A 72,089-nucleotide genomic window follows, 5' to 3' on the forward strand; every position below is an offset into this window, starting at 1 on the left:
ATCCAAATAATGAGGATTTTTCGATAGTTGTCTTTAAATATGCGTCGTAAAAAAATACTTGTTTTTAGTAGTGATTGGCTTTGAATCATCTCTATATTTATGGAATATACAACCGCTAGAATGTTTATTGCAGCTAATGTAATTACACTAGCTTCATTTTGAATGCCATTTGGGTTCATCAAATTCCAGTCAGGGTAGTATTCTGGTTTTATGTTTAAAGTGTACTGATATTCTTTTAGTAGGGGATTCATATTTTGTAAGGGAACTTGTTGGTAGTTGCTGGAACATTTTTTTTATTTGTTTATGTAACTTACGGTTATGGTAGTAATTGCACTTCTTGTGACAAATGATTACCCCTTAATATTAATCAACCTTTTTGCAGTGAAAAAAAAAAAGAAAGAAATTATGAATTCAAGTCATCAAGACCATTTTTATTTGGCAAGCTCAACCCACTTATTGAACACAAAATACCAGAGTGAACCAAGATACAGAACTCGGAAACAAAGCTATCATGATAATAGGTCTTTCTTTAGATATATCTTGCTTGGTAGAACATATTCAAAGTTCAAATAGTTGCTTCAGATTGTAAGGACTTGTGACAGTGCGATTTGCATTCCATATCAATTCGGCGAAATATTCACTAGCTCTATCAGTAAGATGATGAGAGTCGAAGAACAAATGTTCATTGACATTGTCACATAATTCATATTCTTTTATCCCTTTGTTCCCTCCACAACTATCCACTCCTCTAAATGGTCCACTTCCACAACATGCCACGCTCGCTACTTTGAAGCCTTCAATTCCCAGAACGTCAAATAGAAAACAATGAATAGTGTGCTAAAACAAAATTAAACTTAAGTATGTTTTTAATTTTTATAATATACTTGTTTTATGCATTTAGTTCTTATATTTTTTTTAATGGTTTTGGTCCTATAAATTTTTGTTTGGCAGTTTGAGTCCCTATTGATATTTTTTCTGTTCTTATAAAATTGCAAATTTCTTATATTGGTCTATTAGAATATATTCATTTTAGTCCCTGTTATTTAAAAAATGTTAAGTCTATAATCTCCTATAGATTGTTGAATGTTGACGATGATTTTGGTATATATATATATATAGAGGTCAATGGTCATACCATATTTTGTAGGATTGTTGAACACTTGAGAAAATGCACTGTAAAAATCCATGACTGAATATTTGAATCCCTTGAGCTGTTTCTCTAGCTCGTGAAGCCTTTTTGAGAGTGCATTGTTGTGTAATCTTGCGATGGCTGAAAATTCTTCAAAGCATGTGCTTCCATTATTGACCAAAATTCTTACGGCAGGGGAACAACCTATCGGAGGCACATTAAGAAATCCAAATTTCTTTCCACCAACATTATAAATTTCCTAAAAGCATATCATATAATATTAAGGTTAATTAGAATTATGAATAAAAATAGGAAGTTAAAAAGAACATAACAAGCAATTATTTCTCAACAATCAATTCAAAGTTTGTACTCACTTTGATCGCGTCTGTGAGGTTTCCAATTACAATGTCTACAAATCCTTGATGATCAACCGGAAGAAGTACACTGGTTGAGTTTGGATCCAGTAGAGAACCATAGTCATTGGCTCCAATGTTAAACAAGTAGACAGATTTGGACAGTATTTCCTCGGCTATTGCATGCCCGAATCTTTGACTAAATAAATTCTTTACATTTTTTAAGTAACTTACCTGAGTTTTGAGGTCTATCACCTACATACATGTCAAGTATAAAACTCAGACAAAGATTAGATTTGTATAATCCATACAATCATTTGTATAAGAAGCAATTAATAGTATAAAATATACTATCATTTATTTCTTATAAAAAGGACCAACCAAAAATAATATTTATATATTTATCTAACAATTTTTTTTATGTATAAAATTAGATTAATATGTTTTTTATGACAGTTTAGTGAATCTTTCATACAAGATTCTCTCTTTTATATATATATATATATATATATATATATATATATATATATATATATATATATATATATATATATATATATTTATCGCGTGAAATAACAAGATTAGTCAAGTATGTTTTGTTGTTAACATTTATTATAACACTTCTAAAATTTAAAATTGTGACCAAGCAATTTGTGAGTTAGAAGGAAAAATTTGACTTTCAATTGTAAGGGATTCTCAAGTTATTCTGAAAAGCACTTAATTAAAGGTAAATTGTAATAAAACTCAGAGATAAGCGAGACTTAAAGATAATGAATTTGAAAATAACAAGATGGAAGACAAGTTCGCTACAAGAAAAAAAGTCAAAAAAATAATTGTATTTAATATATATGTTGTTTCAAATGTTTTTAAACACATATTTGTACATAAATTTAAGAAATAAATGTTTAAGATCGTATTAAGTTAGGCCATTACTTAGTTGTCTAATAATCAATTTCGATTAGTTTACATAGGATTCAACTAAATTTATGTTTAGTGGCATCCTCTTTGCTCTTATTTTTTCTCCTATTTTCAAGACACGCTTAGTTAAACTTATCATCCGACTAAAACTTCAATCTTATCTAACTGATCGTTCCTAGCTAATTTTTTTGGATCCATGATGAGTAAAAGTTTCTTGTGGACTTTGGTTGACTTCAATTCTTCCAAATCATTTAATTGTTTAATAATAAAAAATTCAAATATTCAAAATAACTTTGAATTTATTTTCCTTTTCATCATCATTATAATTCGGCAACCATCTTGATGTTTAACTTTTTCATTTTTAAATTAAGCTGTATATAAAAGTTAGTTCGACTTTTCTATTTTAAAATTAAGCTATATATGCCAAATTGGTCATCATTACAATTCATCCATGGGGTGTCATACTGTGCCATGAGACTAGTCAAGACACGGGTCAAACATGCCAACAAGGGTGGACCAAGTAATCAAAGCATGGAAAGAAAATAAGAGTTTAGTCAATATTTATAAATAATTTAAGAATCAAATTGATCTAATGGTTTGGTCAAATGTAATCTACATAATGTGTATATTTTAACTGGCATAAATATGCTTTTATTATTTAGTATACTCATTTTATAGTTTGTCCTATAAAATATTTTGTTAATTTTGGCTCTGTAAAATTTTGTTGTATAGTATAAGTCTTTACTGATATATTTAAGTTCTTATAAATTAAATTTTTTTGATATAGGTCCTTATTATATTAAAATATATTTATTTTAGTCTGTATTTTTTTAGAAAACATGAAACCTATTCTCTAATGCATTTGTCATGCCATCAATGAATAATGACAAAGACGAAAACCATAAAACCAAGGAAAAAATAAGAAAGAAGAAAAAGTGAATGGAAAGAAATAAGATAGAAATTATGTATTATTTAAATAGATAGATATAACAATAAAAAATTATTAAATTTTTTCTTCTATTATTTGATTGAATAGAACAATGAAAAGTCGCAAAATAAATTATTTATTAAAATAGAATTTTACACTTTAATTAAGGAGGGGCCTTTTTCCCAAAAACCATTCAATATAAACAAAGATTAATAAAAGTAATTAATTATGGAGAAATGAGATGAGTAAAGTCCGAACTATATCAAAGGCATTTCAGAACTCTAATTAACCCCTCACATGTTAGTGTACCTTAATTAGGTCTTACAGGTACGCGGGAACATAACTCCCATGCCTATCATTAACAGAATACATAAAATTTCAATCATAAGTTATATGCTAAAGATAGAGACGTGATTGGTATATATATATATTCTCTCCTTCCACACTCTTCACTCAATTTCTTAAACGTTAGATAATTAATATTTTTTTTCTTCAAATTACATGTTTTCATTTTATTATCCATACAAATTGAAGAAAAGATATTAGAGTTAATAACTCACACATTATTTAATTAAATTTGATGATGGTCTTACCATTCCCTGGGATGTTTCGCGCAGAGCACCGGCCCCTCCTGAAGCAAAATTGACACCATAGACATATTCAACGTTACCCGGATGCAGATACGGTGGAAGTATAGGCAACTTAGCAAGCTCAGCTAAAAATAAAATAAAAAATAATATAAACATAAGTGCTATTTATATAGTTCAAATTACATTTGTACAAAGTTGCACCCACGAAATGAATATTAACCATATATTCAATTCAGAATGAATCATTCACCAATTGGACGTTTTGGTTAAGAAAAATGTTAACAAAATTCTTTTAATCGAACTTCTTTTTTATTAGTTGAGATTCACTAAAAATAATAAAATTTTGTGCACTTCACACTCTATTTAATGGATTTCTCTCTTAATTTGATAGATCTCAATAAATTGTAATCAGTAGTAAAAAATATATTAGAGGATTTACTGCTAGTACTTCTGATTAAGAGAATAAATAAGAAAAGCTTAAGAGAAAGATAAATCATGAATCATGTTTTTTTTTTTTTATATTTACTAACTTGGTTTTCTTAATCAGTATTCAGCAGAAATGATATCTTTTTTTTTAAAAAAAAAATCAACTACATATGAAAAAATCATACCAACGGCATCTGGTATCATGCGTCCATCAGAAAACCTGCCAGAAGGGTATTTGAAGAAAGTTTCTCCATAGGGAGGATAGTTTGCCTGGTAAGAGGTGGTGGTGTTGATGTAATTGTTGTTTCCGTTATCAAATAGCGAATCTCCTAATATGAATAGTGCAGCATGTTTCTCGGGCAAGCATGTAGTGATGCTGCTATGGCACTGTGTCATGATTTGGATAAAAATGACCAAAGCGAACCCCAACAAAGAAATTGAACCTGCCATGCTTGCTACTTAGTCCTACGTATGTGCAGGGTGCTATATATAACCTAGGCAGGTGCAAGGTGTTGTATATAACCTAGGCAGGTGCCATGCTAGGTAGGTGCCATGCCATGCTTGCTTCATTACGACAAATATATCCTAGGTAGGTGCAAGGTGTTATATTTATATAAAATTTGTCCAGCTTCCATTTTGATCGACTTTCTTTGACACTTTCTCTCGTTTTTTTCTCACCGTTCAATGCATGCATGACCTGCTACGTTAGTTTTATATATAAACTAGTATAGTTTCTACAGACATTCATATGGATAACTTCTAAAATTAAATTTATAATATAATTGTATACATTTAGTGATAATTGTATACAACTTATTATATAAGAATTAAAACTAATAAAATTGAAATATATAAATTAAATTATTAATAAAATTGAGAAAAAAGATAAAATATCCATTATGAAAGTTGTCTCCCTAGAAACCACCATTTATCATACAACACACCCTAGTAAGCATCAATCATCTTAGTAGAAAAATTCTCATCCTTGTTTACTATCAGAACCACACCAAATTCTCACCAAATATCCTCTTGTTAGTCGCTCTATACACAAGTAATCATCAATTACGTACATAGCAGTATATCATATCACTATTACAAAAAGAAGATTTAACATCGATAAATTAACATTAGTTTTTGACAAAATCGATGTTGAGTTAAATACAGTGACATAATTATAAATAATGTATATTCGTTAACATCGATTTTCTAAAAATCGATATTAATTTACTGACATTAACATCGGTTGTTGAAAAACCGATGTTAACATTCATTTGTTAACATCAGTTTGAAGAACAGATGTTAACGTCTTTTAATTAACATCGATTGTTTATAAAACCGATGTTATTGTATGATATGTTAACATCGGTTTCTCTCAAAAGACCGATGTTAACCTTAACATCAGTGGGTTAACATCGGGTTTTTTATTGAAAACCGATGTTAGACTTATATTTTAAAATATCATAACGCGAGCCCTACTTTCCTTGCACTTTCTTGTCCATGTAATTAAGCTTCTTCTTCTTCTTTGTAACTGCAAGGATCTTAGTCTTCTTCTTCTACGAAACCGTGACACCTCGCCACCTTACCTAGGTACAGGTTTCGCGATTCTTTGTTGTCTTTAACATGTTGTATTGTTTGTTTGTTTGAGAAACTGGTGCTCACTGCAAGGATGTTTGTTTGTGTGTGTTGTAAGGATTTGGTTTGTGGAACTCGTGGTCATTGTTAGGACTGTTTGGATGCTGACTTTGCAATCCATTTGGGGTGCTAACTTGTGCTCGCAAGGTGTCATTTTGAGTGAGTTAATTCAGAGTGATTTGTGTCCTTTGAATGCTTAATGGCTAGGTAGGTAGGTGTGTGTTGTAATGCGCATAGCACCATGACAAATGTAACAATGTTCTACTTTTGATTTTATTGTTGTGTGTTTTGAGCTTTGAGGAGTCACTATCTCACTTGATTAATTTGTTGGTCATTGTGCTTTGTTGTTGTTGGATTTTTCACTTCTCAAAGACCTAGAAGGTAAAAGCCAATTTAAGAAATAGGTAAAAGCCTAGATGACCCTTTTGAAAGAGGTAAATGAAAGGAAGACAACTATTGCATAGTTTGTTGTCTTGAGTCATTGAGAGGGGAAGTGTGTGTGTTGAGGTCTTTCAAAAAGTGAAAACAATCTCTATCTATAGGAGACAGTGACAGAAACCCATTTAAGAAATAGGGTCCCTAGTGCTTTGATAGTGAGAGAAAGAGAAAATAAAGATGAGAAATTCAATGGATTCTCAATTTGAAAAGAATCAAGTGAAAAGATGACTGTGTAAAAAGAGAGAGAAGAGAACAAATCCCGGGCATCTAAAATATGTTAGGATTTGAAACTATTGAGTCACACGCACGCTCCATGAACTAATGCAACATCAACTATTCAACTCGATCTAGGTACAAAATAACAAAATTGAAACTTGAATGAAAGTAGAAATATATAAAACAATTAATACTGTCAATTTGTATACACACAACAGGAGTTACACATCCATAATTAACAATTGAAGAATATTTTGTAAGCCTTGGATTGGAACCAGCCTTATTCAGTAGTAGTGCCTCTATATACATTATTAGAAATTGCACTTTCAACATCGGTTATTTAGGGCATTCTACATCGGCTCTAAAACCGATGTTGAAAGTGACGATGTTGAATGTATCATCGTTAACATCGATTTTCAAAAACCGATGTTAACATAAATATGATAACATCAGTTTTCTAAATAACCGATGTTAAACACAAAGAACTATAGCAAAAAAAGTGTATGCATGACGAAAGTTGACATCGGTTTTATAGTAAAACCGATGTTAATGTTATATATTAACATCGGTTCTTTAGAAGAACCGATGTCAACGTTGATGATGCATATACTTATTTGTTGTACGTCTTTGTATATAACATCGGATATTCATAGAAAACCGATGTTAATGTAAAACTTTAACATCGGTTATTTATAGATTACCGATGTTAACATCCGTACATTAACATCGGTTATGTATAGATAGCCGATGTTAACTTATGTACATTAACATCGGTTATGTATAAATAACCGATGTTAACATAGAAATGGTAACATCGGTTATGTATGAATAACTGATGTTAATGTACAAAAGTTAACATCGGTTTTCTATATGACCGATGTTAAGGTTCATGTCGACATCAGATTTTGTAAATAACCGATGTAGTTTACCATATTAACATCGATTTTTGTTAATAATCGATGTTGTTTTCAAGTATTTTTTTATATAGACTTTCTGTTTTTACAGTAAATCCAAAATTGTACCTGTAAAATGCAATTTCAAGTCCAATTCACAACAAATAAACATTTTATTATGCTTTCAAGCAGTTTTAATGATAATAAACATCAAATAATTGATTTATCATAAAGAACAATCATCAAATGAATTCAATGTTCGTATTACATAGAAAATGTCAAAAATGTTAAACCAAAGTAAACTAAGCTAAAGATAATGTCCCTAAATCCTAGGTTTGATCTCTAACTCGGAGATAAAACTGTGCCCACTGGATCCGCAATGCCTTTAATCTCTTTGGCTCCAATGGTCTAGGATCGTTAAAATATTGCATGATGAAATAAATCATAATAAGTTAATAATGTAATACAAATTATAAATAAATCGATTTTATTTTAAATAAACTTACCGCTTCCCAATTATTCCTAAAAGTTCCTAAAATGATGGTGGACATTCAGTGCATCACATAGTAGCCGCACTCAGTACTTCCTTTTTGTCTATTACACTAAATACATAATGAAATTTGGATATTAATTAAACAACTAGTGTACAAACACATAAAGAAATATATATAAGTGGAAGTTTTATGTAAATGACGTACCTTGACGACAATCCACCTAGCAGGAGCCTTTGATTTAGGCTATGGAGCATCATCAAGACCTTTTAAAGCACTGTTCTAGATGAGTAACAATTAAAAATTGGTGTTGTACGTTGAGGTATTTCAATGCAAATGTATTGAAAAGAACACTAACCTATTAATAATCCCCTTAAGGTAGTTGTCTGGCCTGTTATGCAATGAACAAAACCAGACAACTAGGTGTTCCTTGGGCAGGATGACCACCATCTGCCAGTGTCCGCTGCAGTGGAGATTAATATGGGTTAGTACATTAGTAAACTTAATTAAATTCAGTTATTTTGTGACTTACCCATTTAGGTAGGCTCCAAGATAGACATCGCGTTTTGAACTCTACATCCAAGTCTTTATGTAACTTTCAGATTCAAACTGCGATTGCCCAGACCTCTAAATGGACTGTGGCTCGAGGAATCCATAGATATCAGAATTCCCCGCTCGCATACATGTCTCAGTGAGATGCCTATTTATGTTAAGTCAAAGTTAAATATTTATGAATTGAAAGCAATAACTTAGGTAATTAAAAGTAATATAAAATGACTTACAGAATCCACAACTGTAACACTGATATGCTGAGACATTGACCACCGTGTGCGATTTCGGAGAGGTCTTCGTGCTTTATGTAGCGGGGGAAATTTGGATTAAAGACCCCGAACACAGTGGCATCCCATCTAACCTGATAAGGCCTTAAGAAAAGCTCTAGGATGGTCAATGTCATCAGATAAAGCGGATCATCAACCTCCGGATCGGGCTTTGGAGGTGGTTTTTCCGGAGACCCAGCTACTTGTTCATGAAACAAAGTTAAATAGCCTAATTTGAGGCACGCTTAATGAATTAATTTAAAAAGAAGAAACATATAGTAAGGACAATAAGTACTTGTTGTGATAAAGACTTGACCAAATGTGTCGGCCAAGCAAGGAAGGTGTGAAGTGTCTGCCCACTAAGGAAACCTTATCAGTGGGTACAGGAACTGGAGCATCTGCATCTGTAACCTCCTTCACACTCACCTTTACTTTGTCAGGCAACAAAGGAGTGTTATGAACAACAGTGGATGTCCGTGAGATTGCATCTGCGACTGAAGCTGAGACTGCATCTGGCTGAAGGATGCCATGACCTGCCGTGTCACTCTCTCTGTGATGGACTCCTCTAGCTGGTCCCTGATTTGCTGGGTCAGCTGCTGCAATTCTTCAGGAGGCAGGGAGGAAGAGCTGCGGGGCATCCGTGGAGCCGATCCAAAGTATTGCTTGATGGTGACACCGGCCACAGCAGCACGGACACGTCCAGGGTGCTCTGGACGTCCAATAGCAGCAATGAGAACATCCTGACATCCATGGGGGACGAAGGATCCCTGTGTGGTCTGCTCCTCAAAGGAATCCTGCACAGAAAACACACAGTGGTACATGGCATTCACAAAATATTGAAATATAATTGTAATGGTTAGTTGAAAATGACTTACGATCTTCTCAGTGATTTCCTTTGCGGCCTCAGTCGTTATCTCCCCTGTTTTCTTCGTACGGGCCATCTTCCACTTCACGTGGCGTCTGACAGGGGATGGAGGGTCGATGACGCCATCAACACTTCCTGACTGTGCAGCTTCTTCTTTGTCTTCTCAGCCAGGAGCTTCTGCTCCAAATAGTCATAACCCCCACGAGACTAAACGTGGGGGACAGTATTCTGCTTCTGGATGGCTTGTGCCTTCTTGCGCACATCCTGAAGAAATTAAACAATAATGTTTCAAATTGGTAGAATGAACTATAACAACATCAACTTTTTTAAAAAAAAACAAGTTAAATGGCAAGGAACATACCTCCCAAGAAGGGTCTCTGCGAGTCTGGCAAAATTGGGCCCACTTTTCTTTGCTGATGCCGTATTTCTCACAGACAGTGTCCTCGACATCATCTTGATCAGCTGCAAGGGCCCATTTCCTCGTGAGGTCTGATTTAAACTGCCTCCATCTCTACCCAACGGTCTGAAGTAACTTCCTTTTCGTCCTACTGTCAGAAGCTTCTGGGATATCAAATTTCGCTTGACAACATCAAATAAAGTTTATTTGTTACAATAATGTATTTTTTGGCTATTAATTAAACAAAATGAAATAAGAAAAGAAAAATACCTGAATATCCTCCCAAATCAGGTCCTTCTGAGCAGTAGGGACCTCCTTCCAGTTCTCGTATGTGACGTCCACGTTATCACGCGCCACAATCCCCAAATATGTTCTTAATTTCTTCCTGTGGGGACCGTTGGCCTTGCCGGTAGCAGGATCAACATGGACCACTAGTCTCTCAGCACCAGGTGGTCAAGTAGACAATGATCGTAGACGTGAGGCTTTGCGTGTTCGCTTCACGGTAGACGGTGAACCTGATGCGTCCGAAGGAGCAGGAGGAGGAGGAGAATGAGGAGGAGAAGGAGGAGGAGGAGGGAAGGCAGGTGGAGAACCCATGATCTTTTATACAATAACATACAACAACATACAAAATAGGATTAATGAAAAGAGGATAAGTCATAAGTGATTTAGTTGTGCTTTTTAATTGTGATTCAAAACAGGATAAGATGTAATAGTAATGAAAAAGTCTGATAAATCAATAGTCTGATAACAAATTAAGGTTGATGATGTGTTGTGATACTTGTGCTTTAAATTTGTTTCAAGACATGAAAGAAAATTACTGTGTAGCACAAGTAACAATAATCGTAGACATGTCAAGATTACATAGTGTGCACTCAAAGCTAGATTTCCATGGGATTTAAAGGATGTCAAAGTGGGGTGAATGCAAGCAAACTTTTCTTAGATTTTTGGAATTGTAGAGAAATCATTGACAACAGTACTTCAAAGTCTCGGGGAAGGAATGACATGAAGACCTTGAATGATGAAGGAATGAAATTGGGGGTTACCAGGGGAGGGGTTGATTGGGGTTGGTGTCATTTTGTACATAGCATGTTAAAAAAAGTCTATTACATGTAATCAGTAGCCAATGGATGCGTGATGGAATATAAATACTGTATCTTCAGAAATACACATGTAGATGGCATCCTTAGGACTTCATCCAGCTGATGTTTGTCGCCAGTTTCATCATCCACCACCCTTACCTTCTCTGGCTTCTTACGTTTATTGTTGTTAAACCCATATTTATGCATTCTTCCCTTCATGTCTTATTTTATCACAACTTTAGCCGAATCTCCTATCTTCAGCACAGTTGAATCTCCTGTCTTATTCTCCAATGACACACTTTGATGGCATGTATCTCTTTTCTTCATATGTTCTAGTGCTTCAGCTTCAGAATGCATAGAACAATCTGAACTTTCCAGTGATCACCAAAAGGCTTCTACATCAGCATTGACACTCTCCACCCTCTTTACTTTATGCTTCTGTGCTGCATTCCGTGCTTCCTCCTTATAATTCTCAGATTTATTAGAGGTTGCACTAGAAGAATCAGCACCAATCCGTGTTTCTTCCTCCTCTACAGCTCAATATCTTTCGTTTACGCTATAGGTGTTATTTAAATGATTTTTATCTTATATAAAATGCTATCAAAAGAAGAATAAAAATTATTCATTTCAAATTTAGAGTGCCTGAAAATACATTTTAAAATTAAAGAGACAAAAATAATATAAAAAATTTGAGGCATCAAATATAATCATTTGTAATTTTAAAGACCAGAAACATAATTTACCAATCTTCTTATGAAAAAAAGAAAAACAAAGTTACTTGTGACAGAGATATCACATGTTAAATATACATCACCTAAAAAAATTTCTTCCTATAAATACTTGATTGACATTGATTACCACAACAAACATTAATTTCCCTTAATTAGTTATACCTAAATAGTAAATATAGAATTAAAAGTTGAACCATAGCACTAAATGCGACTATCTTTAAAGTCAAAAATGCTATAAATGTTATTTCTTATTCGACTTTTAGGAAAGGTGGATAGAGAAGAGCAAAACCTGTGAGAGACGCGATTGTGCTGATTTACAAAAGGGGGTGGTGAGGGTCGACGACGGCCATTATCACCGTCCACCGCCATAAGCATAGCATATGAAAATTCATATGCATTGTGGTGATTTACAAAATACGTCTCTTGTTTTTGAAAAAAAAACAATTATGATCTGTTTCTTTAGTTTAAATTTAGTCAGAAACTTAATATTAAATTAAAAATTCGTATAATATAATTTATATTTATAAAATCCTATTTAAATTATTTTATCATATCTTACGTTAATTTAAAATTAGATTTAAATATGTTCTTAATTCTTCAATTACAAGATATTTTTTATTTTAATCATCTAAACTAAAAATTAATTTTTTAATCTTCCAAATTTATAAAATATTTGTATAGTCCATCTTCACATAATGCATGTGAAACAAGTAATATAAAGTTCATAGTCTGCAAGAATCAAATCCTTTTTTATCTCCCCAACGGAAGAAGCCTCTTTTCCTCCATGCCACCACCCTTGAAGCATATAGTTGTTTAGAGTTTAAACCCTAATCTAGCTCAATGGACATATATTGAGTGTTTCTCATCATGTGACAAGACAGGACAATTGAGTGTTTTCCTAATGTAATCATTTAAATTTGATCAGTTTCAATTTAATTTTACCACAAACTCAATTCAATCCTGCTAATGAACATCCTAATTTCTTTATTAGAGAAAGAGATGCAACTAGAAAAAAAATCAGAGAAAAATATGTGCTTAAAAATTGTCCATTGATGTATAGATGACACCAAACTAGATACTTAGGTATTGTTTGATCCAATTTATTATTAACTTTTTTCTTCTTAAAAATAAAAGTGGGGTCAGACACTAATTTTATAAAAACTCTTAAAATTATGAAAAGATAACACATAAATATATTTTTAATCACTTAAATGTTGAATTAATTTTTTTAGTTTTCAAATTACACAACAATCGAATGTGTACCAGATCGTCACAACGATGCACGATTGCCATAATATGATAGTGAATTAGTGATGCATAGGGATATGAAGTCGAAGAACTTCCTATTCCTCAGAAGGAAAAGAACTCACTTCTTGATCCTATATCATGGACTCTCCCTCCTTTAACCATTTTGTTATGGACTTCTGAAATATCATGTAGTTCTTCAAATGCATCCACAATTAGGTTGTTCCCTCTCTTTTTTCTTTGAGTCTACCTTAATAAATAGAGTAATTTACACTCCACTATCTTAAGATTTTTTAATATGACACAAAACTCCAAACTTACTCTAATATTATACTCCCACCCTATTTCCCTATTTGAAATCCTATTTGAAGTAACTCCTTAGGAGAGCTTTCAACACTGATAATAAAACATGACTTAAATATGGGGTTAATTACATAAATGGACAGATTTTTAAAAAAATTATCATAATAGGTATTTTTTTAAAAAAATTACAAAAATAAATAAATCATACTTTGATATAAGATTTTACTATAAAAAACCGAATATCAAAGCACAGTTTTACTTTTCATTTGTTTAAAATATTTTTTCTCTCTAAGAACTAAAATTATTTCTCTCTAAGAACTAAAATTATATGTTAGAATACAATTTCAATTTTTTTTTTCCTTTTTTCAATTGAAATAGGTTAAAATATAATTTTTAAAATAGTAGAATCGTACTTCAAAGCATGATTTATCTATTTTTGTAATTTTTTTCAAATATATCCATTATGGTAATTTTTTTAAAAAAAATTACTCCATTATAGTGCTAGAACCCTTTAATATATTTTTCATATTTATAATATACTCTTTTTTAAATTAATACCTATTAATTTTATTTTTATTTTGCTACCTCACCTTTTTAGATTTTTGCATTTGGTACAGTTGGGAAAGTTTCATTAAATACCCACCAGCTCTTTGTTGAGGACTAATCTAACCTCACTTAGACCTTGCATTCAACCACGATTGCTCACTTAGTCACTTTAGGCAGGAAAAGAGAAGTGAAAAAGTCGTTAGTTTTCATCATATAAGTCATTCTAGGTAATAAGGGAAAATTCTTCATAATAGAATTCCAATGTCTTTCTGTGACTTTCTTCATTTTGATCCTTTATCACTTCATAAATAGAAACCCAAAAGCTTTCATCACGTGAAAGCTCATCTACAGCCACTTTTTGAAAACAGAGGCTTGAATGTTAGTAGTACGTTAAAAGAGCAAGGTGAGTTTTCAACTTTCATATTTTTTTCAGTCTTGAATTTTTACTGATAATGACATTAATATTTATCCATTCTGTTGAAATTTTCATGTATTCTGAAAATTTATACTTATTTTTTTAAATATTTATTTTTTTTATCAATAATATAGATGGTGATAATATTTGAAGAATTATGTCTGAAGATGAACTTTTATTATTAATGTACTTAGATTATTTTTTAAGAAATGATTAGAGTTTCGCGATTATAACAACAACGTAAAATATGTTTTTATTAGGCCACATTTTTCAAGTTCATTAAAATATTTAAATATAATCTAATTTTTCAAAGAATATATACAATAGTGTGGCTTATGTAATTTACTAACATCTTGGTAAAGAGTAAGTTTGTAATTGTATCTGATTTATCAATACGTTTAATGTACAAAATTAATGGAGAAAAAAGTATTTTCTCATAACACAATTTGTCTCCAAAAACATAGGTAGTCACAATAACTCAACTCACTGTTCATCAAATTGAGTTAGACTTCTTTAATAAATAATCGAATCCTCTGACTGTACTTTGATTGACATCCAAAATAAAGTTAGAACAATGAAATTAACCACATATTAATGGGCACCAATTAGACAGTATTGACATAATTGCAATTAACTCTGATTTCACCTTCATTAGGCCTAGTCAGAACATGAACATTCCCAAGCTTCACCATTGACACTGAAAACTGGCTAGTGAAAAGGAAAGGCTGTGTTGCAAATGCTTCAACAAATGGAGCAGTCCTTGCATCTGAAAACAGTGATTGATCTGTTGACAACAACCCCACTTTCCTCATAAGGTTAGTGTAATAGGTTGTGTCAAAAGTCCTAGGGGTTATGACATCAAGGTGCACCAAATCCATCACCCTTTTGCACCTTTTGCACCCTTTTGCACCAAATCCATGTGATCCTATTTTCAAACCAGAAGTAAGTTTCGGTCCCAACAACATTACAGTTATTACGACCATCTTATAAAGATGGTCCTGTGATAGATCATATTCTACCTCAAATTGTCATCTTATCCTTATATACTTTAATTCTCGTCTAATCATAAGTGATCATGTATGGTAAGATTGTGACTTAATAATAATTATTTTAAAAGTCATATCTAAAATTATTTGTAATTAGATTACAGTGCAAAAGGATTTATAATGAGAATGTATTTTAGATGCTGGATTTCAACCATGTTTGGCTACAACAGTCAAAATGATCCAAATCAAATAGGAATATTTATCTCCAAATAAACACAAAACACTCTATTTTTTCTAATGGTCCATCATATGTATCAAATGACACCTAGCAAATTAAAGTGATCCGTGATGCATGAATCAAGATGCATGTGGCCAATTCAAGTGTACCTTATTCCAAGTAAGCAAGAAACAAGCATAGGAAACACATTGCCAAATTTAAAGAGAGATTGAGATATGTGATTACCCTAACAGCACAGTCATGGAAATGAAGGCGTATGATGGCAGGGGCCAATGTAGGGTCCTTCTTAACCCAAGCTGCAACCTTTTGTGAGATGATGCCTTCAGTATCAGGACATGTTGTGTGATAGTGACCAATGGACAGCAAGGCCTCAGGGGGCAATAAGGGCTTGAATGATTTCTTAGGCACATTTCCTAGTGTAGAAAGACCATAAATGATGCTTAGCTCCAAAGGGACCAAAAGAAGGAAAAGGGTAAGGTAGTGGAGCCTCATGTTTCATCAGCAATGCCAGAATATTGTATTGGTATGTTTTTTATGCATTAATGTGAGAGAGTGATGCATGTATTTAAGGTTGGGGGTTTGATGAAAACGTGGTAGGCACTACTACTACTACTCTATTGGCTTTAAGGTTGACATGTATGCCAACGCGTTGATATGGCCCTTTGGTGGTGTTATTACTTTGTTTATAGTTAGCAGGTGTTTTACTTGGTGCAGAACTAGGCAGACATTGAGGTCTCGTAAGACAACCGGCTTGGGTTTTATATTTTGATTGATAGAAATAGAAATATAATTTTAATATACTCTTAAGGAATCATATTAAACGATTAAATCAACTTGTATGAGATTATTTTAATTTAACAAATGGTTTTAATTTTGAGTTTTACAAATATAGCGATATTAAATACTCGTAAAGAGAGTTGTGCAAGCTATAATGATTATCTGAACACATCAAAAAATTTACTTAACAAATATCATGTATTTTTTTAAGTAAGTATTATAATAATAATAATATAAAAAGTGGTCGAGTGCATCTACATACGTGTACCCATACCACCTACCTGGTAACTATGGGTAGAAACTTGAGTAACAGTCTTGTGCCCAAATTGTGGATTATCAAACATCCAAAATGGATTTTCTGTTGTTTTTTTTCAGTTATTGGTAGTTTCTTTTGTATTTTAGGGAAGCTCTTAGTAGTTAATATGTACTATAGGTCAGTGAGGGTCTAAAATGTTGAAGTAAAAATTAAATGTATTGATGACAAAGAGCCAATATCAAATTAAAAAAATGGAACTAAAAGTTAATAATCCCATTGATTAAATATTTCTCTTAAAAAAATAGAAGAATATTTTACTTTAGCATGAAAGGTTAGTTCTCTTCCGGGTAACATTTTATAGTGCTGTTGACTGTTGAATGTTTGATGAATGAGCTCAAACAATTCTTGCATTTATATTTGCAATCAGCAACAAGACAGTGAATAGTCACCTAATTTAGAATGGAAGAAAACATAATAGTATATAATTACAAGATACGACTACATGTTTCAATCAAAATCGGTGATAAATTATTAAAAAAAACATAATGAAAAAAATTATACACTAGAACAGTGATTGCATCCCAGTATTCAGTTCAACAGGAACAAGGATTTAATATTTAGCACGTACCTGAAGCTATTCTGTAGGCACAACTGAGCATGCTGCTAATTTAAATAAAACAAAAAAGTAGAAACAAATGAACCAAGACCTGCAACTACTATAGATATTTATCTTTTGTTGATTACATATTATAAGAAGTCAATGACATAGAAAACAGATATCTGATTTCAGCAAACTTAACAGTAACAAAACCAATCCATCAAGGAAACTACTTATTTTCTTCCTCTACCTATACCAAAACGTGTATGTTATGTGGATAGTTTTAAACTCAGTGAAAGAAGTTACTAGTGGTGTTGATTTCATCTCAGAAGAGCAATTGTGAAAATTAAAATCTTAAAGGATATTTAATTGTGCCCTCAGTCTAATGAAAAATAAATAAATAGTATCTATTTACATGTGAATCAGTGGATAATAACAAGTCGTATATTAATACAAATTCGGATTGAAACAATCGTCCATTTATTAAAATTCAGCCAAGTCATTTGACAAGTACCATCCATATCCGGAGAAAAGTTAAAAATTGAAGAGTGTTCTTACAATTTTCCCTTAATGAAGAGGCTATGATCCTACACCAAGCACACATACACAAGAAACTATGGCTCTTTTCAACTGAGTGACCAAGATCAAATCCTTAAAAGAAATGAAATAATAAACAAGATTTTTCCCTTTCATTTGTCCCCAAGGAAATTCATTTATCTCATTCTTGAATTAACTACCTGAGCATTTGCAAGAACTGCATGAAAAACTTTTGAGTCAGACGTTTGCACCACACAGAATTACAAAATCCTAAAAACTGGTGCCAAAAATGTTAGCTATTTAACTAAGATGCTGAACTGGAAGATCTTTGCTTGCTTCAACTAAAAATGGAATTGGCTTCGTTGGGGCGGGCAACCGACCAATGCTATCAACTTTGTCCTTTTGCTTAGGAGGAGGTCTAGCTGCTCGAGGCAATAATCTTCCTTTCTTTTCAAACCACTCAGGCTTCACCAGTGCCTTCAAGCCCAACTTATTGTAATACACCCTTCTCACAGACCCACCAGCTGCTTCAACTGCTTCCTTAGCCCTAACAGTAACCCTCGATACCTGTAAAATCACTGTTAAACTTAAACTACATTCCTGCTTTATACCAAAAGAGTTTGAGACAATATATGGTATTTAAAATTAAACAAGACCAATTTTGCGTCCCTTTTTCTATTGACAAACAAAAGCATAATATGGAAACATAAATCTCAAACTGTTTGTTTGTTTATCTGAAAGTACAAGAAAAAAATGCCAAAAGGTTAAAGATAGCATATAAACTTTGAATATACAAGTATAATACAAACTTAATTTATAACAAATTCCAAGTTAGATGCCCTACAACCATTGTACCATTCTAATTGCCAAGGTCAAAACCTGGCTACCCCCAATTCTTCTCACTTATGCTGCCAATGGAGAAAGGAGAGAGCAGACTTTCAAGCCAAACATCCAAGGAAATCATAAACTATTTAGCAAAAATAACAATGATGATTAAAAAGTGTTAAGAAAAGCATTTTCAACAACGTAAGAATCAAAAAGCATGATTATGATCCTCCAAACGCATATAGACTTCAAATCAAGTCTACCTCTAGATGAATTGGCCACTTGATCTGCTCAGAACCACGCCCCATCAATCTTACTCCATCTTTCATTTGCTTCCCTAGTACCCCTGCATCCTATGGTATGACCAGAAAAATGAGAGGAAGCACATGAAGCAAAAATATTTCCAGAAGAAGTGAGGTAACAGTCATTAAACCTTTAGTGTTTTCATTGTAATCAGTTCAGAAGAATCTATCTTCCCAGCATTAATAAACTTTGCAATTTTCCCCAAACCTATTGGCTGCAGAAAAAGATGCGTATGAAATTTAACAATATAGACATATTAATGGCTAATCAATTAAGGGTTCCATATATTAAAATATGAACAAATAAAATAAAATTAATATCAAACGAATAAAAATGACCTACTTGATGCTCATAAATCCAAAGTTAACTCCAATGTTCACATCATACCTTACTACATGAACATCAGCAATCACATACAAGCAGTTAAGATATACTAGGGATAAATCTCTTGAATAAATAAACTACAAACGTTGAAAAACATATGATGCCAGTGATCACAATACTTTTAGTGCAAATCATGCATGGGAAATGTCATATGGAAAACAGAGGTTCATATCAATTGAAACCAACTTAGCCACTCAGTCATATATATTCACAGAAGGTTTCAGAGTCTTAAAGAAAATACATATCAGACAAATTATTTCTTGTAATAAAAAATAAAACAAAATCCGCATTAAGCATGGCACTTTACTCTAGCTTTGGAAGAAGGATGTCAAATGCTTCCCACTTAATATTTCATTTTTTTAAGTGGGAGAAAATGCAGAAAAAGAAACTAATAATGATGGCAAGAGATTGATCTTATACACAGACACAGTCACACAAAGGTTTGGTTAAACTTTCAACAAGATAACTGCCTCAAGGCTCTTAGATCATCCTTTTGATTGTGATATTTGAAAATTGCATCTATGTAATGGATCATACTCTGAAAGACGACTTCTGTATAACCCCATGACTAGTGGTATTTGGTAGCTCCAACTACTTGAGATGAAATAAAGCTGGAACTACACAATGTGTGTTTGGATTGCATTCAAAATCATGGTGGAGCATGGTGAGGTGGGTCAAACTTGATACAACAACAACAACAACAACAACAACGCCTTATCCCACTAGGTGGGGTCGGCTACATGGATCAACTTCCGCCATAATGTTCTATCAAGTACCATACTTCTATCCAAATCATTAAGTTCGAGATCCTTTTTGATAACCTCTCTTATAGTCTTTTTGGGTCTTCCTCTGCCTCGAATTGTTTGCCTTCTCTCCATCTGGTCTACTCTCCTCACTACAGAGTCTACCGGTCTTCTCTCTACATGCCCAAACCACCTAAGTCTATTTTCCACCATCTTCTCTACAATAGGCGCTACTCCAACCCTCTCTCTAATAGCTTCATTTCTAATTTTATCCTGTCGAGTCTTACCACACATCCACCGCAACATCCTCATAACACCCCCGATGCTTTTCTCCATTTCATCCATCCTGCTTGAATGCGATGATTCACATAATCCTGCCTAGGTTAGCTTTGCTATTCTTAGCCGGTCCCAAGCCCGGATAAAAGGAGAGGGTTGTGTTAGGCTTTCGACAGCCAACGTAAAACTTTGTCGAATCTCTACGACATGGATCAATTACGTGGGTCAAACTTGATTTTGACCAAAAATTTGCATGCTTGGTTAACTTTGTAGAATCAATCATGGTGAAAAAAACCATGGTGGAGTTGAAGTAGAAGTAGCTTCTACTTCTACCAAAATCAATTCTAGGTAGCTTTTGTCTAATTTACCCTCATATCAATGCCCTCATTTGTATGTTTATTATTTATTGATTAAAAATATATAATTAAAAGTCTTGGTATATTTATTTAATTTTGAATGCATGTTGTCTAATTTATCCTCACACTCATACCCATAATAGTGTGATAAATCATATTAAAAAAATGAAACCAAAAAAATATTAAAAAAGAAAAGAAAAGATTGTTTATCCTCTTTGACAAAAAATTTACCCTCTCACCCATACCCCTAATATTGTTTATACTTTGATGCTTATGTTAAGTTAATATTTTTGTTATCTATTTTATCCAATTTTAATGTTTTATAAGGAATGTGGATCTATTGCAAAAGATAGCATATTTTAAACATATTGTCTTAAATTTAATTATGTGTATTTAATTTTAATTATATATGTAATATATAACTAATTATAATAGAAGAGTGTACATAGACAACCAAACCCATTTTGGTCATTAAACCCTCAAAATCAATTTTGATTCAAAGTATCCAAACAATATTCTCTTAAAAAATCACTTTTTTGATATATGTTATCCAAACAAGAATGGCATCATTTCATTATCAATTCTGACCATAATCAATTCTCTAAAATCAATTTCATTCAAAATCAATCTTGCTACCACCAATCCAAATACACACAGTGAAAGGACATCCAATATTCAAGATGGCAATAGTAGTAACTCACTAACTCAGAGAAGATGCAACAAATCTAGTTAAACACTAACAAAATGGTTGAGATCAGACAAAAAAATGTCTCTTTTTATTTTGCTCCATTATTCAGCAAGTATATAGGGAAAGAAAGTATTTTTAGCAACAAAAATGACCTTGATAAAGTACATTTGGTCCATGAGTGGATTTTATCAGGTTCAATAATTTCCCCTGATGCATAGAAAATCTAGGTAGCTTTGGTAATAGTCCAAGTTTAATACTTCAGAATTGAAACTGTATATTTTTTTTCAACACACCAAAAGAAAGACTGCACTTTTGGTTTTCCTTATGTCCCAATGCATTAAAACAAAAACAAATCTTCAAATATAAACATGAAATCATACCTGAAAAGTGAGGCTAAATGGGTTCTTGAACCCACGTTTGGGTAGTCTTCGGCGAAGAGGGGTCTGGCCTCCTTCAAACCCCAATTTTATACCTTTTCTGGCTCTCTGACCCTTGTGACCCCTCCCTGCAGTCTTGCCCTTTCCAGACCCAATCCCACGCCCCTTCCTCGTCGGCTGTTTTCTGGGAACCTTATCTCTCAGATCATTCAAGCTCAGAAGACTGTAAGCTCTAAAACCTTGAAAATCCGGGAATGCATTTGGACTAATTATTCGGTAAGCACTGGGAGAGTGACGGAGCTGAAAGGGGTGAGATTGGATAGATGGGTATCTGAGAATGGGTTTGCTATGATTTGACCTTCTGATGATTGACGTTGAGAGAACAGATAGCCTTCGTCTGAGCATTTTTATCCTGCTCTAATCTTTCACTAACAAAGAAGTGCTAATTTCCAATGATAACAGCTTCAAACCTTACAAGAACCAAAATAGAACAAAAAGGTGTGTTACAAATCGCACTACAAGAAAAGACACACAATCATTACAAATCCAAATAAAACCAAATCACATGGAACCCAAGCTACCAATCAAAAGAAAGCGCGTACTATATACCAAATTCTAATGCCAAAAACATGAAACTGGCCTTTTATTACAACCAACAATCAAATAACCTTTAAACATGCAACACAAACACAAACCCAGTGAATGCATCCACAAAATCGCACACACCAAAAGGCAAGACGGGGAAAGGGTCAGTTCACTAACTTCGGCAATAAACCAATAACCACCATACGCATTGATTATAGCTAAACATTTTAGCTATCAACAAAACAAACAAACCACGTCAGAATTCTCACTGGGACAATAATCCATTGCACGTGGCAATCAAGCATTTTATCAAACAGCTGGTGACCAAAACAATTTTTTTATAAAAAAAAAAATCCTTATCAGATGAATCCATCTAAACAAATTCCGTTTTCAAAGGAATCAAAATGAGCGCAAAGCAGAAAATAACGGGGTTATAAGAAAGCCCATTTTTGCTTTCAAAACGCTCTGTTGATCAACACCGAAGATTTTAGCAATGGGGGTTGTGAAAAAGTGAGATCACCCTTTTACCTAGTCTTGTGAGGAACGGTGAAAAAAAGCTTGAATGAGCTTCAATGGCGGTAATGCCCGCCGGCGGAGGCTGCGTCCACAGTGCAAGAGGTTTCTTCAGTTCAGAGAATGTGGTGGAACTGAAAATTTCTAATGAAAAACGTTGTGGCCTCTGCAACACGACCTCGTTTTGCTCCCCTGTCATCAGTGCCAAAGTTTATTTTTTAAACATAATAACGCGACCTCGTTTACGAGGTTAATTAAGTTTTCCCTGTCGATTTTTTTTACATTTTCAGTTTTATCTCCTCTACAAAATTCACTTAGTTTTTTGTATTTTTATTGCTAATAATTAGTCTTTAAAGGCATTAAATGGATAATAAAAAGATAAAAAAAAAATTAACCTCTCCTAAACTAATTACGAGCTATAAAAATAAATAATAAAAGAGCAAGAAATTAATCTCAAATGGACTAATTATAAACAATAAAAATAAATAAGAGACAAAAAATTAACACTAATTTTCAGAGTAACCAAAACATAAAATGAAATTCAATAGGCACTTGAAATTTAAATGGAAACTAAATTTCTTGTTCTACCAAATAACATTATAAAACTAAAGTTCCTGCATAATTCGTTATATTAAAAAAATATTTTAAATAAATAATACATGATGAACTCAAAATAAATAAATAGTACAATGTTATTTTACATTATTACAAACTGTCATGTATAATATATTGTTGAATTTAATTTTTTATTCATTATTAATAAAAAAAATGCATTATTAATTAACCAAAAAATTTATTGTTAATTTGTGATTTAATAATAATAATTTTAAGGACTCAATGTAAATCATAAAACCGATCCAAGGAGTGAAGTAAGACTTCAATGCTTGGGGTTAGAGTACTTACCAGATCATCCATCTTTCCCATGGTTAGAGCATTTCCTTGCTAAAATGGGTGTACCTGAAACTTTCCTCAATGGCCATGATTGTGACATGCTTGAAAAACTATCCAGAATGTTACATGACTCAATACTACATTGTCGTGGTGGGATTCAGACAAATTGTTTTTGCATCTTTGCCATGGTATTGAATTCTCGTTGTTCTTACAACATAGTGAATACCATATGCTACTTTCGTGGTAATTTGGAATGGTTTGTTCAAAGTGGTACATAAATCATTACAATGTTCTTTGATGGCTGAGCGGGTAATCAGTGACAAATCCACATATCAATGAGAGTTGCACTAGCACCCCCTCACTTTTAAATAAAAATTACAAATAAATATCTTAATGATGTATACTTTGTCTCCTCTAATTTTATATATTTGAATCTTTTATCCTTAATTATTTTACTTATTTTATAATAATTATTATTAATTTTATTTTTTAATTACATTGTCTCTTGACTTAGAGTCCTAGATCCGTCACCGTGGATAATTGACCATTACGTGTGATGAAGGAAACAATTGATTCATTTACATTTTGATCCAACACACATCATATAGTTATCCAGGATATTCTTGAGCACACTAACCCAATCTTGGTCTAGAAGTGCAAGGATATTTTAGACTCCAAATAATGATTCAGCAACGCTGCAATGGTCACCAAGTCTGCCAGTAATTAACCAAGAACCATGATTCAATAATAAACCTTAAAACTATGATTGCATTTTTATTGATATAAATGTTCAACCAACCACACAAGAAGCATAGGAACCGATTGCATTTTTATTGACATAAATGTTCAATCAACCACTCAAGAAGCACAGGCCAATTACAAAGAACTAGACAACAACATTGTACAAATTCAATTTACAAAGAAAAATGTAAAAGAAAACAAAATCTCAAACCATATAAATTTCTTACAAAGGCTACAAAGAGAAAGCCCAGAACAACATTGCAAACTGAAACACAACACCTTCACCAAACAACATACTTTCTTGGACGATAAATGTTGAAATTGAAACTTCTAAGATTTGCAGCAAACAAAACGACCAATTCCTTTTGGAGCAACCCCTTCACCATCCTCTTCAAAAATCTGCACCTCCTTCTTGTGCTTCTTCAGGGTCTCACTCTCATCCTTAGGCACTGTTACTGTCAACACCCCATCACACATTGAAGCTCTGACACCATCAACCTTGGAATTCTCAGGCAACCTAAACTCCCTAGAGACCACGCCACTGCTCCTTCTCTCCCTGCAATGCCATTTCAGCTTTGTCTTCTCTTCTTGTTCTTCTTGTTCTGCTTTTTTCTCTGCTTTGATGCAGAGCACTCTGTTTTCTTTCACTCCAAGCTTCACATCCTCTTTGGCGAACCCGGGAAGATCGATTTCGAACACATGGGCGTCAAGGGTTTCCTTCCAATCCATTTGGGTGTATGCTCCGAGATCCAATGATTCTGAATTTCCACCGAGTAAGGCTCGGAAATGGTCGAAGGGGTCGCTCTGGTTCAACAACAGGGGTGCAAACAGAGACATGTTTCCTCTGTTTTCGGATATTGAATTGGATATTTTAATGAGTTGGTTTTGTAGGGAGTTTTTTTTTTGTTTTTTTTTTTATCTCGTTTCTTTGTATTGGTTCTCTTGTTTTTCTCTGTGGAATTTGGTGTGTGAAGAAGTGTATATATAAAGTGTGCGTTACAGTTTCTTGAAAATTCTGGATTTGAATAGACCTTTATTATATGACTTTATCAATATGGGAATCTTTTCATTGCCACAATGATATTGCCTTTTTCTGTGTCTTTGGTAAGTCAATTGCCAACGTTGGAGAAGTGTCTCGTAACCACCAGAAACATTGCAAATGGAAACTTTAAAATTTAAACTAATTTTGGCAACATTTATATGAAGATAAGTGCATATTTTTCGTCACTTAATTTAATAGAGTATCTGATTCTTTTGAATCCTATCATTATGCTTTTCAATTTAGTTCCAATTTACCTATAACGTATTTTTTTGTATATAGTAGTACTTAATTATAATTTGTAATATAAGATAAAGTTATTGATTTTTGTAATAAGTATTTTAAAAATTACACTTGAAATAATTTTTAATTAATTAACAAATGTATTAAATTAAGTATTGTACTTATAACGTATTTTTTGTTTTCTTTTACTTTCCTAAACTTGTTGACTTTATCTTAATTACTAGCAAAATTAGAAACTCTTTTTTTTATTAGCAAAATTAGAAACTTTAACAAAGCTTATTAACATAGCACCAATGAGCACAAGTTGATAATAATTATTATTTCATTCAACTAAAATATCCTGGTATCTATTTAAAATATGTTGCAGTGTTAATCGAAAACTGATGATGAATAATTGTTTCAACTACTAGTTCTTTTTTTGTTTTTTCAACTAAACTAAAAACATTTTTTATAAAATAAAACTCGAAAATAGTTAAGAAAATTTTAATTTTCAAAAACTCAGAATAAAATGAATGGGAAAGTTAAAATAAAATTAAAGATTTGAAAATTGCTTCTTTTATTTCACCTAAATTTAGCTAACTAAGATAGTTATTATGTGTTCAATATAGAAGTTAAATAAGAAGTTTTTTTAATTTAATAAAATATATTATGTTTTAATTCAGGTTAATGTGGGAATTGTCTCAACTCTCAATGATGAAAATGTAAATTTGAATATATAAAAATAGCTCATACTGAGAAATTGCTTAGTCTTCATGTTTTTGCTTTAATAAAATATATTATGTTTTTGCTTTAACAGTATATATCAACCAATATAATATAAAATATATATTATATGACATAAAATAGATATCAGAAAATATCATTGTGCATAAATTTTCATGAAAAAAAATCAACAAAACCTCTTTTATGTTCAAAATAATTAAAAAAAATATAGGATTAAATAGTTAAAGAGATATTACCTATGTTCCAATTATCCTCATTCTCAACATTTATTATGTGCAAATTATTCCTAAATCCATTTATCTATGATTTATAATAATAATAGACAAAGAAAATACAATTTTTGGTAACCGCTTTGATCTACCACGATGTTTATCAGCCTCATTCTGCTTTTTGTTAATTACATACTCTCCCACTTAAAGTAATAATATTTTTGGATTTAAAAATCTACCAATTACTTAATTAAACTCCCAAATTTTTTAATATATTATTTCTTAACCTGGTTTGACATCCTTATAAGAGAAATTACAATTTTATTTATTTATAATATGACATGTATATTAATTTTAATTGATTTTTATTAACTACATATATACATTAATATATGTCAAATTTAACACATTAAAAATGTAAAGACACAATAAAAATACACACACAGTAGATCAAACAAGCTAAACGAGCGTGTAAGGATAATTAGTGATTGTTTTTCCAAAAGAAAAAGGGGTGATGCTAGGTGCACCCGGCAATAATAATGGTGCACCCAATATTTAATTTGAAAGGTCAAAAATACCCCTCACCTTAATTTAAAACATTTTGGTGCACCCATCCACCATTTCACACTTTCCATACATGAACTTGCCTCCATTTGCGCCACCATTATTCTTCTTCCCTATGTTTGTACTGTCGTGTCATTTTTGTTGGCCTTCGGAGCTTCTTCTCCTCCGCTAATGTCGGCATTGAAGACGTGCATTGAACGGGCTACTCCACCGTTGAGGTAAGCTTCTTCTCCCCGTTAATGGTTGTCACTTCCATTCTTGGTTTTGTCTTTCGTACAGATGTAGTTGATCCGCATTAGAAGTAGGAAATAGGTTTATGCATATGGATCAAGTAGGAATTAGGTTTGTGCATATGGATCTAGTTGATCCGTATAAGGTTTAAGGATCAACTTAATCCGTAAGCCTCATACAGATCAAGTTGATCCGTATGAGACTTAAGGATCAACTTGATCCATATGACCCTTTTTTAATTAAAAAAATGTTAAATAGGTATTTAATTTTTGAAAAAAAAATTATTAGGGTTTATGGTTACTGTTAAGGGTTTAGGGTGAAGTAGAATACGAATGAATATTCAAAAGTTTGGTTTCTATTGTATTGTATTTGAATTCTTTGAACAAGTTGATATTGCTTTGAAATTTGGTTAGTTTGTATTACTTTTTACTTCAATGGATACGACGGTGTTGTTACATGTTTAAATAAGCGAATACCTTAAGCCAAATGACTTTAAAGAAATGTCAATCTTTTTACCTTTTTAATTCCTTATCCTATAAGTAGTTATGGAGAATTTGATTGAGATACCTAAACTAAATGTGTAGCAGATACTTTAGATAAGTATTTAGCCTATTAATTATATTGTGATGAATTTGTGTGGTTTAGTAATGGAATGAATATCTTACCAAAATGTTAGTAGTCATATGTTATTTGTATTTATACATTTTGTAGATGTTTAGAAATTGGAACTCATTTATACTTTGGTGATTGGAATTGGAACTCATTTATACTTTGGTTTCCAATTTCTTTGTACTTTCTTCAATATTGCTAACATTTATATAGGCATGATATAATCACTGGTCTTTAAAATAAGAAAAAGTACGTCATCATCTTGGGGTAAATGATTGTGTTGATATAGTTTTTATTTTGGGTGCTGGGTCAGTGATTGATATATTTGTTATATTGCACCAGATGCAGTTGAAATTGAAATTTTAGAATGATTCAAACAGGATTCTCAATCGTGTCTTGAAAATCTAAGAGAATCACACAAATGTTGAAGTTCTTTGAATGAGTCTCAATCATTAGAGAGAATCCTGGGCTTTTCTATTGCCTTCACAAGTGCTGGTGTTCAATCAAAGTATGAATTCCCTTGTCACTGAGAATCAAACTTTGAAGCACATAAACATGAAACTTACGGCAAGAAATCTAAAGATCCCATTTTTTTGCTCTATTTCTAGGTTGTTACGCGGATGAACATTTTAGCGTTTCTGATGAAGCTCCGTATATATCTATTTTTCCTGAACCTGCAATCAATTAATTAACAACAGTGGAATTTTTTTATAATAATAACAGTGGAAACAAGGTATCTTCTTTAGTTTAATATATCAGTAAATCACGTCATTGTTTTTGATAGAATATATGAGTTAGGTCTCTCATATTATACACTCTAAGATACTATTAGAGTAGGTTCTAATCACGCTTCCGCTAGCTCTCGCTTGTGGTGACAAGCATCCACCATTTTGTTATTCACGCATCAAGTCCATGCTTGACGTGAGGGGGTGTGTTGAAAATAATCTAAATCTCACATCGATTAAAAGTAATCTCACATTAGAATATATAAATGAGGAGCAATTTTCACCTCTTGAGTTAGTTTTTGATATTGAGTTAGGTCTCTCACACTCTACGAGTTTTCTTATAGTGTCTTTAGATAGTATCCTAAGAATCAATTCTATTCTTTAAAATCATGGTGGAAACAACTATTTGTTGTTTTGCTTTTACCATGACAAAATAATTGGTTATTTTCACCATGAATCTAATTCCAACAACTATTAATTTTCCAAATTAAACCAAATGGGTTTCTTGTATTCACGTTTTGAATCTAATGACAATCTTGTGTAATAACTAAAATTTTTTTATAAAAAAATATAAAATTACGGGAGTAACTCCATTACATTCAAGTCAGTCAATCGTGTGTGTCTTCATCTTTCCTAAACCCATTACGGTTTGCTCTGCCCATCTTCCTCCATAAACTCGTTCTTGATGGCTCTGGTAAAAATTGTGTTTTCCACACTTGTATACACTACAAACCGAAAATTCAATTTAAAGTTTGTTGTATTGCATTCGTTCTACACTAGGAATGTTCCAAACTTTATCGTATGTACCAATCACTTGCCTTAATTTAATTTTACACTTTCAATAACTTGCTGTTTGATAGGTCCTTGTTTCATACATTCTCAGAAAAAGTTATGTTACTTTTAGGGGAAAAGTTGAATATCGAATTGAATATGTCCCAACACCATGAGTCACCGAAGCTGACAAAAACAATAAAAGAAGGTATGCAAAAGTTTTCCGTAATTTACTGCTACAAAGTGCTTATTTCAATTTCAGGAATATAGTCAAGAAATTAAGACAAGTGCCAAATGTGCCATAAAAGAGTGAAAGAGAGTTCTACGGGTGAATACTTTGATTTTTCTAATGAAATATTTTATTTGTTTGACCTCATCTTCTTCGGATTAAATTTAATTAGTCATATATGATTATGCTGTTTCCAATTTTTATTAGCTTGCTTGCTTTGTTGGTGACGGAATGGATTTAGATTTTACCAATTGATAATTATATAATATTGATGCAAGTTTGCCATTCGATTGATTAAGAATATTTTTTACTACTATACAGGTCTAGATATATATGATAAATGAACATGGAGATTCTACCAATGTCAGTGCTAACAATAGACTCCATAGTGCTTTTGATGTTGATCCTTTCAATAAGGACTACCATTAGATCCCCCTCTAGAGTTCTTCGAAGGAATGGAGTTTGCATCACTTGAAGGCACAACGAATCACTACACAAGGTACGCAGGGTCGTATTGTTAAATCAAGAACAAATGGCATGATAATTGGCTAAGAGATCCATTTATTTCAAAAGAGGGATCTTGGCCACAAAAATTATGCAAAGAGGAAAAATAGTAACCTTGCTGTGCATGATGAAACAAGGATAGGATGCAAGGCAATGGTATATTTAAAGAAAAAAGAAGATGGGTGGATTATTTCTAGATTTATAAAAGACCATAATCATGTGCTATTTTCCCCAAGAAGTTCAAAGTTTCTTTGAGTGCATAGAAAGAAAAGTAAAGAGCATATTAAACTCATTGGTGTGCTGCATGATTCCGGTTTGTGTACTTGTAAAATAACATCTGTCTTCTTTTATGAAAGTGGAAATGCTGATAATGTGGGATTTAGCCAACAAGATCTTATTAATTACTTAACTGGAAAGAGACAAAAGCAACTACAAAAAGGGATGCTCAGTTGATGTTATCATATTTTAGGAATTGTCAATTGAAGAATCCTGGATTTTTTAATGCATTTTAAATGGATGTTGATGGACAATTAGCAAATTGTTTTTGGGTTGATTCAAGGTCTAGAATGGCATACAAATAATTTTGGTGATGTAGAGACTTTTGATCCAACATACTTGACAAATAAATACAAAATGCCATTTGTTTCATTCACTTGAGTTAATCATCATCAACAATCCATTTGTTTTGGTTGTGGTATGGTAGGGGTTGAAACTGAAAAGAGTTTTGTTTGGTTGTTAAGTACTTGGTTAGAAGCAATTTTAGGGGCGTATCCTAAAACTGTTATCACAGACCAAGATACTGCTTTCACTAATGTAATTTCAATTGTGTTTCCTACGGTTAATCATCACTATTGCATGTGACACATTGAGAAAAAAGTCCTAAGTATTTGAATTATATTTATCATGAGCATAGTGAATTTAAAAGTCAATTTGGGAAGTATATTCACCAATCTATCCCCGTTGAAGAATTTGAATCTGATTGGGGAGCAATGATTGATAAATATAGGCTACAAGATAATAAGTGATTAGAAAAGATATACTCTATTCATACAAATGTCTAAATTTTTGTGTTGGAATGTCCATCACACAAAGAAGTGAAACCATGAATAAATTCTTTAAGGAATTTTTAAATTCAAGTACTCCACCGAACAAGTTTGTGATACAATATGAGAAGACTTTTGATGCACGTTATAACATGGAAAGAGATAAGACTTTCAAAATAGTGAATTCAAAACCATTAATGCAAACTTGTTATGCTATGGAAGAAAAAGCTTCAAAATTTTATATGAGAATTGTTCAAAATATTTCAAGAAGAATTGATTGTCTCTCAGTTGTTTGTTGCAAACAAGATTAAATTGTCCATTGAAGTCTCCAGATACAAGGTTCATGAAATTTATAAAGAGAAGTCTAACTATTATGTGACTTTTCATGCCATATTTCAAAAGAAGCAAGTTGTAGTTGTCACATGTTTAAATTTTTGGGGTATTCTTTGTAGACATGTGCTAAATGTATTCCTAAAGAAAAAGGTTTTTCTCTCCCTGCACAATATATTCTAAGTCGATGGACCATTAATGCTAAGAAGGAAAAGGCTAAAGGATTGGCAAGTGAAGATTTCCATGAAGACAACAATGAAGCTTCTGGTATTTTATTGTTTAATAGTGTTATGGTTGAATCTCTTGAACTATATGAAAAAGCATCAAGATAAAAAAAAACATCATGATGTTGCAATTGAAGGTATACAAGAGCTAATGAGAAGGCTTGATCTATTGTAAGTTGAAGAATCAAAGGAAGACTTCAGTAATTCGATAAATCAAGTTATTCTAGAAGTCTCTAACACTATTATAACCTTGCATGATCCTCCCCTTGTGACAACTAAAGGGCGTCCACGAACTTTGAGAATGAAAGATGGTTTGAAATTACTCAAAAAAAGTTCCTCTACTTGTAGGTATTATAAGAAGAAAGGTCACAACAAACATAAATGCCCAAGTTTAAACCAAGCAAGGTATCTTCAAAAAACACATTACACATGCTTTGTATGACTGTGTTAAGTTTAATGTATGTTTTGGGTTTTCCGGTTTATTGTGTTAAGTTTAATGTATGACTCATCATGCTTTGTCGGTGTAATATTATTAACAGTTAATTTCCAAACTCTGACTTTGAAGCTTCTAGTTTGGTTGATTCAAAGGTAAAAATATTATCATTTTATTTGCAGATTTTTTATAGTTATTGTTTTATTCTAACAACACTGTTGTTACTACTTCACACCGTAAGAAATCAGGGAATCATAATAATCACTTCCAGTAAAGTCTCAAGATAATTCACAGCGACTTTACTTACTTTATGTTACAAGATATTATATCATAGCTTTTAGTTTTTTTCTTTTACTTTTAGTTAATGTCGTAGTACTATGTACTTATTTTTGGTTTTATATCGTACTTTGTTCTCGTTTTCATGAGTATTTTATGATTTGGGCACTTGATCTATTGCCATTTAAACTCCCATAATGCTGGACTCTATCACAGTGTCATCTTAGTCATGGAAGGCAAGAATCAATGGATATTCAGCTTCTTTTTATAAATGTACAAAACTAAGCCTTTGTTAACTATTTCAAGTGTTTGTGCTGATCTGTTTTTAAAGTTGATGAGGAGTGTTTAAATGTCATGAATTTCTCTGATTTGAGGTGCATAGGGATGAAAATTAACACAACAAGCAGTGTCACTTTGACAATTTTAATAACACCACTTTTTTTTAGCAATTTCATTTAGCAACGTTAGTGCAATACTAACAAGGGATATTGCTTGCTATGTCATTGAATCCTTCTGAAGATGTAACTGTTTACATTTTTATCCTAAAAGTCTACATGTCAAATGATAGATTTAAATGACTAAGAAATAAGTACTTGTTTCTAGAGCTTCATTTCATTCTTGCAAAACATTATTGAAGGAGGAGGACCAACAAACGATTTATGCAAAGACTGTAAAAATGAATCTGCTAGTTAATAATGGATTCTCCATTGATTACATTAATTTATTTTACCTTGTGAGTTAGTTTATAAGGATTTGATTCTTTCAAAACCATGAATATGCTAGCATGGGTTTGAAAAAGGAAGAACAGCAAACCAACTTCCAAGTGTTTTTGTGTTTATTCTCTATCTCTATACAAATGCTCCAAATATCCAGAGCTCAACTTGCACAAAGGGGGCAAAACTCAAGTTTATCAGAATAAGAAAAAATAAATTTTACTATATGATATTCGAAGATTTCCCCATAAGTTGCTTTATAATTTCCTACTCGGGTTGTTGTATCACAATTGAGCTCGTTATGTAAGTTCCAATTGGAGGATTTTTCCACTTGATATTTATTTGATCAGACCCCATATTCCCAAGGTTGGTCAAACTTTTCCCCAAGCCAAAAGTGTCATAGGCCTTGATAATTTCCTTCACCCGAGCTCTAAAAATTTTGCAGAGCCACTGCACATAGGTACTTTTGTTTTGGAAAATAAGGTTAATTCGAACTTCCCAGAAATTGTCAATTACAACAGCAAATATAGGCTCCAATTCACACCCTTTCTTTTTCCAATATTGATGTTGGAGCTCATCCACATGCCAAAACATTGGGAGAGAAAAATAAATTGATCCACCATACTCCTAGAGAGACGTGTCCAGATCTCTTTGGCTAGAAAGCAACCCCTTAGCACATGATTACTATTTTCCTTTTTTATAAATATTAATATTTTCCTCTGCATACCTACACAAAGGACAAAGAGTTTGTTGCCATATTCTAAAAGAACGAATTGAACACAAAACACACAGAAGCAAACTAACAGTTTTAATTTTTGTTGGAAAACTACCTTAATAATGTGTCTCCTACAAGGGAAAGAAATGGGTGAACAAACGCAGCGGATAAACAATAGGTGTGACCTCTTTCATAAAGCATTTTATCATCAAAGCTCCTTCTTATGTATGCCAGTCAACTGGTTCACAAGATCTTTTTCCCCAGACTTTATTAAGATATCAATTGCAGCATATTTGTGTGGAGGTCGTAGCAGAACTGATTTCTTAAGCATTATCTTGGCCAGCTTTGTGGCCTCCTTGAGGTGGCTTCTTTGACAAAGCCCAATTAAAAGAATAGAATAAATATCAGAGTCAATGGAAGACAAGCATCCCTTATTCTCAATTGCTTCAAGCAAGTAGAATCCATCCAATATCCGGTCCTTCATACAAAGCTCCTTTAGCAAGAGGCTAGATGCCAAAGTATCCAGTCTTGCATCACCAGCAAGCATTTCCTTGAAGAGCTTCACTGCTTCCTCCAGCTTTTTAATCCTCATCAAAGAAATCACAAGTGAACTGTAGAAATCACCATAGGAAACACCATGTTCCACCACAAATTTATCAAATAATCCATAAGCTTGTTCCACATGACCGCCAGCACAAAGGCTTTCAACCAAAGTAAAAACAGTAACATGATTTGCGTGGCACCCAAAAGCTTTCATCCTATCCAAAATATCCAATGCTTCCTTCCACTGGCCTCTCTTACAGAAACTTTGAATGACAGATGTATAAGTAACAACATTTGGAGTACAAACTCCACCTTTCTCCATTTCATCCAACAATTCCAATGCTCTTTCCATAGACCCAGACCTACAGAAGCCATCTAAAATGGCCGATAAAATCACTAAATTGGGGGAACATCCATGTAGTCTCATAACCTTAAGCACAGAGTAGGCCTCCTCAGATCGACCAGCGTTAGAGAATCCCTCAACTATTGCCATATACGTAATAAGATCAGGACAAAGGTCATTGGAACTCATCTCACTGGTCAACTTCAGAGCCGTTTCAATGTCACCCTTCTTGCAACACAACCTGATAACCAGATTATACATGACAGTGTCAGCGTGGAGGTTGAAAGTGTCCTCCATCTTCCTCAACACCCACAGAGCCATATCAGCAAGCCGAGCTTCTTTACAGAGCTTGAGCACCTCCCTAAACATGTTGACAGTGACTAAAGACCCTTCAGCCTCATAAGACTCGATAACGTCACGAATAATCTGGGGATTGTGATGAATCCGAAGCAAGTTCGAAGCTTTGGTGTACATGTAAGAACTGTGCCTGTAGCCAGACTGAAATCCTGCCCAGACGAAAAACCTGACACCCAATTGAGGTGGGCAGGTGTTGAGGACTTGGATGATAGATTGAGAGTCGAGCTTAGGCTTAACCATAGACAATGAATTCTCAACACTACCATTGCTTTGGTGGAGATGGGAACAGAGGATATCAACGAGGGTGGAGAAAGGAAGGGCTTTGGTTTTGGTTTTGAGTGTGTGGAAGGGTAAGAAAAGCCGAAAATTTACAATGTGGGGCATTGGGATAGAGAGTACTGAGTGAAGATGAATTGGACGAGGGTTTGGTTGCGTCAAAGTTTAAAAAGGATTGAGCTTGTGCAGCAGCCAGCAGCCTTCGTATCTATCTCAGTCTCCACCAACAGTCCAACGAACATGCCTTTCGTTTTTTCTTCTTAATTGGACGAGAGTTTGGTTGCGTCAAAGTTAAAACGGAGTTTTACAAATCGCACTACAAGAAAAGACACACAATCATTACAAATCCAAATAAAACCAAATCACATGGAACCCAAGCTACCAATCAAAAGAAAGCGCGTACTATATACCAAATTCTAATGCCAAAAACATGGAACTGGCCTTTTATTACAACCAACAATCAAATAACCTTTAAACATGCAACACAAACCCAGTGAATGCATCCACAAAATCGCACACACCAAAAGGCAAGATGGGGAAAGGGTCAGTTCACTAACTTAGGCAATAAACCAATAACCACATAAGCATTGATTATAGCTAAACATTTTAGCTATCAACAAAACAAACAACCCACGTCAGAATTCTCACCGGGACAATAATCCATTGCACGTGGCAATCAAGCATTTTATCAAACAGCTGGTGACCAAAACAATTTTTTTTAAAAAAAAATCCTTATCAGATGAATCCATCTAAACAAATTCCGTTTTCAAAGGAATCAAAACGAGTGCAAAGCAGAAAATAACGGGGTTATAAGAAAGCCCATTTTTGCTTTCAAAACGCTCTGTTAATCAACACCGAAGATTTTAGCAATGGGGGTTGTGAAAAAGTGAGATCACCCTTTTACCTAGTCTTGTGAGGAACGGTGAAAAAAAGCTTGAATGAGCTTCAATGGCGGTAATGCCCAACGGCGGAGGCTGCGTCCACAGCGCAAGAGGTTTCTTCAGTTCAGAGAATGTGGTGGAACTGAAAATTTCTAATGAAAAACGTTGTGGGCTCTGCAACACGACCTCGTTTTGCTCCCCTTAGTTTTTTATATTTTTACTGCTAATAATTAGTCTTTAAAGGGATTAAATGGATTATAAAAAGATTAAAAAAATTAACCTCTCCTAGACTAATTATGAGCTATAAAAATAAATCGAGGCAACAAATATAAATAATAAAAGAGCAAGAAATTAATCTCAAATGAAATAATTATAAACAATAAAAATAAATAAGAGACAAAAAAAATGAACACTAATTTTCAAAGTAACCAAAACATAAAATGAAATTCAATAAGCACTTAAAATTTATTTAACCACTTATGAAAACTAAATTTATTGTTCTACCAAATAACATTATAAAACTAAAGTTCCTGCATAATTTGTTATATTAAAAAAATATTTTGAATAAATAATACATGATGAACTCAAAATAAATAAATAGTATAATGCTATTTTACATTATTACAATTTGTCATATATGATATATTGTTGAATTTAATTTTTTATTCATTATTAATAAAAAATACATTATTAATTAACCAAAAAAATTATTGTTAATTTGTGATTTCATAATAACATTTATAAGGACTCAATGTAAATTGTAAAACTGATAAAAAAATTATAAGTCACAAAAATAAAAATTCTCAAAATTTGCATATGTTTTGTGTTTTAGCTCAGTTTTTGAATATTATTATAAAAACCAACTTAAACCACAAAATATAATCATATTGATTTTATTTAATTGAAGTTTAGTATTATGTAAAATTGCATCCTAAAATTGAAATTGATAATTATTTGAGAAGAATCCTTTTAACTTATTTTAAAAATATAAAGAACTAGATTGGAGCGTCTAAAACATAAAAAATAAACCAAATAAAAAACTAAAACATAAAGCACCAAATATATAATTTAGCCAAGTAAAAATTAATAAATTCAAACAATATTTTTTGGATAAATCACTATTTTGGTTTCTAGATGTGTAAATCAATGTTAATTTACTTCCTAAAATCAGTAATATTGCACTTTTTACATATTGAATGACAAAATCATAATTTTGGTTCTTTCAAACATTGTTACATGTCTATGTATTTAGATATCAAAATGACTACTTATCTTATTTTTTTTGGGCTCGTTTCAAATAATACTAATTTTTTTAGTTTCTATTATTTGATAATGCAATTGACATTCTTTATTTCTTAAATATGAAATTAATCATTTTAAACATCATACTGAAAATATTAGAGAATTATTTTTAAAGAAGTTATAAAAACTAGATTATATATTTGACATATTTTAAACTTATTACAGTATAAAATTTTTATATTTGATATATAAAAAAATATTAAAAAACAGAAATGAGTAATTACTAAAGTATATTTTTTTAATTTTAAAAAAAATAAAAATTATATTTTAGGGACCCAAAATAAACATTGATAATTAAATAAAAATTAATAATAAAGAAAAGAAATAATTAATTTAATTTTTTATTTTCATCTTTCAATAATTTATATAAATAAAATGTCATTTTTTTCTTAATTTTCATAACTTTATTTGTATATCTCTTATCCCTTTACCTGAACATTTTCAACCCCTCACCTTTCAATGTGGAGATGCAGTAGCATTCTTGAAACCTAGCCTTAGTCGCCCAATCATGTCTACCATATAATCCATCTATCCGCTGCAAAATTCTTCTTAATTATTCCATACAAAAATATGCATAAAAAATTATAGAAATAATAGTGCTAGTGAGAAACAAATAAATTTTGTTACTTGCATGTATGTCCCATAATTTTAATCATGAGGTGGATAATTATATTTGGGAGAGGACAAAAAATAACTTTTAAATTTGAGAACTAGAAATATCATTTTTAAATTTTAAAGACTAAAAAAATATTTTTAAATTTGGAGAATCAAGAAAAACACTCGACCAAACTTTATCAAAAGAATTTTTTTTAATAACCATGTTATTAATATGAAGTGTCCATTGATATTAAGGATGACTAATGGTTATTAAAAAATTTAACTAGTTATCTTTAGTGAAATTTTGCTTTTCAATTACATTATTTTATCAACAAGAGTTGACTCCAAGGCCTTACTTAAAATATCTAAGCGACTAAGCCCAATTTTACTCAAACAAACGACATTGAGGCATCATATTCAAATTCATGTGGCATTAGTGAGCATGTTCTTGGTAAGCTATATAAGTGACACTACTAATGTCATTAATGACCGGAGAGTAGACACTAATAAAACAAGATTCTTTGAAATTATTAAGAATTCAATAGATATTTTAAAAAATTGAGAGAACAAAAATATATTTCCCTCAAATTTAAAAAAGCAAAAATATATTTAAGACAAAATATTTCTATCGAATAAAATAATACACTTATAGTTAAATATTTAGATTGTACTATATGCTTGGTTTTCAATAATAAACTTGGAGACAATACTCTATATTGGCCTTTCTTTAGTTAATGTGGAACTTGGACTTTTCCAAATATGGTCAAGGCCAAGTTGAAAATACTCTTGTTGAAGCCAATAAGAAGATGCTATGATTGTGATCAAGTTATCACCGAGCTCGAGTTGAAAATATCCTGGTTGGGGTCAAGTTAAATAAACTCTGACCATGGACGAATTGAAATTCTTGTAACCAATGTCAAGGTGAAGATACTCTAATGCTTTGGCCAAGGTTGAGCTAAGGATATGCTAATTGAGGCCAAGCTAAAGTTACTCTGACCAAGGTAATCATCTCTTTAATTTTTAGAAATATTTTATGGACAAGGTGGATATCCATCCATAAAAAAAGTCCTTATGGATGGATTGGATGCATTTTTAAATGGTATGGATAGACTTTGTTTTTCAATGAAATTTTAATGGATATAAATGGACTAATGAAATGCTTTATTCCATCAATCATAATCCAAATCAAAATATATCCAATCTATTCATTTGACAAGCCTACTATAATGTAAGAACCAAAACCACCAATCATCAACACAACGTAGGCCCAATGCAATTTATGAAAGAAAGAGGGAATAAAAATAACAAGAGAAATTCTAGAAACATTCTCTAACACACTTTTTTAATACACTATAGTATTGGTTGAAATTTATTAAAAATTACTAATTTTGGTAGATCCCACTTCTCATTTAATGAGTCTATCCTAATATTTAAATTTTTAATAAATTTCAACCAATGACGAAGTGTGTTAGAGAGTATTTTACGAGCACTCTTCAAATAACAATGACAACAACAAAATTACTCTAAAGAAACAAAAGGTCAAGACACCTCCTTAACATTTTTTTTACTCAGCAAAAATAATATTGTATTATATCTTAATCAGTACAAGTTATCCTGTTGAAATTACACATTGGGCCAATTTTAGCAGGATTATGGTTCCCTAATATAGAGTATCTAAATTGAATTAGAAAACCATAATTCGAACAATTTACTTGACCCACAGCTACCCAAAATACATATAAAGTCCCACCCTAATCACATAAATGCCTCCTTCATGTTGCTGGACCAGTGATGAAACGACATGTCAAAATCTTTATTCAAATTTTTTAGCCAAGTCCTGCATAGAAAAATGGCATCCTCCAACAGCTTACTACCATTAAAACTGTCCTCTTGAAAAATAATGTTATTTTAATGCTGCCAAATAGTCCAGGTCAAGGAGATCCACCAGCATTTCCAATTCTGAGAACTACTGCCATTTCCTTTCCAAACCAAACCACATGCTAGAGGAAGTGCATTCTCGAGATCTGCAAAAATGGTCTTGAAGTGTTTGTCCACGATATTGATTCCCACCAAAGCGGCATTATTTTGCTGCAACTAAAAAAGAAATGTGTTGCATCCTCATATTTATATTTGCAGAATAGACATGTGGGATCATTTATTATCTCATTTCTCCTGCGCAAGTTCATTTTTGTTGGTAATTTGTCCTTGACTAGTCTCCACACGAATAACGAACCTTTGCTAGGGGCCTTGACCTTCCACAACTTAGTAAAAACACCATCCTGATTTTCATTAGTTTGGGTTGACATAAGCGTCTTGTACCCACTCCCCGCTGTGTATACACCAGATGCATCTTCCTTCCATATCTACTTGTCTTCTCGGTCCGGGTGGATACTTCTACAAACTTTACAGCCATCTCCATCTCGCCATCAAAAAGTTGCCTTCTCCATTTGAAGTCTCATTCCCAACCTGTAGCTATGAAATTGCCCATTATCTATATGACATGTTGTTGCTGTTTGGATATGGAGAAAAGTGTAAGGTATTTCAACTTAAGTGGTACTCCATCCTCCTTCCATCCATCCTCCCAAAATTTGGCCTTTTCTCCACACCTCCTTAACATACAGTTTAATAAAAATCATTTTGGAATTGAGTATTCAAGATCTACTGGAGTGTGCTAATCACAGTTCAATTATAAAATTAAAATAAAACAAACCAAGGGCTGCCTCTGAAACTGACTTTTCACCAAGTTTACATGTTGAACACCAATACCTGATATGCTTTCGACTTTATTCTACTAGATATCATTACCTGTTTAATTCACAAAACCAGAGGGAAGTGGGAAGCAGAGTTAAAACTCCCAATTGAAAATATGTCTAGCTAAAATAAAAACCAAACTTTAGGCCTTTATCCACTGAGGTGCTCCTACTTGAATTACGACACCAATGAGCTCTATCAAAACCATACAACTATCATGACTTCATCATACCCTGTTTAAAAGTTTCCTTTAGCAACTTTTGTGGAAAATAGCACACATTCAACCAATAGTATTTATTGCTTCCTAGTATTGGCCTCATGGACAACAATTCTAAGAAATTTTTTGAATATCATTTAAGTTAAGATGCTAGTTGGTCCTCTAAGATGACAATATCCGGGAGGGCAACATGAGAAAGAGGTAATATGCACGAATGAATAACTAATCTTTTACACGGAGCCACTATTCAACACCATGAAAAGAATTTCCATTAAAACAAAGTTTACACCCTGCCATCAGTTACCCCAGTTTTCTTTTCCAATAAAATGTGAGCAAAAGATTGGTATCACAAAGAGATCCATAACTCACTTGACAATACAGAACGGTCAGACACTGAAGCCAGTATAACACGCTATATATGTAAAAAATGCAAACACCAGAAAGAATCAAGGAAAAAAATTCGAAAAGATAAAACAATGGCTAGATAGTAATACCAGCATTCCATTACTGTAGTTAAAATTGAGTGCACGAAACTGATTTATACATAGAGACAGATATTACGTAATAATTACAAGGGATGAGAACAGATAAACTAACCAAGTCAGAAACAAGGGCCTAAACATAGAACCAAATGTACTTGGGATACATTGCCAGGAAAAATTATAATATACAGTCCTGCCAAAAGCCTCCACAAGTTTTCAAAATTTTCTTTAGGGGTAGCTGTATGTTCTACACAAGTGAATCTAACTTCAAACCACAATATGTAATCTTGATAGTTGATCCACCAGCGACAGCACTGACAGGTAGCAAACCAGCCATTGTTCAGTATTGCACTAGAGAACCCTGAAATATGATTTTTCTTTCGAATAAAAACTGAACAAAAAATTGGGAAAAGCACAGTACAGGTACGTACAAAAACCTAAATATTTTATTATAAAAGAAACCGAGTCCATGCATAGACATGTATAATGATCATTAATTCAAAATTAATTTCCTCTTGGCGTAAAGAATTAGGCTATATAAACTTATCAAACATGTCACAAATAGTGAATCTAATAGACAATATCCTTACCTAACAATAGTACAGATGAATTTTAAAATATTTCTATCAGCATCGCGTAGGTCTCCAACAATTAAGTGCAGGAATATTTGGTCTACATGACATCTGAGGAACACCATATCCTGAAGAAAGAAAGAATGATCTTGATGCATAAATATGTGCAAGCTCAAAGGGGGAAACCGAGAACCGGGAGAAAGTAAAGAAATGCAAAATAACAAAACTACCTGACATAGGATGAGCAGGCATGTTGCTAGGGTTTGCATGCTGAAAACCTACATTGTTTATTGGTGGTCTTTCAAGTGGTGGCCGAAAATAACCAGTTATTATCATTGTTAAAATAACATTATAACATCGGATGTATATCACAAGCAGCAAAAAATACCAACAACATTAGACTAACACTAACTACTACAAATAGTAATATATATGCTAATAAATTAGATGGATGCAAGCCTTCATGAAAATCTAATGACAAACCTTCAGGAAAGAGATACAAACTTAATAAGGAGCACAAAACATTGATTATATTTTATTCTAATAATCATTTGGATTTAGTAAGCTAAATAGATTCTCATACCTTCCTGCCCAAAGGGAGGAGTGGGGCATGAAGGATTTCGACCTATCCATAGACCCTCACTTGATGACATCCTCCATTGCTCGTTGGCAACAAATTGCCTCTGGCCATCTGGAAGTGATGGCAATGAGAAGAAAGGATGCAAAGAATGTGGAAGATGCTGCTGAATTGTAGGATTTGGATATGAATATTGATTGGATGGATTTTGAGGCAGGGTAGGATGCATGTGTCTTGGAGAAAATGGTGGGTTAGCCGACTGAAGTTGCAGATTAGGTTGGGGGCCTCGAGAATTTAGATACATATCATTTTGCCCATATTCCAACTGCCTTGGAGGGTTAAAACCACAAGGTTCTTGAGAGTTGCAACCTGTCATTGGAGGAAAGCAAGCAGATGGCTGTTGCAATATTTCATTCTTGACAACTGAACTATTGTGACCTCCAGGAAAAGAATTCCTAGCCATTTGAACTATTTGGTTGCCCTGTAGGGAGGACTCCATTTGTCAAAACAATCAAAGCAAAAAAATCCAAAACAAACCAATGATATTTGAAAGCCAAAAAATCTTACATTAGTTGAGCCACTAAAATTATAAGGTACACTCTGCTGATACCCAGACAATGGCGATGACTGATGCAATGATTGAGGTGGCACTAATATCTGGGAGAAAAGTGGAGGCTGAGAAGGTTCAGATGATTGAGGAATCAATGAAGGTGGAAGGCCTGGGGGTTGCAACACTGAGGGTGGTGGGGGAGGTGATAAAGGATAATGAAAGAGGTGGTGGAGGTGGAGGCAAAGATGGCAGAGGCGGGGGAGAAGGGGGTGAATCAAGTGGCAATGGAGGAGAACCCTCAAGAATATCAGGTATCTCTGCGGAAATGTTCGAAGCTGGATCTAAAATCTTATCTGAGCCCTGAAGTTGAGAATCCATTTTAGAAGGACTGTTCAATAATACAAGCCTTTCCTCCTTAAGGTGACCTGAAACATCTTCCATTTCCAGCTCATCATCCATATCCTCCAAGATACAATGGCGCTTGTCACTCGGGGTAATCGTAGAAGTTTCTGAATCCACAACAGTGCGATTGGCATCTGCTGGAGATGAGTTACTCAGAAAACCATTGTCTTCATCTTCTTCAAACAGATGAAAAGATAAAAAGCTAGGCAGCTGAAATGTAGCATTACTGATATCCAACATCGAGATATATAACAATAATCGGAATTAGAAAGTTTTTGAAAGAAAGTAAAAATAGCAATAGAACAGAAAACAACAATTAGACAATTGTGTTTTCTTGTGCTGTAACTTTTTTCTTGCTATAAGGATCCAACATTTATTATCCTGGGTTAAAGAGTACAAATCACCACTAACTCTTACAAGGAAAACATAATAATGAGAACAGATGCAAGTGCAACACAATAAAAGGAAATATAAGTTGGTGGCTCAGTTACTAGAATATGGGATCTTGATTGGTTCATAAAATAAAGTGTTTGATGTGCCGAACCATTCTTCCACTCTGGAATGATGAAATCTTTGCCTGCACGTGTAACAACTACTAAATTGGGCAAGAGCAGAAATTTTGTTTTAAGACACTTGACAAATTGCAGCTTTTCTGCAGTAGAGTTCAATAAGCATTCTATTGTGTCCAATGAAAAGCTCTTGAATGTTGGAATGTAGCTGCTCATGCTATTAACAACACTCCAGACATCAGTTTGAAAAGACTTGCTTGATAACTTCTGTTTGATGGTCACTAGTAAAACAAACCCCAGAGAACCTAAAGTCTGTAGTGTGTGATTCTCATCCAGTTCCTAAAAGCCCAGACAGAAACATTCCAGTAAGTAAAAGCCTTGTGCATATAAAACTTAGATAAGAATACATAGGAAAATGTATCTAAAATCTACCTCTATCACAATGTTGGACAACTTTTTTATGCCAAGCACAATACAGACTCTCTCTGGAAGATCTGCATGGACAAATCTAATTCTGGAAGTATCAATATATTCTGGAACATGGTGATTTCTACAATTCACTTGTGATTTCTTTGATAAGGATTAAAAAGTTGGAGGAAGCAGAGAAGCTCTTCAAGGAAATGCTTGCTGGTGATGTAAGACTGGATACTTTGGCATCTAGCCTCTTGCTAAAGGAGCTTTGTATGAAGGACCAAATATTGGATGGATTCTACTTGCTTGAAGCAATTGAGAATAAGGGATTCTTGTCTTCCATTGACTCTGATATTTATTCTATTCTTTTAATTGGGCTTTGTCAAAGAAGCCACCTCAAGGAGGCCACAAAGCTGGCCAAGATAATGCTTAAGAAATCAGTTCTGCTACGACCTCCACACAAAGATGCTGCAATTGATATCTTAATAAAGTTTGGAGAAAAAGATCTTGTGAACCAGTTGACCGGCATACATAAGAAGGAGCTTTGATGATAAAATGCTTTATGAAAGAGGTCACACCTATTGTTTATCCGTTGCGTTTGTTCACCATTTCTTCCCCTTGTAGGAGACACATTATTAAGGCAGTTTTCCATTTTCCTAATACAAATTAAGGCAGTTTTCCAACAAAAATTAAAACTGTTAGTTTGCTTCTGTGTTTTGTGTTCAATTCGTTCTTTTAGAATATGGCAATGCAGGCTTCTGTATATTTGTAGAGATTAGAGATGTGACGTGAATATATTTTCTTTGATGTTAGGAATTTTGCAATTACTTTTTGTTGTAACATCAATTTGATTGTTAATTTGCTTGTAGTGGGACCTACTTTGAAGTTTATGTTCAGGTTGTTGAACTTCTTATCCAAAAGTTGGAAAATGAAACTAGTTTTCATTGTAAAGTGGATTTGTTTTTTCTTGTTGATTCCATCACCCAGTGCTCACATAATAAAAAAAGGTGGGAGTATGACTCCATACAGCGTTGTTTTGTTGCATTTATCATGGATTTGCCTGTATCTCTGTCTGCCTCTTCCTCTTCTCTGTTATCTGCCCAAATTTTCAAGTCTCAGGTATAGTCTTTCATGAAATCTTGAACTAATTGTAGATACACTTTTCAGGCATTACGGGAGCCTCATACATCCCTATAGCTCAAGGAGGGTTGTCACATCTTCTTGGTGCTGCTGCTCCCCCTAGGGATAGTGCTCGTGAAAATTGTTGCCAATGTCTCAAGGTCAGCTTTTTCTTCTTTTTTGTAAACAAAAATTTTATTTGAGAAAAAAAAAAGTGAAGTATGAGGAGGAAAATAAGTATACTCCTAAACAGAAGAATAAAATAAGAGGAAAAAGAAATAATCAAGAATGAAACAATGACACTTTATCTATCAGCATATAAATAATGGAATTGCCTTGCAACAACTATGAATGCATTAGGTAGAAGCCCTAAGTACTATTAAGTTGTGTTTGGCCATACTTTTCTTGAGCTTATAAGGAAAACGATAGTGTAGAATGAATCTCTCAATCTAATTTCTTTTCTTCTGTAGAATGATTAATCTGACTATTCACTATCACCAAAAAATAGAAGAGAGGATATTTTGTAGATTATCTATTACTTGAATACCATCTTTTCTTTATTAGGATATAGGCAAAGGTAATTTTGTATAGGAAAGTTTTTATGCCAGTTTTTTGTAAGTGGGTATACCATGAGAGATATTACATTTGTTTGTTTTTGTGTGTGTGGAATGCAGGTTTTAAGGTTATGGGTTGAGAGGAAAATTTTTCCTGAATCAGTTCTTCGTCGTTACATGGATGATATTGAAGTTTCAAATGATGATATGACAGTTAGTTTTTCTCTCAAGCATCCTTCCCGAGCAGAAGGGTCTTTGGATGACCCAATAAGAGAAATGGAGGGCATGCTTGTTGATTTGTATGGAAGGTGTGGCATTTATTCGTATCATTGTTTTATTAGGTTGGAAGCTCGAGCTTTGTGTTGCACTTGCATTTGTTCTCATTATTATGTTTTCCTTGTAAGAGTCAGCGGTGATTTGTACTCTTTAACCCAGGATAATAAATGTTGGGTCCTTATAGCAAGAAAAAAGTTACAGCATAAGAAAACACAACTGTCTAATTGTTGTTTTCTGTTCTATTGCTATTTTTACTTGCTTTCAAAAACTTTCTAATTCTGATTCTTGTTATATATCTCGATGTTGGATATCAGTAATGCTACATTTCAGCTGCCTAGCTTTTTATCTTCTCATCTGTTTGAAGAAGATGAAGACAATGATTTTCCGAGTAACTCATCTCCAGCTGATGTCAGTCGCACTGTTGTGGATTCAGAAACTTCTACAGTTACCCCGAGTGACAAGCGCCATTGTATCTTGGAGGATGTGAATGGTGAGCTGGAAATGGAAGATGTTTCAGGTCACCTTAAGGAGGAAAGGCCTGTATTATTGAACAGTCCTTCTGAAATGGATTCTCAACTTCAGGGCTCAGATAGGATTTTAGATCCAGCTTCGAACATTTCTGCAGAGATACCGGATATTCTTGAGGGTTCTCCTCCATTGCCACTTGATTCACCCCCTTCTCCCCCGCCTCTGCCATCTTTGCCTCCACCTCCACCACCTCTTTCATTATCCTTTATCACCTCCCCCACCACCCTCAGTGTTGCAACCCCCAGGCCTTCCACCTTCATTGATTCCTCAATCATCTGAACCTTCTCAGCCTCCACTTTTCTCCCAGATATTAGTGCCACCTCAATCATTGCATCAGTCATCGCCATTGTCTGGGTATCAGCATAGTGTACCTCATAATTTTAGTGGCTCAACTAATGTAAGATGTTTTGGCTTTCAAATATCACTGGTTTGTTTTGGATTTGTTTGCTTTGATTGTTTTGACAAATGGAGTCCTCCCTACAAGGCAACCAAATAGTTCAAATGGCTGGGAATTCTTTTCCTGGAGGTCGCAATAGTTCAGTTGTCAATAATGAAATATTGCAACAGCCATTTGCTTGCTTTCCTCCAATGGCAGGTTGCAACTCTCAGGAACCTTGTGGTTTTAACCCTCTAAGGCAGTTGGAATATGGGCAAAATGATATGTATCTAAGTTCTCGAGGCCCTCAACCTAATCTGCAACTTCAGCCGGCTAACTCACCATTTGCTCCAAGACACATGCATCCTGCCCAGCCTCTAAATCCATCCAATCAATATTCATATCCAAATCCTACAATTCAGCAACATCTTCCACATTCTTTGCATCCTTTCTTCTCATTGCCATCACTTCCAGATGGCCAGAGGCAATTTGTTGCCAACGAGCAATGGAGGATGTCATCAAGTGAGGGTCTATGGATAGGTCGAAATCCTTCATGCCCTACTCCTGCCTTTGGGCAGGAAGGTATGAGAATCTGTTTAGCTTACTAAATCCAAATGATTATTAGAATAAAATATAATCAATGTTTTGTGCTCCTTATTAAGTTTGTATCTCTTTCCTGAAGGTTTGTCATTAGCTTTTCATGAAGGCTTGCATCCATCTAATTTATTAGCATATATATTACTATTTGTAGTAGTTAGTGTTAGTCTAATGTTGCTGGTATAATGGTATTTTTTGCTGCTTGTGATACACATATGATGTTATAATGTTATTTTAACAATGATAATAGTTCGTGTTAGTCTAATGTTATTTTTTAAGTAATTCCAAACCATCTTTCATTCTCAAAGTTCGTGGACGCCCTTTAGTTGTCACAAGGGGAGGATCATGCAAGGTTATAATAGTATTAGAGACTTCTAGAATAACTTGATTTATCGAATTACTGAAGTCTTCCTTTGATTCTTCAACTTACAATAGATCAAGCCTTCTCATTAGCTCTTGTATACCTTCAATTGCAACATCATGATGTTTTTTTTTATCTTGATGCTTTTTCATATAGTTCAAGAGATTCAACCATAACACTATTAAACAATAAAATACCAGAAGCTTCATTGTTGTCTTCATGGAAATCTTCACTTGCCAATCCTTTAGCTTTTTCCTTCTTAGCATTAATGGTCCATCGACTTAGAATATATTGTGCAGGGAGAGAAAAACCTTTTTCTTTAGGAATACATTTAGCACATGTCTACAAAGAATACCCCAAAAATTTAAACATGTGACAACTACAACTTGCTTCTTTTGAAATATGGCATGAAAAGTCACATAATAATTAGACTTCTCTTTATAAATTTCATGAACCTTGTATCTGGAGACTTCAATGGACAATTTAATCTTGTTTGCAACAAACAACTGAGAGACAATCAATTCTTCTTGAAATATTTTGAACAATTCTCGTATAAAATTTTGAAGCTTCTTCTTCCATAAGATAACAAGTTTGCATTAATGGTTTTGAATTCACTATTTTGAAAGCCTTATCTCTTTCCCTGTTATAACATGCATCAAAAGTCTTCTCATATTGTATCACAAACTTATTCGGTGGAGTACTTGAATTTAAAAATTTCTTAAAGAATTTATTCATGGTTTCACTACTTTGCGTGATGGACATTCCAACACAAAAATTTTGACATTTGTACGAATAGAATATCTTTTCTAACCACTTATTATCTTGTAGCTCATATTTATCAATCATTGCTTCCCAATCAGATTCATCCGTATGAACGTTACGGAATCAGTAACACATACTGATGAAGTACATCCGTATGAACAAACCTAATTCCTATTCCTAATATCCCTAATACGGATGAACTACATCCGTATACCTAAACTAATTCCTATCAGCTACGCCTGTAACCAAACGAAATGCAGAAAAGGAAACACCATTAATGGGGAGAAGAAACTTACCTCGACGGTGGAGCAACACCTTCAATGGAGGTCCTCAATGCCACCCAAAGGAGGAGAAGAAGAAGAAGAATGCAACGACGTGGAGGAGACGGTGGCGCGACGAACAAAACGAGCAACGAAGAAGAAGAAGAAGAAGCGTAACAATGGGTGCGCATTATTTGTTTTTAAATTTAAGACAGGACATTTTTGTCCATTCATGTAAAATGCTAGGTGCACCAGCAATAGTGTTGGGTGCACCTAGCAATACCCTTTTTTGGTCACTGACATGGACCTTAATTAAAGCCATCATTGTTTTAGAATATTATTTTTCACACCACCCTTTTATTGTTAATTACATTATTTCTTTTTATTTTTTTATTCTGAAATTATCTAATGTTAAATAAAATGAATATATTTTTATTACTTCCATTATTTTAAATTCAAAATTATAATACATTTTTTCATAACTTTAAATCCAAAAGTGATTGTAAAATCACTTTAGAAATAAACTTTTAAGAAAAATTATATATTTCAGAATTAAAACTATGAAAGACATTTTGATCCTTTTTTAAATTTTAATTTCAAAATTTATTGAACAATCTTTAATAATAAAATTTCCTGAAGCAATATACTAATTATTTTTAAAATTAATTTTCAAGAACAGTTATTTAATGTATTCCAGAATTAAACTTCTAGAAGGATTTGTAAGAACATTTTCAAAATGCTTCTAATAATAAAGTTTTTAATTTTTTATAGAATTTTTTTTTATTTTATTAGGCCACAAAAAATAAATTTTTTATTTTATTGGTAAAGTACTTAAAATTTTATATCTAAAACTAAAACAAAAAAAAAAAACATCACACTGTCTTTTGATGGCGTAAAATTTTAAGATAAAGAAAACATTTCCTTATTTCAAAGTTAGGACAAGTCACTAACATCAGAAACTCAAGAACAAAAAATGAACGGGTAAAAACTAACCTTTAGTAGCAATGATAGTAGAATAACTACCAAAGTTAGAACGGATAGCGTTATATATAGAAACCAATTTGTTTGTTTATATAATAACTACAAAGACATTTTCGTGCCCAACAAGCTTATGCTACCAAATATAATAGCCAATTGGGACGAAAAATACATTTCTCTCTGCCTGTCTATTAATTATTGAATATAAACCATAAATGAAGCCACCAGTTGCATATTGTTCTGTCTTTACAACCCCACCCCTCACTATGAAAATTAAGCACCTTGTTGCTTGTGCTTGTAACAAGTTGAAGTGGTCACACAAGATGGACCAAAAAACATATACTGTCATCAAATACCCCATAGTCACGTCTATTTACATATATATGTACGACTAATAGTGTTTTAATATGTATGTGTGGTTATTTATAAAAAAAAAAAGTTTGAAGATAAAAGATATGTATGTGTGGCTAATATTATTTAAGGGTATATATGTTTGGTTTAGCAAAGAAAATAAAATGAAAAGAAAGAAAAGGAAGAAAGAAAAAAGAGTAAAAAATGGTAATCATACTTGGATTGCTTAGTAGGAAAAAAATATAGAAAGTTAAATTTTGTATGTCTTCTTGTCAGATTATATAGTAAGTTAAAAGAAGAAAAAACAAATATATAAAATGGCATAAATATACTTTAAAATGAAACAAATATGGACAATAAGAATAAGAAGAAAAAAAACTCATTCCTTTACTTTTCTTCCCACTTTTAGAGTTGTGAAATTTTAATATAGGTCCTAATGATCCTCCCTTCTACTTTATTGAATAAACTAAACCAATAAAAAGATTTTAAAAAACATGGTGTCCTTCTTTCTTTTCAAAATTCATATAACCAACTAAAGAGTCTAGTTTAATTTATTGAATAAGATGTATGAGTATTATAAACTTTTTATAAATAGAAAAAAAAATCATTCAATCAAACAAAACATTAAATGCAATTCGTTTCATATTAAATAACAAAGATAATTATTTTTTTATATTAAGTAAAATAATTACTGTAAAATTATGTGCACCTGGAACTTTTTTAACACACCAAATAGTGACTACCTTATTATACAGATGAAGTGTACTCATAACGAATTATCTAGAGATGAGGAGAGAAAAAAAGTGAATAGAAAGGATAGTGATGTTGGAGAAATAAAAGGACAAATGGGCAGCACTATGGTCCAGTTATTTATTGTTTGTGTTTCAATTAAGCTTTCATTGTCATCATCCAGACAATGATGAGACCAAGATCTGCATGTGATCCCATTTTCGAACAACAACTAAGTTCCCCTGTCCAAACTATATCACAGTTATTATGAACATCTTATAAAAATGGTCCAGTAACAAATCATATTTTACTTCACATTGTCATTATCCTTATGTTTTTATTTGCCATTTTAAATGAATTTAATTTAATGAAATAATTGTATAAATATTTATTTTATTCTGTTAATCATTAGATAGGATAGCATTATTGATTTTTACAATAGTTATTATAAGACCTTGTCTTTCTCTTAATAATTAAGGAATTATGGGTGTTTCTTATTTTTGTTAGGTAAGAAACTAATTTCACATGTGATTTGCTATTGTCATCAATAAAAAAAATGTATACATGAAAAAAATTGATTACAAATTTTCCCGTAAAATATATCCTTTCTTCACAAGTGAATTATAGAGCTAAAACTTATCCTCCATTGTGTTAATCCAGTGGGTTATAAAACTTATATCTAAAAATAATTTTTAATTAATTGATAATAATATAAAAAAATTTCTTTATCAAAATTAAACTCTTATTCAATATTTGTAATTCGAATATTATGAAACAATTGATCAGTTATTGACCGTGTGATTCTCACAGTAAATGTTTTAATTAGTCTATAAAATATAACATTAATCAATAAGTATTTATAAACCATCATAAAAACATAAATATGAAAAAGTAAATATTATATATAACTCATTCTCATAAAGATTTACATAAATATTTTTTTATTTATAAAACTCAGATTTAAAATTTTTCTCAAAGAAAACCAAAATTCCTTATTATTTAAATCAACAACTACTAATAATTATAATAATTTATACATTTGGTTTCTCTAAATAAAATTATAGCGTATATTATTTTGAACCAACTCAACAGAATTTTTAATTGGTAAATTTAATCTCTAATAAATTCGAAGGCAAAGAAAATATGTATGAACATGAACCTTTCAGTAGCTATGCACATATTTAGTTGCTGCCCACCACAACGTTTGAGGTTGAAGAATTGTTTACTATTCGGTTTTTATTGAGCCGACTTGTTATCTTTTTTATTATTTTATAAGGAAATATTAAATTAAAAATATATTTACTTAATATCTTAAAATATATAAGAAAAAAATCGAATGCTTTTTTACGTAAGAAATAGAAGTTAACAAAAAGATATGTTAATTAGAATATTAGAATAACTCTATCCTTGGCCTCACTCTTTATTCATAACCATGTGTATCAGTATATACTCCTTTGCCCTAAGTTATAGTACTATTAATAAGGGGAAATATCTCTCCCTGCCATGTTAATTGGTAAGAAAAACAATTTATAATACATTAATGAAATATTGCGTGGTTTCCATCTAATCGGTCGACGGATGAGAACATAAATGACTCTAATACTATATACTACTAGATAGAGTTTGGCCCAATGAATTTTATTTTGATAAACTTAATTCATGAAAATAATCATATTATATAAATATATGAAATAAAAATTTAGTTCAAATTATAAATATCTATGTGCATTAATTTCTAAAAATATATCAACAAAGATTGTTAATATTCTAAAAATATTAAGAAATGAAATATTTTTCATTGAAAGATTAAATTCAATTAAAAATGTTTATAAAAAATATTTAATAATTTAAAATACAATTATAATATCTTTTATTTTTTAATTTAAATAATATTTTATATTAACATATAAAGCAAAACTTTAATTAAAATACTAAATAATTAAGTCTCCAATGCACAGGGAGAAATAAATTGAAATGATTTATGAAAATAAATTTAAATACTAATTGAATATATAAAACAATATATTATAAGTTAAAATACTAATTGAAATGATTTCTGAAAATAAATTGAAAACTACTGAAATAAATTCATATGACCACTAAACTTATTTTAATCAATATAATTTATCAATTATAATCAAGCCAGCTTATAAATTAATAGAAATCGCTAAACATACTAAAATAACTAGTTATAGACTAAATATGGGTCTACCAATGTTTAGTTAAACTTTTAAGGATGTTGGCATATCAGCGGCCAAAAGGTCACCGCCATATCTTTTCTATATTATTATTATTATTATTATTATGTTAAAAGTAGTTTTCTAATGCAATTTTACCCGCAAAGATATTAGATAGATATTAGATAGAAGATTCTAAGAAGATTGGGCCAGATATGTAAGAGAAGGTCCTATGATTCTCATGAACCTTGGGTAGATTTCGAGTCCATGAGCTAAGTATGAGCCCACTTATCTTTGTATATATTAGATTAAAGTTTCATTATTTTTGGGTCAGAAATGTAGGATTTTTCAACCCTTTGTATTTTAGGACACATAGACTAGTTTTTGTATTAGGGATAATTTTCTAATTTCACATGCATTAAGTGAATATTTGATGTGTGTGTTGGGAAATAAATTTGATTGAATTGAGAGAAGCCCAATCCAATTAAATTTTAGAGGGGGAGGTGAGCATTTGCTTGCTACATCCCATTACCATCATATAGTTACACTTTTTGCATGTCCTTCATGTTTTACATGTCTTATGACACCTAAGCACACTTAGTGGAGAATCTTGGACTTGATCTTAGATTAGTGGGTTGAACCATAACTGAAATTCACTAATCATAATTAGGGAAATTTTGGCTCCAAAATTTGGCTCCACAAATTCATTTTCAAATTCAAGTGAAATTTGAATAGAAATTCAAATTTCCCTCCAATTTTGTGTGACACTTAGTTATAAATAGAGGTCATGTGTGTGCATTTTTTCAACTTTGATCATTTAAGAATTTACACTTCAAAGTTCAGACCTCAATTGAGGAACAAAATTTCGTGTTCCTTCTCTTCCTTTCCCTCCACTCATCTTTTTCCTTCAAGCTCTTATCCATGGCTTCCTATGGTGATGAGCTTTTTCTTGACTCATCTTCTCCTTGAAGTGGCGTCTCCAATCATCTTTCTTCCTTCCCCATTCTGCTGCCATGATCTTCAAGAAGCAAAGAACTCCATTGATAAAGAAGATCCAAGGCCTAAAAGCTCCACATGGAGCTACATCATTTTCTTTTTTGCTTAATTAATTTTGTTTGAGCGCTATGATGATTGTGTGATTATTAATATTTTAAAATTTATTTATAAAATATTTTTTTGTTCTCATTAATTATGTAGCATTTTTTTTCTACTTTAATAAATGAAAGTTATTATAAAATAGGTAAATGATCAATTTTATCTTTGGACTTTACATTCACGGTTAATTTAGTCCGGGCAATATTGAAATGATCAATTTAGGCCATAATTTTATAAATGCATTGACAATTTAGTTCTACCATCAAGTCTGTTTTGTGTTCGTTAACAATTTTAGCGATATGACATTTGAAAGTTTGACAAATCTAAGTGGTGAAAGTAAAGGCCACAAGTTGGGCCATGTATGTGAAAACCAAGTTGTCTGTAGTAGCATGTGCATTTTTAAACCTTTTATTAAGTCACCAAAAGAATTGACCATTCATTTATCCTCTTCTCTTTTATCTTTTGTGAGAGAGGGATTGAACTATGAGTGCTATGTTTGCTCTACTTCTTCTCTCCTTTGCATCGTTGATGGTTGTGACGATGTGGTGGTGGACGTTAGCATTTGGGTTGTGGTTGTCGTTTTTGTTCAATTTCTTTCAGTGCATTAGAGATTGATCATGAATGTTTGAATTGTTCATGATGAGTGTAAGGCTTAATGTGAATATAGTTAGTTTCAGAAGTTGTTTTATTTGGTATGAGGAATAGGATTTGAGGATGATTTAACTCCGTTTGATAATGAGAGGATATGTTAACTATGTATATTAAACAAAATTTGCAGTTTAATGATGCATGCGTATTTTTATATTCATAGTATCATTTGGTTATTAAGTTATATTTGTTGAAATTATTTTATCATTGCAGAAGAAAATCTTATCACAAAGTTAGAAAGAGCTATCTTCTCAAAATAGCCTTTGCTTTTGTAAATTTTTAAATCAAAATAAAAAAAAATCATTAATATTTTAGTCTAACATAATTAAAAAAATCATTTGATCCTTAAGTTATATGCGTTAAAGATCAAGTGAATTTGTCGCGTAATCAAACATGTTTCATATTGATGGTGAATGTCAACCAAAATAAAAAAGACATGATAGTATGACTAAATTATCGGCATATTTATGAAATTATAAACTAAATTAATTATTTTCATAATAATGGAATAAAATTGTCAAAACGGTGTAAAGTAAAAAAACGAAATTGGTCATGTAATCTTATAAAATCTATTATGAATTCCAACATCTAAATATCATTCTTTTCGAATGATAATGAATATTTTATTGGAAGAAAAATCTGCATGAAATTATTTTCTGCAGATTTTGAGTCAACGCAGGAAATTTTATTGACTGACCAGTAAATTTCTAGTGGTACAATTTTTTCATAATTAATTTTTTTAAATGTCAACTTTTGACGTAACTTTCTTTAAAAATTAATGCAAACAAGAACACTGTCCGGGCACATGTATAAGATTATTCTTTTTAAAATCTAATTTGAATATATTTACAGTATATTTTTTATATTATCATTCAATATTTCAATTACAGATCATTAAGTAAATTTATTGATTATATAATAATCACTTTAAAAATTTTACCTAAAATAATTTTTAATTGATTAAAAAATAAAAACTTATATACTGATAATGAATGAAAAGTAAACTCTTATTTTTTTCCTAAATGATGGAAAATCACATTTTGCATCATACATTTGCAATTTGGCATTCCTCTAGCATATGTATCTGACAATAATTTTTTTTTGGGAAGCAATAACGTCAATAGATATATTGGATGAGTTTATTTAAACTAGAAAAAAAATACTTTTATATAAATATTTAAAAAAAACAGATAAAATTAGTTTCTTAAAAAAATAAAAAAATATTTATTTTAAATAAAAACAATTTAAACAAATACGTCAGAAAGCTATAAAATTACTTATTTTATTGAAGAAAAACACTTAAGTAAACTAGCCCTTTATTTCCATATTTCCGCATACAAAGAAAGTGTTTTCCGTTTTCCCCGCTTTCTTTTTCCTCCCCCAATAATGTACTTACGAAGCATATTGCAGATATAATTGGAAATTTGAAATGCACATACTATTTTTTCTTTTTATTGATTACCAAAATGATGTTCATATTATATATACATAACGCTCCAATATAATTATTATGTTAAAGATCACATTTGATCATCATTGGTGGACATCTTGGATATTTCCTCCCAGCACGAATGATCACATCGTGTTGGTGAATTAATGTGTCAGAAAACGATTCATTTTTGTTTTGAATCTTGCATGTGCTTCAAGTCCAAGGAAAAATCATGCACACCAAAACAAAAAAAAAAAACAAAAGAGGACTTATTTTAGAGTCATAAGTTTACCAAAACATATAGGTAGGTAGAAAATATTAATATACGATCATAGTCCATAGAATTATAATAGAACAAATTGCTTTGCTTCATGGAAAGAGGAGCAGAGGTGTAATTGCGTCTCATATCTTTGAACTTAGAGCAAATTTTCTGGTATAGGCAGTTATTATAATTTATTTTCATAAAAAATAATTTTTTATTTAGCAATATATAATGATGAAAATTAAATTATGATTTTAGATTGCATTTATTATATTTTTATTTTAAAAAGTACATTTTAAAAAATTTTATTAAAATTTTATTTCTAATAACTTGCTTTTTTAATTTATTATTATACTAAATTTTATTATAATGTTTTATTTTATTTTATTCCCTAACAATTGATTATTTTAAATATAAACTAATTATTACGTTAAAAAAATATAAACTAATTGATAAAAATAATTTTAAATCATTTTTTTAGTTTTACGATAGAAAGCAATTCTAAAAAGTAATTCAATAGGAAAAAATATTTTAAAATGACCTTTTCACGTAACATATATCTTGTAACATAAAACCCCTACCATATATCTGAACATAAAATTCATTTCAGATTATTATTATTATATGAAATAATTTATAATCAGTTATTGAAATAATCTATATATATACACATATATATATATATATATATATATATATATATATATATTAATGAATAATCAAGGAATTAACAGTAATGTTTTATCTATACCAAAAAAGAATCTATGTTATAGAATTATTTTAAACACACTTAGTCAAGTGAATTTTAAGTTAAAAATCAATTTGGTTCGGGTAATTCATTTAGTTAATGTGAAGAGAAGACAAACTTAATTTAAGTTGAATAAGAGCAAAAACTACAACTATTAAACCCTACTGATTTCTTCCGTAAAAAATTCAAATACATAACTTTTTTCTTGGTTATTCCCTAGCTAACTACTACCCAGAAGTAGCAAAGCAAAAACAAGACAATAATCTGTCCAACACCAACACATGTGCTTTGCCCATGCAGAAGCCACCAAAACAAAACTATAAAACCAAAAGTCAAATAATAAAAAGAATAAGAAAAGAGAGAGAAAGATAGAGAAAAATTCAAATAATTTTTCAAAATAACTGTGGTCTCATGTGTAGCTTAATAAAGAAAGGCATGGGGAGAGAGATAATTGTACGAACAAAGTCAAGGTACAATAATAATGCAGCTATAGCAGGGGACTGTACTTTATCATGTATTTGCTTTATTTTATTTTTTATTTTTTTCTTGGATCATGAACACCCCATATAAGAAAACAAAGTAACATAACATCCTTTTTGTTTTGAGCAAGACAACTTAATAATATTCCCCACCACAACACATAATCCAGCTTTGTATTGTACATCCAACAATGCCAGCCCCTAATAGCCTGCATTTGTTCATTCACAATGGTGCTCTCTCACTCACTCCCACAACAAGCTATGGGGGAAGAACAGTGAAAGATGCTTTCATGTATGGACCTATATATGTGTATTAATTATGTATGGGTCTCTTTGGTCTGGTCATCTTGCTTTTTATCCTCTTAAAAAATCTTGATCAAAGTAATGATATTCTCATGGCATCTATGAAGTGCTTGATAATTATATAACATGAAGATTCAGAAGGAAAAAAAAAAAACAACTAAAAGTACCTCAAAAGAAGTGAAAGGCGCACAACTAAACCTAATAGCCCATTCATAAGTTTAACTACATAACTGTACAACTATATGGGTTTATCATATTTTTTTTTATATAGTTACATGCAAGAAAATTTTTATTTGAGTTGAATAAAATTATTATAAATAAAAAAATATTTATCTCAATATTTAATATAGTTGTATATTCAAAATTTTGATTCAAAATTACTATTAAAAAAACTGTGTTACTTGATTCACATGGTTCAGTGGTTGACTTTCTTATTAATTTGACTTTTCATTCTATAATTTTTGTATTTATTTTAAATTAATTTTAACAAAAATATACATTTTTTTAAAATATCTTTCAAAAGAGTGGCAGAAAATAATTATTTCTATAAAACGAGACACTCTAAACATGGAATTAAACTTTTGGAGCGTGTTAGATTTGGATAAAACTAATGAATATTCAAACTAGACGGTATGCAATGCATGTGAGAATGAGTGATGAACTTTTTCCTTTTCTTGGGCACATATATACAATGATTTTTAATTTTATATATTAGATGTTTTATTTCTTCAAAATAAATTGCTGTAAATTAACTTAAAAATTCCTGTAAACTTCTTAATTATAATATTCCTATTGATAATATTTCAATATTTTAATCTCGTATATAATATAACATATAGAAATATATCACATTATGCATTTCGTGTACCAATTATTGACTACGTATTTACAGGAGCTGAAAGTTTAAAATATTGTTCAGCATCATAAATTATAATTTACTATTGATTGTTCTTTATAAGTCTACAGAGACAGCTGAAAACCCAATAAATCGAGAGCCGATTTTTTTTTATATCAAACTTTAATCCCAAGCAAATGTTAACCAACAACGAGTCGTTCATTCACGTAATATTAAACTTAATTTCTTTAAGTAAAATTTTGGATTTTAATTTTATAAATGAAAAAAAAATGTGATGAAAGTGAAAAAATCCTATTAAAGATGATTAATCAAATTTTCTGACAAAGATGATTCATCAGTAAAATTAATGAATATTTTATACTAATAATACAGTAACAAAAAATAACAAATGTTAACAAATACAATAATAATAGAAAAATAAAAATAAAATAATTAATTCATAATGGGAAGCCTCTGAGAAATTATGATCATCATGTGTCTTGATCGATGAAGGCAATGAAGGAATAATTCTTACACGAGTAGAAAGAGTATACAATTCAAATTGATAAAGAAAATTGTGTTGGGTTCAATTCTGGAACATAATAATTCAAAAGGAAGCCTCAGGGAAATGAGAATCACGTGTCTTTTATCCCAAGAAAGAAAAACAAAAATTATTTGGAGAACAAAGAATTACAAAGCATGTGTTACAAATTGGCGTGGCATATTATTCTAGCATTTTAATTTTGTCATATATTTATCTTGGGAGTCATTGTTATTAATCAACAATTATTGAATTTAGAGGGCGGTTTCATAATCACATGGGATGCTTCATTCGTGGGGCAAAAGAATCAACATGAGTTGAGGCCTAATTTTGGAAGGTGGGTAAATTATTATCATCTACTTATAACAAAAGAATAATACAATTGCATAGGAAATCAATTAATTAGGATATTCTTCAATAATGATTCACGCGAAAAAAACAGGAAAATTTTTACGTAGTACCCGGTGAGGCTATTATTAGACATCAAAATCTAAGGAAGAATAAAAATGGTACTTACACAATATTATGGTAACACATTACAAAAACAAAAACAGTTTAAATAAACTATTTAAAAGAAAATATAAGGTTAACTCAATCATTGGGAAAAGAGTGAAGGGAAGAAGAAGTGATAAGGTAAATAAATTATTTTAAAAAAAAACATGTTTACTTTGTAGCCTACAATAAGTTTTGGAAATCTCAAAACGTAATCAAAGGTTAAATTAATGTTTGATAAAAATTAATATTTTTTTAAAAGAAATTAATAAAATATTTTTATAAAATGCAGATTGGGCAAAGCTAACAAACGCTATTATTTCCCAGTATATTTAGGAGTTCAAATCACTTGTCTTCATTAAAATATATAGACTTTAATTTTCTTACACCATAAATATTTTTATATTGTCATGGATTAAAAAATATTTGAGGTATAATTTTTAAAAAATTATTATAAAAACTAAAATGTTTATCATGTATAATAATTTATGATTAAATAATAATATAATTTTTTTGTAAACTATATGTGCATTTTAATTAAATTCAATATATCGCCATTCTTAAACTCATTTAGTGTGTGTGTGAATTGTGATAAACACATATCTAAAAGTGATTTCATTAAATAATTTCATTCATTAATTAAATTCATTTTCTGAAATATGCAACATTTTTTTCAGGGTAGATAAAACATGCAAGTTTTACCTTCTAGTTCTAAAAAGAATGGATATTTCAAAATACAATACACATTATTTGTCATGAGAATTGCAACTAAAAAAGTTAGAGCAATTTTGTCTGCAGCGAATAATCAGTCACGCACTAAGAAAAGTAAAAGGAATATAACCTGCAGGGAATTTTATAAACTTAGATGCCTTTCCTCGTTTCGTGTTACATGATTAGGTGACGATAGGGGATATGGTCCCTATTGTATCAAAGACTTCAATTTTAGTAGTATGCTGTTTATTACATTTTCTAATTAGATAATACCTCAAAGTTTTTTTTAAAAGAATGGTTATTATAAAATTAATAATTTTTAATAACATGATTATTTATGATGGGTTGATAGTATATATTTCTTTTTCATCATCAATATATTTTAATTAAATTTTTGCATTAACTAAGTTGTATTGTTTGGTTTGTACATAAAGTGTTTTTTTATTTTTACTTACATTCACAACATTCTTTTCTTCATAGGTGTTCTAATAGATGTCTATTTACCGTGAAGCCAATCAAAGTGCAAATGATTTGGTTAAATCTGGTTTGATTCGAAAGGCTAACAGATGTGGAGGGCATGCCATTGTCGTTCCAGATCTTTTCATTTGTGTTATTCTAGATAGCCCACATCGTGATCATAACTTTGGAAAACAGGGATATCTCACAGTTGACAAATAAATGCCAGTTAGATTCTGTATTGTTTAAGCAGAAGGCACCCATGCAGAAGCAGCCTCCACACAAAGTGTTCGTTGTCTAAAACAGTATCCATAGTGTTATGATAAGAACTTTTAACACTATACATACCGTAATTGTAAAAATTTTAGAACATCTTTCTTCCAGGTCTTTGTTTGTTGATCAATTAGTGTACTCACTAGTAAGCTTTTGTGGCCAGCAATTATAGGAGATGTGATGTTACAGTTATCACCAGAATTTAACTAAGGTTGGGACCAGACTTTAATAGAATTATCATTTCCTATCCTCCATTGCAAGCCTTCCTTTATCACTATCCATGAAGCATGAATACTACACCAAACAAAACTCGAATTATGCCCTAAGATGAGCATCCAAAAAATCCCCAGATGGATGTTGTTTAGCTTTGAGCACTTTAGAAACTATAGTATCATGGTTGGTTTGCAATCTCTAACTTTGGTAGCATGACTAGACTAAAAGCTTGAAGGTGTCGAAATCTCATTCCTCCAAATTCTTTTCTCAAAAATAATCTTTTCCAATTTAGCCAATAAATACCTTTATTATGATTGTTGTTGCTTTCCCACCAAAAGAAATTCATCATTTTTTTCTAATTCTTCCCGAAGGTTAGAAGGAAGAAGAAAAACATCCATACAAAATGTGGAAATAGATTGGACCACTGACTATAATAAAATCTCCTTATCCGCTTTGGAGATGAACTTTGTTGACTAATGGTGAATCCCATTCCAAACCCTATCTTTAAGGAAACCGTAAATAGATTTTTTTTCCTTATCCCAATACTAGATGTTCGCCCTGATATTTGCCTATGCCAATGTTTGTTGTCACTCCTAGAAGAGAAGAGATGTAATACCTTGGGTGTTGAGGTGTATTGGAACTAAAAAGAACTTCAGATGTCTGAAAGTTTATTAATTGTCCAGATCAAAGCTACCCCACAAGTGTCAAGAATTTCCTTAAGGAGAATGGTTTCTCCCTCATTTGTCCTACAAAACAAAAAACAATCATTAGAAAATAAAAGCGTGAAATGGTCGAAGTACCTCTACACATTTTCACTCCATGGATGTCTCTTCTCAACTCATATTTTTTAAGAATAACAAAAGGCCTTCTTTGTGCAAAGAATGAAAAGGTTAGGCGATAATGGGCCACCCTGCCTTAGTCCTTTCCTTGGAGAAACATTCCTAACACTATCACCATTAACATGAATTGAATACTAAATTTCTTGGAGGCAAAGTTTCATCTATCCATTCCATTTTTCACGAAAACCCATTTTTTCCATAATAGATAACAAGTAATTTCAAAAAACTCTATCAAAAGCTTTGCTAATGTAAAATTTTAAAGCAATTTCCTCCATTTTCCCTTTTTTCTTACATCTCATGTGGTTGATAATTTCAAGGTCAAGAAAACATTGTCAAGGATAAAACGATTCTCAAAGGAGATACAATTGGGAAGAATAAGTTTAAGATGATTGGCAAGGACTTTGAAAATGATTTTATAAAAGGACGTTGCAAAGAGAGATTAGGTCAAAATCTTTCATGCAAGTGGGATTGTTGATTTTAGGAACAAGGACAATTGTTGTTGCATTTACCTCATTAGGGAATGAACTAATTTCAAGACAAGTAATCTCTGGACCAATACCACATAAATGCCAATTTTATTTTATTGTTTTGTAAAAAGTTGGATAAACAAAGAGGGATAATATTAATGACTAGAAGAAAAAAATTACAATTATTCCTAGCTTGAAATAACTTATTGATATAGGAAATGACAACATTAGCCTTTTCTTTTTGGTTGTGAACAATAACTCCATCGTCATAGTTTAGGGAGTGGACCACATTGGATGCTTTCCTAGAAGTTATGGATGACTGAAAAAAATTATAATTTACATTGTCGTCTTTTAACCATAAAATCTTGGCTCTTTTTCTCCAATAAGATTCTTCTTGAGCAATCAACGAATTTAGTTTCTCATGTAATTCTTCATAGCAAGAATTCACCAAGTAATTTTTGGATTAGTTCCACATAAGTACCAATTTTTTTGTTGTAAAAAGTTGGGTTCAATCCATCAAGGTCAGGGGATTAATCAGAATTGTTCATGTCATTTGACTGACGGGTGGCCTCAAGTTCTTGTCTAATGGATTGGATTTGGTCATCATATTTCCTCCTCAATTTATAGCCCCAAGTGTTCATCTCCTCTGAGAAACTATTGATCTTTGATATGATGTTGTCTGATAAAGATTTAATCCATCCATGATGAACAGTATCGTTTAACTCGGGTTCAAGAAGCCACAAATTCTTAAACTGATTTTTTTATGGAAAAAGATCTTTTTAGTGGCATGAAGATGAAGCAAAATAGGAGAGTGATCAAACCTGGCAGCAACAAAATTAGTTAGCTTGAAATTTGGGAAAAGGTCCATCCAATCAAACGTAGCAAGACCTCTATCAAGTTTATCCTCTATAGCATCATGTTTTCCTTTACATTTTGCCCAGGTCTATTGAAAACCTTCCATGGAAAAGTCATCCCTAAATAAGCCAAGAAGGATGATTCATCAAATCAAACTTTTCATCATTTGATAGAAGATAGTTGAAGTCACTAAAAATGCACTAAGGGAGGGAGACACCATTTGATAGGGTGTGAAGCAGGTTCCAAGAGAGAGGCCTCCACCTTTGCAAGTGGGATCAACTACAAAACAAGAATCAAAATTAACTTGGCTTCATATTTCTTCAACATGGCTAGAGTGAAATAGGATTTCATAAAGGAGGAGAACATCAACATGGTACATTTAGACATGATCATAGAGAGTAGGAATTACTCACAGGTTTCCCAGACCCTGACAATTCCAACTAAAAACACTCATAATCCCTGGTGGCCCTAGTCACCATGGCTCGCCATTAAAAAAAGAACTCGTGTTGTGTTTGGCATGGTTAGGTTTGTTTTTGGTGTGGTTAGGTTAGGGTTTGGCGTGGATAGGCTTGATTATGGTGTGGCTAGGTTTAGGTTTGGTATGGTTGGGTTTAGGTTTGGTGTGGCTAGTTTAGGGTTCTTTGTGTCTAATAGGGGACGGTCGGTTGTTTGGGCATTTTTTTTCATCATTGGCTTTGAATTTGTCCAAATGTCTTTTTTTTTCTCTCACCAATAATGAGCTCATAATCAACATTGACTTCAACATTCATTGCATCCATATATAATTGGCATGGAAACTGATAAAGGTTGGGATTGGAATTTAGGAACAACTTATTTTGCATTTAGAAAGATATCTGCCATAAAGTGTGTTTGTTTCTGAATCACATCATTATTAGCATTATTTACGTTAGGATTTGTGTTCTTGAATGTCATCAATAACTGTTGAGGGTTTCCATAGATTAGTATCTCCAACCTCGCAAAGCCATTTCAAGCTGTTAGTGCCGCCTTAAGAACAAGGCTCATCCGTCAAGTGTGGATCCCAACAACGAGTTCCGTTATCCTCAAGCAATGACAAAATTTTCCAACATAACTCACTAGTGTGGCTAGCAATCCATACAAGTAGTAGTAAGATCCCAAAACGTTCATGCTTGAAAAAAACTTCATTCACTCCTCCTCTTGCCTCTTGATTTCTTTGGATTTCTTGATGGGCTTAAGGACTTCCATGAGAATGCATATATGCATAAAGAAACATATATAGTTCACATTATTTTTCTTGTCATATTCTATAAATTCTTCGATGAAATTACCAAGGTCTTGTCCACCAATTTCAAACATGAAAACCTATAGGAATATTGTGAATTTGGACCATTAGGGGACAATAAAGAAATGAATGAATGAAGAATTTTCATCTTTTTTTATAGTACCCAATATCAAAAGAAGCTTATCATAACTCTGGGCATCCATTAAGAACACATTTATAGTGGTGGTTGTTGTAGAGAAAGAGAAAAATGGATAACTTTATCTCAGTAATGGTAACTCCTTCTAAAGGCCTTTGGACATTATCAAGAATTCACCAAGTAATATTCGGATTAGTACCACATAAGTACCATTTTGTTTTAGTAAAAAGTCAAGTTCAATCCATCAGGGCTAGGGGATTTATCATAATTGTTCATGTCATTTGATTGACAGATGGCCTAAAGTTCTTGTCTAATGGATTGGATTTAGTCATATTTTATGCTCAATTTACAGCCCCAAGTATTCATCTCCTCTAAGAAACTGTTGATCTTTGCTATGATGTCGTCTGATAAAGATTTAGTTTGTCCATGATGAACAATATCGCTTAACTCAAATTCAAGAAGCCACAAATTCTCAAACATAATTTTTTATGGAAAAAGATTTTTTTAGTAGCATGAAGATGAAGCAAAATAGGAGAGTGGTCAAATCTGACAGTAACACCATTAATTAGTTTGAAATTTGAGAAAAGGTTCATCCAATCAAAAGTAGCAAAACCACTACCAACTTTATCCTCTATAGCATCATGTTTTCCTTTATGTTTTACCCAGGTGTATTGAAAACCTTCCATGAAAAGGTCATGAAGGTTACAATCACAGACGACTTCTTGAAAGCCCTAAATAAGCCAAGAAGGATGATATATCAAACCAAACTTTTCATCGTTTGATAAAAGATCGTTGAAGTCATCTAAAATGCACTAGGAGAAGGAGACGTCATTTGATAAGGTGCAAAGCAGGTTCCGAGAATATTTACTTGTATCTCTTTCAGGTGCCAATAGAAACCAGTTAATATCCAGTCTTGGCAACCTTCTTGATGAACAATGACGTTAATGAAGTTTTGGGAGAAGTTAAAAAGGCTGCAATTGAAGGCTACTTCCACAATAGAGTGAGGTTTCCACTTTTGCTAGTGGGATCAACTACAAAACACGAATCAAAATTAAATTGGCTTTGTATTTCTTCAACATGGCCAAAGTGAATTAGGGTTTTAGAAAGGAAGAGAACATCAACATGGTACATTCAAACAAGATCATAGAGAGTAGGAATTGCTTGTGGGTTTCCCAAACCCCGATAGTTTCAACTAAGAAGACTCATAATCCCTGACGACCTTAGTCATTAGGGCTCACTATTAAAAATGAATGTGCAAGCCTGTGTTTGACATGGTTAAGTTTGGTTTTGGTGTGGTTGGGTTAGGGTTTTGCGTCGATAGGCTTGATTTTGGTGTGGCTAGGTTTAGGTTTGGTGTGGCTAGTTTAGGGTTCTTTGTGGCCGATAGGGGAGGGTCAGTTGTTTAGGCATTTCTTGTTTAATCATTGGCTTTGAATTTGTCCAAATTTCTTTTTTTTTCTCTCACCGATAATGAGCTCATAATCAACATTGACTTCAACATTCATTGCATCCATATATAATTGACATGGAAATTTATGAAGGTCGGGACTCGAATTTAGGAACAATTAGTTTTACATTTCAAAAGATATATGCCATAAAGTGTGTTTGTTTCCGAATCCCATGATCATTGGCATTAATTACATTAGGATCTGTGTTCTTGAATGTCATCGATAACTGTTGAGGGTTTTCATAGACTGGTATCTCTAACCTCACAAAGCCATTTCAAACTGGTGTCAACATTGCCTTGAGAACAAGGCTCAGCCCTCAAGTGTGGAATCCAACCGCAAGTATGGTTATCCTTAGGCAATGATAGAATTTTCCAATAGAACTCACCAGTGTGTCTATCAATTCACACAATTAGCAGTAAGATCCCAAGCATTCATACTTGAAAAAAAAAAAAAAAAAAAAAAACTCCATTCACTCCTCCTCCTGCCCTTGATTTTTTTGGATTTCTTGATAGGATTATGGACATCCATGAGAACGCATATGCGCATGAAGAAACAAAGATAGTTCGCATTATTTTTATCGTCATATTCCATAAATTCTTTGATGAAATTACCAAGGTTTTGTCCAACAATATCATACATGAAACCTATAGGAATATTGTGAACTTGGATCCAGTAGGGACAGTAAAGAAAGGAATCAATGCAGGATCTTTGTCTTCTTTTATAGCACCCAATATCAAAAGAAGCTTATCAAAACTCTAGGGGCCCCCATTAAGAACACAATTATAGTGATGGTTGTTGTAGAAACAAAAGAGAAAAATGGATAACTTTATCTCAACAATGGTAATTCCTTCCAATGGCCTTTAGACATTAACCATTCGCTCTTTCATTATTGGAATTCGTATCATTCTGCCAATTGAAAATTTGCCCACAAGACAAACCAAGAGATCTTATTTCTAGGATTCAGATGGTCCAATGTTGATCTCCAGTTCACTAGTATCGTCTTCAATGTTGTGATTTCTATGTTTGATTCAAACATAGTGATAAAAGTGGTTAAGAGAAAAAGAAACACTCAGAAAAGGTTAATATTCAGAAGCTCACAAGCTACGGCTGAAACTCTCACATGGGGATAGAAAACTTCTCACAAGGAAAAAAAAAAAAAAAACTGATATCATTTTGAGTAAATTTTAATTAAATTATTTTTCATTTAAAATTTATAAAAAAATACACAATTATATGAATCACAGTTTGTGTTTAATAAATCTTCTTATGATTTGATTATTTTTAATCAATTTTAATTACTAACAAAAAAATGAATTAAAATTGTTAGTGACTGATATTTTTCTTTTTTATATGTCTTACTTTCTAGTTTTCCCACTTATTCATATGGAATGAATGAATGATGAAGTGTCACTTGAAAGCAAAGGTTGGCAATAATAGTCTGAGCAGTAATGCCCAAAAGAGCAATCAAAAGATCGATGATGTGATCGCAGGTTTCTGAAATCACAGACACGATTTCATCAAATTTTGAATTCAATATCGTTATTTCCTTGAACTCCTAGTACTTTTTGTAAAGTCTAGAGCTCTTGAAGCAATAAAGGACCTATCACTAGTCCTATTTGTGTATTTCATGCTTCTGGCTGACAGCCATAAAAATTACTATGAATTATGGGATGAAGAAAAAGAGGAACTGCTTCTTCATCGACTAATTAAAGTGGCTGGCTAGTTTGAAACATTCAGACTGATGCTGCTCAAATCAATCTCAGGCCAATGGATAGTGTAAAATTATGTACGTCTTTAACCCTATAGTTCCCTCTCTTTCTTTTGAGGTAGTTTTTAACACTATAGTTAAATGTTAGTGGACTTCAAAATATCAACCTTTTAATTTCTTTATATACTTTTGGCTAGTAACATGCACCGAATATTGAAGGTGTTTAATTTTGTTTTAGATTTCAGTAAGATTAATGAGCGTGAGTTTGATTTTTTTAAGTACTCATGTGCAATATGTTATATATATATATATATATATATATATATATATATATATATATATATATATATATATATATATATATATTGTTTTTTATGCAAGGCAAAAAAAATACTATTATTTAAATCATTTCATAGCACAAGAAGTGTCTGAATTAAAATACGTTATATATTGCTAATTAATTAAAAAAAATATAATATATATATATATATATATATAAATTTTACGATAATTATTATTAAAGTTAAAAAAATTAATTTATTAAATATAGTAACTTGTGATTAAAAATTGTGTATAAAATAATGTCAAAGCATGCATTATTTACTTTTCATGATTTTTTTACAAACACTTTTGATGAGTTAAGGTTAAGAAAATAATTTGTATTTGAGAATATTGTTATAAATGTTAGTTTAAAATAATTAATTTTGTTTTATCAGTAAATTAAAATATTTTTAAAGTGTAAATACACATAATATAAGTAACCTTTACATTTAACATCCATATTTTCCGACAAAAGAAGTTAATTTTTTTTCTCTCAAAATTAAATTTAATTATTGCAAAACTACTTATAAGATAGAAAAGTGCTTACAAACGAAATTAAGGTTATGTTTGACCTAGTTTTTTATGTCCTTTTTAATATATAGTTACTTTAAATTTAAAACTCCAAATAAAAACTTTTTTCATGTGTCTCCAAATAAGAACTTTAAAAAAAAAGTGGAAGTTCCTTGGTAATGTTACTCTCAGTTTTAAATCTCTTTTTAAGTTAACAGTTGATTGGTAAAACGGTTTACATTTCTTTAAAACTAATTTTCCTCAGTAAATAAAAATATTATATTGATAAAATAAAAATATATATTATCTAAAATTAATTTAATCAACATAAATATATTTTAATTCTAAAAAATATATAAAGTTAAAATTAATACATTTAAATTTTAATTTTTGAAGTGCCAAAAATATTTTAATTAATAAATTTAATTTTAAAGATGATTTCAAAATATTTTATTATTATAAAATAAAATAAATAAATTTAAATGTTAATTTTTAACGATAAATTTTTAAAAAACTATATTATTGTTTAACGTTATTTTTAGAAGACTAAAAAATTATTCAAACATAATTGTATAAAATCATGTTAACATGATTCTAAGTTAAGTTTTATTCTGTCAAAAAAAAGTTTTATATAAGTCTCACAATGTAAAATTGATTTTGAATTAAAATAATGTTAAGTATATAATGTTTGTGTTGAATAAAAAGAATAATAATAATTTTTACTACTACCTTACTTTTAAAATAAAAGCATTTAAATATAAACCACTATACTTTGTTTTATGTAAAATAAACTACTATAATTCGAAATCAATTTTAATCAAAAATAATTTCATCAAGAAGTTTCACCTAATGCACAATTCATTGTGTGAAAAACGAGATTTTGATCCCAAAATTAAGAAGCAGCTAAGAAGTTGGAAGATGAGAGCATATAACATGGGAAGGTCTAATAATCTCATGGCAGTTTTGTCGCGAGTGTATGATGAATCAAAACCTAGTCTGGTTAAGCGTCTAATTGTGTTTGCCTTCAGTGAATGCAACACAAATTTCAAGATTTCTCATCAATGGACTAGATCAGATCACTCACAAACAATTCTAAACTACTTTTTTGTTTTAAAATAAATATTTTCTTAGGTTATTTTATTCATATAAAAAAAGTTAATAAATACATGAACAATAAATTTTATTTTACAAAACTAATCTTAGTATTAATATTACATTGAAAAACTAAAATAACACTTATTAGAGATATTAGTGAAAAAATAATTAATATTATATTAATTAAAAAGACAAAAGTCATACTTATTTTAAGATTATTTTTTTAAAATGCAATACTTATTTTGAGATAAAAATAAATAAATAAATAAATGAAATAATTTTACACACTTTGGAAGAACTCCATTTGAAAACAAATTAGACCCTGATATGCAAAATAATGTACAATGTAACGTTGTACCAAATATTTTAAAAATAAAAGTTTTTTGGTAAGAACCTCAAATCAAACTTGAATTTGGTTAAAACTTATGGCAAAAGAGCTAGGCTAGCTAGAAGTCTATGGAGGTAATAGAAAATTAGTGTGCAGTGAAACTTGGTCAATTCACAATTGGTCAGTGAAAAAAAGAAATTCATGCATACATGTTTTTTATTCTGTCCAGTGAACGAGGGACTAATACCAAACTTTTGACTTTAATGTCAATCCATCCCTTAGCTGTCGAGTGAAATTCTCTAAATAATGCTCTTTGGAATCGTATGATAATGTACAAAAAATTTGTGCAAAAAATTGAACAAGAGCTTTCTTCCAAGTTCCACCTGTTGAGTTGAAAAGAGACAAGCAAAAATCAATGAAGTGTAAAGCTTTATTATGACCTTTCTTCCCAATTAACAAAGAAATTGATGTTTGAGATTCTCTTATTTCGACATCCCAGGCCTTTATACATGTACAAAGAGAGTTGTTATGGGTAAGAATACTTGTTTATTTGAAGAAAAAAAAGGCTAAATAACTTTTTTCCCCCTATATTTTCATTTTATTAGTTCAATTCAGTTTCTTTATTAATAAAAAAATTTAATTTGATTCCTTGATTTTTAAAATCATGTCAATGTTACCCTTTCCGTTTATTTGACCGTGAGGACATTAGCTAATTTGATTATGTATC

General features: G+C 31.7%; 4 protein-coding genes and 1 pseudogene across 5 annotated transcripts; all 5 read right to left on the reverse strand.

Annotated features, from left to right (window-relative positions):
• Nucleotides 1–403: 403 nt before the first annotated feature.
• Nucleotides 404–4,818, reverse strand: LOC114387433 (GDSL esterase/lipase 1-like). Of its 2 annotated transcripts, none has more exons than XM_028347622.1 (5): nucleotides 4,530–4,818; nucleotides 3,922–3,959; nucleotides 1,504–1,737; nucleotides 1,136–1,388; nucleotides 404–794 (listed from the first exon to the last, which is right to left on the reverse strand). In XM_028347622.1, the coding sequence occupies exons 1-5, from the start codon at nucleotides 4,792–4,794 to the stop codon at nucleotides 559–561; spliced, it is 1,026 nt and encodes a 341-aa protein (XP_028203423.1). In that variant the 5' UTR covers nucleotides 4,795–4,818; the 3' UTR covers nucleotides 404–558. The 2 variants fall into 2 exon arrangements, with proteins under 2 accessions (XP_028203423.1, XP_028203422.1); XM_028347621.1 differs by having other exon boundaries at nucleotides 3,922–4,043; nucleotides 4,530–4,817.
• Nucleotides 4,819–15,021: 10,203 nt separating this feature from the next.
• On the reverse strand, nucleotides 15,022–16,132 carry LOC114386265 (peroxidase 7-like). Its single transcript, XM_028346228.1, has 2 exons — nucleotides 15,866–16,132; nucleotides 15,022–15,414 (listed from the first exon to the last, which is right to left on the reverse strand). Exons 1-2 carry the CDS (start codon nucleotides 16,130–16,132, stop codon nucleotides 15,022–15,024), a joined length of 660 nt encoding a protein of 219 aa, XP_028202029.1.
• Nucleotides 16,133–17,728: 1,596 nt separating this feature from the next.
• LOC114386470 (50S ribosomal protein L15-like) lies at nucleotides 17,729–23,054 on the reverse strand. Its single transcript, XM_028346481.1, has 5 exons — nucleotides 22,874–23,054; nucleotides 21,764–22,230; nucleotides 19,067–19,150; nucleotides 18,897–18,986; nucleotides 17,729–18,375 (listed from the first exon to the last, which is right to left on the reverse strand). The coding sequence occupies exons 2-5, from the start codon at nucleotides 22,163–22,165 to the stop codon at nucleotides 18,109–18,111; spliced, it is 843 nt and encodes a 280-aa protein (XP_028202282.1). The 5' UTR covers nucleotides 22,166–22,230; nucleotides 22,874–23,054; the 3' UTR covers nucleotides 17,729–18,108.
• A 1,505-nt stretch (nucleotides 23,055–24,559) lies between these two features.
• Nucleotides 24,560–25,447, reverse strand: LOC114385708 (16.9 kDa class I heat shock protein 1-like). Its single transcript, XM_028345747.1, has one exon. It carries the CDS (start codon nucleotides 25,325–25,327, stop codon nucleotides 24,821–24,823), a length of 507 nt encoding a protein of 168 aa, XP_028201548.1. The 5' UTR covers nucleotides 25,328–25,447; the 3' UTR covers nucleotides 24,560–24,820.
• Nucleotides 25,448–33,452: 8,005 nt separating this feature from the next.
• On the reverse strand, nucleotides 33,453–36,676 carry LOC114386618 (annotated as a pseudogene).
• Nucleotides 36,677–72,089: the final 35,413 nt, after the last annotated feature.

The sequence above is a fragment of the Glycine soja genome, chromosome 15 (assembly GCF_004193775.1).
Source record: "Glycine soja cultivar W05 chromosome 15, ASM419377v2, whole genome shotgun sequence".
NCBI lineage: Eukaryota > Viridiplantae > Streptophyta > Magnoliopsida > Fabales > Fabaceae > Glycine > Glycine soja.

What these genes read in the sequence shown, in the direction of transcription:
- LOC114387433 (XM_028347621.1), bottom strand. Translation starts at nt 4,794, where the DNA reads ATGGCAGGTTCAATTTCTTTGTTGGGGTTCGCTTTGGTCATTTTTATC. An exon ending in CATGATACCAGATGCCGTTG is followed by an intron (nt 4,044 to 4,529) that starts GTATGATTTTTT and finishes TTTTATTTTTAG; the next exon opens with CTGAGCTTGCTAAGTTGCCT. An exon ending in GCGAAACATCCCAGGGAATG is followed by an intron (nt 1,738 to 3,921) that starts GTAAGACCATCA and finishes ACATGTATGTAG; the next exon opens with GTGATAGACCTCAAAACTCA.
- LOC114386265 (XM_028346228.1), bottom strand. Translation starts at nt 16,132, where the DNA reads ATGAGGCTCCACTACCTTACCCTTTTCCTTCTTTTGGTCCCTTTGGAG. An exon ending in TCCATGACTGTGCTGTTAGG is followed by an intron (nt 15,415 to 15,865) that starts GTAATCACATAT and finishes GATCTATCACAG; the next exon opens with GACCATCTTTATAAGATGGT.
- LOC114386470 (XM_028346481.1), bottom strand. Translation starts at nt 22,165, where the DNA reads ATGCTCAGACGAAGGCTATCTGTTCTCTCAACGTCAATCATCAGAAGG. An exon ending in CATTTAGCCTCACTTTTCAG is followed by an intron (nt 19,151 to 21,763) that starts GTATGATTTCAT and finishes CTTTTTCTGCAG; the next exon opens with CCAATAGGTTTGGGGAAAAT. An exon ending in AGTGGCCAATTCATCTAGAG is followed by an intron (nt 18,376 to 18,896) that starts GTAGACTTGATT and finishes GTGATTTTACAG; the next exon opens with GTATCGAGGGTTACTGTTAG.
- LOC114385708 (XM_028345747.1), bottom strand. Translation starts at nt 25,327, where the DNA reads ATGTCTCTGTTTGCACCCCTGTTGTTGAACCAGAGCGACCCCTTCGAC.